This window comes from Pleuronectes platessa, chromosome 22 (assembly GCF_947347685.1).
Source record: "Pleuronectes platessa chromosome 22, fPlePla1.1, whole genome shotgun sequence".
Taxonomy (NCBI): domain Eukaryota; kingdom Metazoa; phylum Chordata; class Actinopteri; order Pleuronectiformes; family Pleuronectidae; genus Pleuronectes; species Pleuronectes platessa.
This window is the reverse complement of record NC_070647.1, coordinates 16522546-16594634: the sequence shown is the minus strand read 5'-3', so window position 1 is coordinate 16594634 and position 72089 is coordinate 16522546. Positions and strand designations below refer to the sequence as shown.

Below are 72089 nucleotides of genomic sequence, written 5' to 3'. Positions count from 1 at the left end.
ACATGGTTTGTTTAACAGCATAAACATCTATGTTACAGTACAATGTTCCTACTGGAGCAACAGGATTTAAACCAATGTTCCATATCTCTAAGGCTCCTGCAGTTTATCAATTGAAGAACCAACATATCCGCATTGATCAATCCACTGGGTATTGAATAATAATTTGAATATCCGCTCCAATTCAAACCTGGATACAGCACCCACAGCACCCACCCAACATTTTTCAGATCTGCTGGATTCCTTCCACCAAGTTTCATAAAAATCAGTTCAGTAGTTTTTGCTCAACAACCAGCCAATGAACAGGAGCCAAAAACATAATCATTTTCTGCATGAATTACTCCACGATCCTGCATCGTTATCGTAGTAAAGCCCCGTTAATATCATCCCACTTTGTCATTAACAGACAACACAACACGTACTCGCTACACAAACACACCTCCTCTCAGTGACAGACGGCATCTTCAAGTCAGCGGAGGTCAGCTTCAAAGCGAGTGAGAAATCGTTGTACTTCCTACAAGGCTGGAATAAAACAAAACACGGCTCCGACACCGACTGAGCATCAAGTTATTTTTATCCTCAGACGAGCCGTGATTCTGATCCGCAGGCTGGCACAGCACCAAGACCCCGGGACCCAGCGTATTTAGCCACGCATCGATTCAGCATTTAAAAGACTAGTCCGCTGGCTGTGTCAGATTACAGGAGCCACTGCCCCTTAGAACCTCTGAGTAACAGAAACAAATCCTGTTTTTAAACAACAAAGCAACAGGGACTGGGTGTAAGCGCTCGGTGAAGGTGGAGGATTTGAAACAGGGTCACGATCTGACCCTGTAGGAGTTTGTGCAGCCCGACCAGCAGATGATCCGATTTCTCTGTGAGAATCTGCGTCACACGCTCAATAAATATTGTGTCTGCTGCAGGACAGGAAGTCATTCAAATGGATCTGCAGCGGTTCCTCTGAGACACAACGTCAAGCTCACACACACGCCAGAGAAAATCAACACAACAGTCAACACAGAACACAATAGAGCCTTCGTAAGACATCTTAGGAGACGTTAAATGATTGAAATTGGACTCCAGGGAAATGGATGGTGCTCTTCCTTCTTTCTCTACTGTTAAATCATTCATTTGGAGCACATCCTGCAGAACTCAACGAACCAGACCATGACCTGTTGGCTGTGAGTTTTCCTCCAAATCTCTGTGTATGCATGGTTTACACCCGGAGAGGGAGGCTGATGGACAGAGCGAGCAGGGGAAGTGATCACAAAGAGGACACAGAAGGCGTCAGAGGGTAAACAAAGAGCCAGTTAGTATGTGGTGACCCCAAAGCTTGAGATGGAGTCATGAGTCACCGACTGTGTGTACTGTACACAGCATCAGACAGTGAGACAACACAGAGGGACAATATCATTCAGTGGCCCACCTCCGAGACACAGGGTCAATCAGAAAACTGGTGATTTGCAGTAAGGAGGCCGGAGGAAGAGGGTGTTTCATCCGGAGGAGGTGTATTTGTTCTTGGAAGCACTTCACAATCACGCAAACTGCAAATATCAACACAGAGCCGATGAGGGGATGGAGAGGGGCGGAGACAATGAAGCCTGACAGAACACGTTTCAGGGATTTTTAAGCTTCCCCAAATAAGAGTCTTTCTAATTAATTTCTCACCGCTCGACTGCTCCGGGCTGAGCTCCGGATAGAAAAGTACAGTATCTTGATTTTGGCTTCAAATTGTGTTCCAGGAAATCCAAAACCCATGTGCACCAACGTGGAACTGAGGCCAATTAAAGTGTTTTTTTAACAGGTCTGCAGAAATTACCATGTCAGGAGTGATGCCGTTTATTTGACGCTCTGCCGCTTCTCGACAAGTTCTTCAAAAACTAAATTGTGAGATGTTTAATTAGAGATGATAATCTAACACGTCGACTTTTTTTTTTAATAAGCAAAATGAAAAAAAAATTGATTCTCCAGAGAGACCGAACTTCAGGCTGCAGCAACATCTAGTGGCTGTGAGGCCTCATTGTAACTGCTCCTCAAGTCTACATTACAAACTGTCACCCTGTATTGAAAACAGCAGAACCCACGCACCCCCCCATGACAGAAGATGTTTATGTTTGTGTTTTTAATCGATTTAAAAACAAGAACACATGGCAGTAAGAGGTCCACTGCCAGAGCGGAGATATTCAGCTGGTCTTCTCTGGTGCTCGGGCCCCACAGGGACTCTTTACAGGGCTGTTCACTCAGAGTGGAAGGATGGCCTCCGCGGTTATTGATTGAAGCCTCTTATAATTTGTGAGCAGGTCCTATCGGTGCTGCAGGGCTGATCGCAGCGAGCACGGTAGTAAACAGTGAGATGCTGTGACATTGAAGTTGCCCTTCCTGCAGCCCGACGAGTCGACGTGAGTTTGTGCTGCTACCAGAAAACTGATTCTCTACCTGAGAAGGATCGGAGCAATTTTCTCTGAAATCATGGATTTGACTCAAATTGCTGGCAACTGCCCGACAGAGCCGACAGAGTAAAGGCCGGCGTACATGCAGAGACACACTTGCTTCAACAACTGGCAGAAAACACAATGCCTCATTGATTTTGAACTGCAGAAGGAAAAAGTCTTGCTGGCTTAATGACTCCAATTTGATTTAATTTAATTGATTGTTTAATTAATTGGGACAATGCAATTCAACATGGTTCCAAAACACAGCATGAAACAGATGGGCCGCATGGAGATTTTATAGCTACTTCCTTTTTTAAATGTTGTCCCTACTTCTCTCTACTTCGGCTGCTGGCTCATTGTGGAAGTAGGTAATTTTGTGTTTTTGCTTACCTCCTGTGGTGTCTAGGTCTGTGGTTAACATTATACAATTCCGGTGAATGTTTGATTTCAACTGGATCAAAACGTTTTTCCACACTGTCCCATTTACCTGAAATAATCAACAGATCTTGACATAAACAGATTTGGTTCCATTCAGGTTGAACAACATTCAGTCGGGGGTTCTTGTGCATCATCTGCCCCAAACCTGGCCTGAGAAAGACACAGACTTTTAATTGGAACAGCCTCCCCGAGTTTGCGATGAACAATGCACGCATAATCCACGTCTGTAAGTGGCTGCCTCTTCATTAACAACATTTAAGAAATGAACGTGAGGAAATCCATCTTTATCGCAATCACCAAACCCTACGGCGGGTGCAAACTCGTAATCTCAGGCAATTTGCATATGCAATTAGTGTAAGCTTCAAGGAAAGCATGTGATTGACAGGACTGAGAGGATTCGCCTCATTGGTCGGATTGAACCCGATTCAAAGGAGAAGCACGGCCGACTTTGAGGGAAGAGCTTGTACGTTATATCACCCAGGACGTGTTTAGATACTACAGGAGGTAAGATACTGTTTGACAAGTTGACCTCGATGCCTCTACAGCAGCAAATATGTCCAGAGGATTGCTTTGAACAATTTGCCAATATACAGAAAAAGCATGAAGCGACAGTCCCCAGCTCTCGTTTTCCTTCCGCTCTCATTCTGTCACCGCTTCCTCCTCAAGGTTACTCATCTGGCTGTGGAGTCAAAAATCAATGGCAAGAACCGGGGCTGAGGGTTACAGGCTTCCACCGAGTCCTGTGCCGTACAAATGGGACACGAAGGGGACAGCCATGTTTCATTAGAAATTCAAGGCCAATCTGTTTCCAGGGAGGGAACGCAGAATGTCAAGGTAATGAGTTAATTTGGGAGATAAGGAAACAGCAAATGTAATCTCGGAAAATTGAACCAGGAGCAAAATGGCCCCTCAAGCCTGAAGCCCACCCCATCGAGCAGAGGGGGGGGGGGGGGGGGGAAGACACTCATTATCGAGATGGTCTCAGCTCTGCTTTCCCTTCAGAACTGTGAATAAGGGTAATCATCCTCTAAAATATAGTAAAGTTTACCCTGAGGTGTCATCGTAAACCCTCTGGTGTAAATACTTCCACCGCTTCAAACACTAGAGATCAGGCCGCAGAGAGAGAAGCAGTCAAACAGCTGAAAGAGAGCACAATAATTCCTGCCACTTTCCCAAACCCCAGACCACCCAGTGGGCCAGCATTATATCAAATTTAAGCAGATGCCTAGTTATTATCCCCAAGTGGGCTGGGCTGGCCCCTCGACGCTGGGGTAATGAGTGTTTTTTCCTCCGACTGGGTGGACATGTTTTGGAAGAAAGGCCCCGGTCGGTCTGCCCCCCCCCCCCCCCCCCCCCCCAAGAAGCTTGGCTCCGAGAATGAACTCTGCACAGCATGAACCTCTGTGCCTCCACATTTGCATCACGCTTCATGGGAGTCCGGACACGTCAGGGATGAGGGGGCTGGTGGACAGTTGACGGTAAACAACAGCAGATGAATTTCTGAGGACACTTTGTTTTTTAGATCTTGTGTTTTTGGAGTAGTTGGCTTTTGTTGGTTTATATTCTGGTAATTGACCATGGCTGTGCTGGCTGGCTGGCACTGCCCCCCCCGAGTGAAAGTATGCATGTATCTGTCGGGTGTAATAGTATGCAGGTTAAATAGAAGGCACAGGGACGTAATGAGAGCAGCTTATTCAGAAAAAACCCAGACGGATCAAATAGAGCCGATGTGCCGCGCTCCCACGTGTCGGCTACAGTACGGTGCTAATGGGTGAGGAAGAGGATGGAGGGGGGGGGGGGCGGGGGGGCGGCTGGCATGACAACCTACAGCAGGCAGGAGACTTGGTTGCCATGGCGACAAACAAGGATGTTTGTGTTATAGGCAAATCTCGGCTGGCGGCGGTGGCGGCGGCGGGGGGGTGGGGGGGGGGCACACATGCTGCTCGACCGGCGGTGTTGTAGAATCGGCGGCGGCGCCAGAGACGAGGGGGAAAGGTGGAGTTTGAACGGGAGGAATGCCCCCCCCCCCCCCCCCTTCCCCCCTCGTCACCTGGCGCTCTCCCTCGCAATCTCTCTCCTCCACAGCGGGGCTCAGCCACACTGTAGGGGAGGGGGCTGTAGTGGGGGGTTCCTGTGTAACTGGTAATCAGGGACTCACTGGTTCCACAGCTAATGAAGCTTCTTGCGTCGCTGTGTTAGAGAGACGAGTGAAATCATCTTCCCAGTGGGGTCACTTGAGATTATTAAGGCTGTGACGCTGATTATGTGCCCCTGCATTTGTTCAGTTTAATCCATCCACTGTGAGTGTAATGAGCCTGCAGTGACCCTGACTGGTGGCAAAACAACACGGCAATGGGAGGGAGTTCAGCAAGTGGCTCTCTCTCTCTCTATTGACAGTGGACTGGAAAAGGGAAGAGGTCCCAAGTTGTCTCTGGGAGTTCATGGTTCCCAGCACATGTTGAAATGTCTGTGACACATTACAAATCCGCCAAGGTCATTTGTGTGGCGGCCGGGGCGACACTGATTTTAATTGCTTTCTGTATCCCATCGTGCTACTGTATCTCACACACACTGCTGGGTGTCATGTTGCTTTATGAGTCATTCATCCTCCGAGGGACCTGTGGCTGAGCCAGTGGGCAACTTACTGGGACGTGGTTTGTTCTGCTGGCTCCTCGTCGTGCTGACGGAGGCTCTGGAGAATCGTGAGCTTGAGGAATGTGTAGAAACACAATCAGCCTCTCTCTGCCACAGATGAGACTCAGCGTGATGCTTGAGTTGCGTGATTTGTGTCATGTTGTTCAAATTGATGGATTCGCCTTTGTGCGAGTCCACATTTCCTGTGTATGCATCATAATTCCCCCCCACTGCAAATACCAGGTGTTTTTCTTTTATGAACTAATGAATAGGAGATCGACTGAATAATGGACGCTGGTAATTTTTATTCTAGGCTCATCTCCATGCTGGCACTTACACTGTCAGTGCAGAGTGGCTAAATCAACAGGGGACCCATAGCGGAGCACTTCTAATCTAATCATTGCAGACTAAATAAGAATGGAACAATGTTAGCCAACAATGCAGTAACGAAAAGAGCGGCGCTTTGTTTTCGTTCCTCCTGACATTACCCTGGAGGGGGGGGGGGGGGATGCCCCTGTTTGCCCTCAGGACTGGGTGGATGTGCCAGACTGGTTCAGGTAAGCGCAGAAGAAGAAGGATTGCATTTTTTTTAACGTATTATTACATTCATGAAACATTGAGAATGTCCTCCAGGGCCTCTTCTTCTCTGCCACGTGCCCTTCAGTAATAATTAATCCACTCTTTCATTGGGCGAAGGGGATGTTTCACCCACTATGTACAGGCAAGGCTGGGGGCTCAGGAGGACACAGGGGCCAAGCGGATGTCCCTCAGTGGTACCACACAGCCAGATGGTATTAATCTCTAATAACTTCCCCACAAAGCACCTTCGGGCATCAGCAGGAGAAACACTACGGGTAGATGGTGCGTTTTACCAGCTCGAAGAATGATGCAGGATATTAAAAAATTGTAGAAGGGCAAAAGCAATTTCCTCCGAAAGGGGATTTTAAAATTACAGCTCTCAGACTGGAAGTTAGTTTTGCCATGAAATAATTCTCTGGTTTTGTACGTGAACACCTAAGATAACTTCTTTAATGAAAATCCCTCTGACAGACTGTCATGACAAAGGCATGAAATAAAATCTCCTTAAATACATAATATCTATGGCTGTGGTGGATTCACATTAAATGAAATGACATCCTGTGATTTTTCCCCAGACAGACAAACCTTAATGAAGTCATTGTGACGGTAATTTACTTCCCTCTGAATCCTTTTACTTTCTGTATGTGTGTGTTTTATGAGACGTACCGTGGCTGAATCTGAAAACCACAGCAGATGTATCCAACAAGGACACAGTCTTTTTTTTACTGGCTTCATTACACATTGTTCAGGCTGTGGCAGTGATCCTTCTTGACTCGCTGTGCTTTGACGCCAATTGTTTTGACTGCGGTGCAGCTGATAAATATGAATTTAAATGCAGCCACGTCGTACAGCTGGAAGAATGGGCTTTTGTCAAAAACCGCACAATGCTCTGGTTGTTCTGCTCAAAATGAAAACACCCTTTTAGTTCTGCTCTATTGTGAGCAAAGGTCCTGCTAATGCTCTGTCAAATTCAGCGGCTTTTACGCCATGTGATGTTAATGGAGTCAGAAAACATCATCTCAGAGATGCTCCTTCTCCCATCTTCACTGCCAAAGGATTGTTGTTATGTTTGTGCACTGAACGCCTTGTTTATCTCCTGCTTTACTTAGATAAAGTTTGGCGTTTCTGTGCATGGCTTCATTTTGTTTGCCTGTTAAGCGGTAGTTGCTGTCACTGCTGATGCTAATGACCTTTCTATAGCAAACAAGTGCTTATTTATATGAAAATTATTCAAATTATGATTACACAGCTTGTCGAGTGGTATAAAAGCCTTGTCTGCCCACCCTCAGGAGCATAATATCATAAATCCGACTACCTGCATTAAATGGTACTTGTAAATAACATGAATGTGTTTTTGTTTAGCTCTGTCAATAGATTGTGTGAGTTTGTGTGCGTGTGGATTGATCATGTAATCTGAGCCTTATCTCGGGGGGTCGGCAGAGATCAGGCAGTCCTGAGTTCTAAACTCTGTCGAACACAGAGATTCAAATCAGGAATTAGACCGAGCCTATTAGCCTATCAGTGTTAGGCCTTTAGAAAACACCGATACCAGTTAGCTGGGCAATAAGAAACTATGAGGACGACCTTCAGGGTAAATGATTTTTACTTTTACACACATTCGACAATTTCACGTTGTTTGTGTTTGCAGCTCTACACCATTATTTCTCTAATTTTGCCAACAGCGAATCCCTACATCATGAAGCCAAAAAAATCATCCTTTTAAAATGACAAATTCGTGAACTTGGCTCAGTGTTGAAGTTTTAAGCCCTGTCCAGCGTCGAGGAGAGATTTTGACGGCATATAATAAAAACGTTGAAGTCCAATGTAAACACAACGGCGGCACGACTCATTTGCAAAACAATATTGTAGGAAACGATCTCTGCCGGCTCCATAATGGGCAGAATTGAGTATCTCATTTTCCAAGAAGAAAATAAACAGTTAATAGAAAACTGACTTCATCCACCTTCATTTAATTTAGTTTGAATTTGCTTCTAATGAAAAACGTTGTGAGGAACAAAGCATATTAACTTTTTACGTCATTATCATTTCATGATTTGGAAACAATTTTAATGACAAATTGATCAAGGACTGACTCATTTTCTTCTCATTTTCAAATCAAGGTCAGTTGTACTCCACACTGCATTAGCTTGACACTGTAAATCAGAGTCATTACTCTAATTTTTACAGTGTTCAATTAACTGTACATGACCTACTGTGTGGCTGCAGCAAAGTGAGGGAGACGGAAGTGAACTGTAATTAATATTCAATCAATATCAATTAATATTCAACGGCAAAGAGCCTCGTTATCTCATTAAGCAAATAAAAAATGATACTCCTGTATAGCATGGGCAAACTGTAATTTATGGTATTTATCTATATAAGCAATGAGTGTGATGATACAAGCAGGCCCAATGGTGCTGAAGCATCTCCACCAGTATGAGCTGGTTTTTGTGGTGTCACTGATCTGTGCACATCCCTCCTCACAGGCGCCCACCACCACCACATGGCCACACAAGGTCAAATCACGAGCGAGTCTATTTATACCCTGCGTTTTGTAGCGAGGAATAAACAGAGGCCTCATTATCTTTACTGTCCTGCCTCCACCTCCCATCCGCCCATCGCCCTCTGTCTCCTAATAAACTGATGAGAAGTGAGACGCTTCAGACAAAAGCAAATTAAACCTGGCAGATGCCCTTAAATATTCTGAAGGCCTTTGGCTTTTTGGAAAGTTCACTTGAGATAACGCAGCCCAGACAGAAGGTTAGCACTGGACATCAAGATCAGGACTTCAAGGCTGTACTTATTATTAATAACCCATTAGCAGGTCATAAAAAACATGACGACAGATGAGTGTTTGCTTCTGTCCTCTCGTGCTCTGTGAAAAAAAACACTGAAGATGTTGGAGAAAAGCAAAGAAATCAATTCAAACACCTTTGAAATAATAAAAAAACTTTTGGATTTTACCAACTTAAGTCTCGATGACTTAAGTTGGATCTATAACTTCCTTTCTCTGCAATGTGCTGAACATATCTATATATTTGTGTTTTTTCTCCAGTTTAATTGTTGTTATTTTTCCTGTAATTTGAGTCAACTGCTCTATTTATTATGATAATGAGCCAGGATGTCATCTCCTGATATCTCCCAGGCCAACATATTACTTGTTCATTTTCTGGTTAGTCACCCTGATGAAGCCCAGTGTGCTGCAACACGTAGATGCATATTTAATCTCAACCATGCATTAGCCGCACTAATAAAGGGGCTGTTTAATTCATCCACAGAAAATGTGCCCTGGTTTATTTCCTGTTCTTTTATCAGTAGAAGATAAAATGTGAAGCTTTTAGCCAAAAAGGAAAATTCATAGTCGGTCTTGCCAGTCAGCTCCAGTGTAGGATTCAAAGACTTTCACATTCTAACCGAGTATCTGCTAAGGCAAGTGCAGCACCTAGAAATACAATTTGGTGTTGAAATTCAACTTAACGTCAAATGGGTTTAAAAGTCTTATTCCTAATGTAACGAAAAGGAAAAGGAACAAAGAAGACGTTTGGTCGCGGATCTCTTAACCTTTGTGTCGTGTTCGGGTCAAATCTGACCAATTTCCATTTCGATCAATCATAAATATTGTGTTTTACATTTTATTGTCTCAAGGGCTTATGATATCCTCCACACTAGGCATTTGAACATTTACAATTGCTGATCACTACTTTCATTGAATTTTGAGTTGTTTAGTCAACTTTGTAACACCTGTGGTGTTCCCGGTCAAAAATGACCGCCATAGGAAATGAATGGGTGACCCTAGATTGTGTTCATTCATCAGATAGTACACAACCACAAATCCACCACCACCACCACACGCACACACAAACACACCTACACGCACCCACACACACACACAAACACACCTACACGCACACACACACACCTACACACACACACACACACGCACGCACGCACATACACGCACGCACACACACACACACTCCACCCCACGTGAACCCCTTTCAGACTGACCATGTGTCCTCTCTTTCCCGTGCTTATGTGCCTGTCCCCCTACGTGAACCACACCTTCCAGACTAAACGTGTAACACTTCAAAGTTACCAATTAGGTGTTTATTATGGGAACCTGGCTCTTTCCCGGGCTAATGTGTCCATCCCCCCACGTGAACCACACTTTCGATACAAAACGTATGATATCTTCTCACAGATCCCCTATATATAGCTTGCTTGTGCATTGCTCTTATTTTACTCTGAACACAATGAGTCGGCGCCCGATCAGACGTTTTTCTGTCAGAGAGGCTCTTGACCTTTTTTTTCAAACTGATGAAGACGGGATTGGAGTTGAACCAGAAATAGAGGAGGATGTTTCAGAAATAGAAGCAAAAGATCCTGATTTTGATCCAGACCATCATGAGACCGAACAGTCAACATATGGCGAGGAAGAGGCCCCTGAGGAAGAGGCACCTGGGGAAGAGGCCCCTGTGGAAGACACACCTGAGGTGACATTCCAGTCCACACCAGCCTCTTGCAGTCTGGTGAGGAGTCTGCAAGCCCCAGCCACGGCCCTGGCCACTCTCCCCCCAAAACAGGGGCAGAAACGGAAGAGATGCAAGCTATGTGCCCCTAGAGACAATAAGACAAGTCTTACATGTTTCAAATGTGATGCCTACGTTTGCAAGACACACTGTGACCTGATTGCAAAATGCCACTCCTGTGTCTGAACACACACACACACACACACACACACACACACACACACACACACACACACACACACACACACACACACACACATAATGTGTTCATGTTGATGTTCTGATGTTCTGTGAATTTGGTCTCTGTTTTGATTTTTCTACAATAAATGTTAATTTTGGAATACAACTTTCAATTTCTGTGTCTATTCACTGCAGTTATTCATGTAACCAGTAGTCTGAGACATTGTTTACAGGTTAAAAGGGAGTTAAATACAATTTGGTGACGATCAATGGTTTTTGTGTTAATGTAAGGGCAGTTAAAACAGGCCGGTCAAATTTGACCGGGAGCACCAAAGTAAGGGGGGAGAAACGAACACGACACAAAGGTTAAAGCACGAGAACATGAGAAAGAGCCTCTAGCTGTTTCAAAAAGCAATTGTCAGCCAACAGTCTGCGCTGGATCCATCAGCCTCATCCTGTCTGATTCAGTTAGTGCTTATGAAATGGAGCATCTGCAGAAGCTCCCAGAGAGAATGTAAACATAAGCTCTGCCTTGGGAAAAGAGCTGAGGGGTCATTTAGATTTGGGAGGGTGGAGGGGTGTGGGGGGGGGGGAGAAGTGCTGCCTCACAGTCTCTGTCACCTGGTAACAGGTTGACACACGGGAGCTTCCTGGCTAATGTATTCTAAAGCACGAGGCTAAACAGAAACACCTGAGCAACCCCGACCTCCCCTCCCCTCCCCTCCCCTCCCCTCCTCTCTCATTGCTTTCTCTCCCGCTGCATTGGCTCCTGCTGCCTCCCGAGATATTAGGTAATCCTGGAGCCGGCGAGAGGTGATAGGCCGCCCGTCTTGTAATGACGCCATATTTGTCAGAGAAGCGGCGCTACAATCACCACGGATATGCTTGACATGTTTGCCGAGAGCCGGGAGACATTTGTTCCATGTGAACTGTGCAGCAGCCAATCGTTCTATCAATGAACCTGTGGAAGGTGATAAGCAACCTTTACAGCAAGGGGACGGGGGGGGGGGGGGTTCCCAGCCATCACAACAGCAGAGATACTGGGTAACATATGGAAGTCAAGTTCCTTCTCAATCATATCAGCTCACTCCCATAATCCTAAAGCTATGACTATTGAATTGATTATCACTGGTGAGTTTAAATAATAGATTGTGAACAAAAGGTTCAGTCAGGAACAAAAGCATGCAAGAGAAAAGTCAGAGGTAGAAAAAGAGAGATGTCTTGTTCCCTTTTCAAATGGCATTACAGCTCATTTCCAGATCAATAGCTTTCCTCTCTCCTCCCTGCCCGAGATAAACCCATCACAACTGAAGGATGGAGGAGTGGAGGAATACAAAAAAACAAACAGGGCACCACAGCCGGCCCATTTTATCTGATGGAGAGAGGTGAACAGAGGGATTAGCTTCCACGGGATGAAAGCGGCTCCTCGTCTTCCGTCTCCATTCCCCTCCCTTCGTTTCCCTCTCCGCCCACACATCCACAGCATGGTCTCCCCTCGCAACCAGGAGAGGCTTCCTCTATACGTTGCAGCCGATCTATTTATCAGTCCAGCTGCCAGCTGCGCTCCATCCTCTCAGCAATGAATAAAGCACAAAAAAACTGTCTGCTGCACATGGCAATGAAAAGCGCGGTAAAAATGGGCGCCAAAATTGGTGTCACAGAGAGGGGCTGGGAGTTGTGGCAAAGTGTAGTTCCCCTGTGGCACCCTGGAAGCACCCACCCTTCCTGGTTGTGTCACCTAGACACCGGCACATCAACACAGATCACAAACACCCACAAACCAACAGGAGACTCCCCATTTCTCTCTAACTTCTGGGTGACCCGAGGAGGAAAGACGTGCTCTTACCTGGCAACAGCAACACACCTTCAGCTTCAGATCTGCTCGCCTTGACGAGGAGGCACGCACGTCAGGAGTAGGAGAAGGGAGTCGTGGGAACAGAGAGTGTAAGTGTGTGTGTGTGAGTGTGAGGCTGGCAGAGAGAGAGAGAGAGAGAGAGAGAAAGTGAGAGGTGGAGCCTGGTTTTGGAGGAGAGAGGGTGGAGGAGACAAAGAGGGCTGGATGATGACTCTGCCTGCCGTCTGCACAGCCAGTCTTATGGGAGCAGTGTGGATGGCGCTAGATCAACTCCTATTCAAACACATGCAGCGGACGCACCTCGTGCAAGGATGGGAGAAAGAAACCCGGGGGCAGAGAATGGGGGGGGAGGAGGAGGAGGAGGAGGTGCGAGAGACACCCAAAGCCAGCATCGTCACGCAGCAGTTCCAAGGAATCCCTCCAGTAAGAGGGGTACTGCATCACGGAGTCCTTGACTGTGATTGGCTGGGTAGTAGGGAGATGCCAAGGATGGTGGACAACGCTGTGTAACCAAACATGACCCTTTCAACACATATTAGTATGCCCCGTCTGCGCTGCTGGGCCCCTCCGGGCACCAGTCACCTTCAAGGACACTACAAAAACAAATCCCCCTCCCCAAGGAGGATGTGAGAGTGTGTGTGTGTAAACATGTGTTTGTCAGTTCGTAGTGAGCCATGGCCTGCCGTTGCACATGGCTCACACAAGTACACACAAGCCCGCACACACAGAACGTCCAGAGAGAACTTTCCCATGAGGGAGAGATGATTTCCCCAGAGGAAGGTTGAGCACGTCAGTAGAAAAGTCACACAAACATCTGCAAGGACAGATCTTTCATTGGAGTGATTCAATAAGTTGTCAAGCCCACCGAGAACCAATGATGAGGTCATATTGAGTATAGACAACTTTTAAAAGGCGCAGGGATAATGACTTCTACCGTCTCCGCTCTTATTTTGAAATTGAACACTTCCAATGTTGTGCCACATCTGTGTTTGCTCATGTAATCATTCTGAAAATTATCACCTCAAATCTTCCAATCAATTTACTAATTATTATTCACATTTAAATAAAATTATGATTAAATCCTCAATCCTACTAAAAGGCGTCAAAGAGGAGGAAATGAAGCAGCTGAGACGTGCCAGTAAAGTGATCATGTGACTCGGGCCTCATGAATATGCAAAGTGGCTGATAATGCCATCTTTAGCTGCCTCAGGTAGCTGATGAGGTTTTTTCTATTGGCTGCTTGGCATGAACAGCAACTGGTAGAAACCCAGGCAGAAGCACGAGGAGGGATCTGTGTTTGTGACCCAGAGTACCCACAATGCAGTTCGGCAGGGGATGACATCACCTCATTTAAAGTGAATGAGAAGCGTTTTGGTTAAGTCCTGATTCTGAGACTGAAAATGTATTAATGTGGTGTCAGAATCATCAGGGAAATACCCATGGATGCAACCTCAAGTCAGAACAATAGATCGGAAAGTCAGCAAAGATTTGAGTCCACGAACTGGTGACATCAACTCTTAGACACCGATTAACATAATTTTAGAATCAGTGCGGCATATAGTAGTTTTTATTGTGCTACTACTTAATAATGCAAAGAGGTGTCATTGCGTTTTAATGCTCCAAATACAAACACAACACACAATCGTTACTGAGCTCGAGGCGGAGATGTAGTGGAACGTGGTTAGCGTGCCTCTCCTCCGCTGCCAGCTGTGACAGACTCCAGCAGATGAATGGAAAGATGGAGGGAAGTGCTAATTATTTTTTTTCTGAATTTAAAATTCAAAGTGACCCAGATGTCAAGAAACGCTTGGGTTTATTTGATTCAATTATGTTGTCTAATGGCATTTTCAACAGCTAAATAGATGGTGATATATTCACATATGAATATGGATACATTAGCATAAAAGCATGTTCTTGGAAGAAAATATTTTTTGCAGGGTAAACACAACACACTGTTGACGTCCAAATGAAGCAATACAAAATCTGATTTAAACGTTTATCTGACAAGGACTGAATATTATTCCATCAGGAGTGTCAACATAAACAATCAGTACAAAGCAAAGGTAGAGGAGAATTTAAGAGTTTAAGCCTCTGCAGACAATTTTAAATCCAAAATCCTGGTCAGATTACCTCTTCAAATATATGAAGCATTTAGATTACATCTTAAACTGCTATTGATTTAAGTTAATATCCAAAAATCTATCTACTGCTTTATTGTCATGTTTTCACCCAACCAGTCAAACCTCCTTGTAAATGAAGAGAAGAGTCTGTTTCCACTGGTGAGTCACAAACTGAAGCACCCTGTGGTGATCCCTCTTCATCTCACACTTGAAAAGGTCATCCTCCTCTCCAGCATAGCTGTGCTTTTTACTGTAAGAATATGATAATAGCAAGATAATAAAAATAAATAAAGACAAAAATCAGTGACATCCTGGTACTATGATTAGATAAACTGTGTGTGAAGACATCTGATAGCCACAGGGGCCATTTAGCAGCTATTCTGCAGCGTTTCATAATGAGGAGTGGGAGGGAGTCAATACTGATGAGATTTCTTTAAAGTGAAAAGAGAAAATGAATCTCTGAACAATGACAGAACCATCTCACCCACACACATGTCACTTACATGTGATGAGATTGAAAGCTTCACAGCAGCGACTCTTTGGACCTGGTGGGACTTTTCTCAGGTGCTTTTTCAAGGTCATCCGTCCATCATCTATACCGGTTATTCTTTTAAGGGTCACAGGTATTATGGGAAATTAAACTTTTTATTAATACCCGTGGTAATGTAATTATCAGGTAACTGTGCTGATGCTTCAGGCAAAGTGAGATGGACTGAGCTATTTAGGAAAGTCACTTGCTCAACTTTCACTGGAGGGAGCCGTGTTTACTTTTATCTAAAGACAGACATTGGATCAGTTAATCCGTCTAAATTCTGTTAGAGTTCAACGTTGTCCACAGCCCAGGCTCTGTCCCTGTGTTGGACAGTGATTACTGACCTTAATGGTTGTTTGTCTTCATATAAAAGAGCTCATTGGTTCTGGAGGGGCTCCACTGGCACGCCGACACTGTCAACAGCAGGAGCACCAGCTGCATCCTCCCTGGTCCTATTCAGAAATAGCCTGGCCCCAGTCGTGTCCCTGGCCCTGTCCCAGCCGGCAGCCCCCACCAGGCAGACAGCGGGCCTCACTCCTAACCTGGCTCAGAGTCCTCGCGTCCTGGAGGACAGAGGTGTCTCTGAGGCCCAGAAACGACTGGGGCAGCAAGCATCGCCGACCCCTCGCTGAACGAGCGGTGTCCTCTGTCACAGAGTCCCGCATCCCGTGAGCTCAGAACAAAATCAAAGTGACAGTATTAATCATGTGATGGGGAAATAATTAGAGAGGCAATAAAAGGACAAAGTGAGTCCCTTCCCCACTCTACACACATCAGATAGCACATTACTGCTGTGCTATACAAGTGATGAAAGCAGGTCGGACTGGTTTTGAATAAAAACATCAGCAGCCAAACACTTAATCAGATACAGCAAGTGTCGATCGATAATATCCATCTCTCTTAATGCCTCACTTCAACATTAATAGTATCTTAGTTGAGCTAATGGCACAAACCATTACATTAAAGTCCCGGTAATGAGTTTCTTTATGTTAACAGGCCGAGTCCTTAAAAACACCTCAGGAAACCCCTCCTGATTATTCAGTCCAGCAGATCAATGCATTTGCTCTTTTCAAGGTGTTGAAGCAGAAAAACGTCTGTTACAGTTTCTCCCAAGTGACGATGCGCCGCCATTAGAAAATGTCACAAGGTCATTGATTGTTTTCATTCGGCCAGTTGCTTATGAGCACGATTCTTCAGATGCATTAGTGACCCACACCTGGCTGCATGGATTAAACCCGGCTCTGTGTTGGTGTGATTCAAAGAGCTCGCCCTGCTCTGACTCTCTGCTGCACACACGGCGCCCCGGGAAGCCTGGTGTTTCTCTCCCTTGTTTACAGATCGACAGCGACTCTGGGAGAGGACGGGCGACAGCCTGTGACAAGCTGATGGATGATGTGACACTCATGCACCACTGTGTCATCTCTGCATCAGCGTCCCCCCCCCGCTCCTCCCTTCAACCACTCACACTCGCCACCTCAGGGGAGGATGCAGGAGTACATATGGTTATGCATGTAGATCAGGCTCAGAGTTGCACCTTTCTTCCATATCATTTATCTGTACATAGAGAAAAGCCCGATGGCTAAAGAGTGGGCGGCTGTCAGCCCGTCTGATGGTTAACGGCCAGATGACAACCGCTGCAGATGATTATGCTCAGGGAGGAAGTGCAGATGAGAGGCGTGACAAGTGGAGGTGAAAGGACACAACAGTGCCCGAATGAATCTGCATAGAAATGAGCAAACTCAACAATAAATGAAACATCTCTGGATGTCGTTGCATAGCAAAGAGGGAAGTGCCGATCGGGGCTGGAGAATACCAGCGTTCAGAAAATGGATGGTGTGAGAGAAGACGGACTATAGTCATGCATAACAAACAGTCATCGACTCATCAGTCGCTGCTGTGAAATAAGTCACATCCTCATTCAGGAGCAAGAAGACTCGCAGAGAATATGCTCACCTTCTAAATGAGGGTGAAAACAGAACGTAATAAATGTGACAGGCGATATTGAATTAGAATTTTGAGATTGAGTGACATGACAAAAAAATTGACATAATCAATGGACGTGTTGATAAGGTAGTCGGGGTAATAGGGCTGTTTAAATTTAAATTAAGAGCTTAAACTCTCAGACACGTCCACCAATTTCCCAGATCTGTAAAGCGAGGAAACAGCTCTAAGTAATGTTTTGTGCGCCATTGGACGGGATAATCTTCTAAGATTGTCATCTCTTAAATCCTCCGACTCCAACCAGACATTCACGGGGAAGACGGCAATTAGGGAAGCACCAGGCTCCGATTCAACATTGAACTGTAAGAATTTCTATGTTTTTAAATCAAACCTGTAGTGATTGTCGATCCAGCAGAAAGAGGGTAGATAAGTAACGCTCTGTAAAGTGGAAATCAGCTACTTACATTCAAACTTAAACGCAGAAAGAAACCTGTTTGTTTGTTAGAATGCTGGAAGCAGAGGATTTAGTCAGGCCTTTTATTTTGAAAAGCAGTTTTGAGGGATAATTATTTGAGGGGAACGGGAAATCGACAGCGGTGCTCCTTCACTTCCTCTCTTGTGAGTGATTACTGTCAGAGGTTATCAATTACTTGCTTCCCGGTAAATTAGGCTCTGGCTTTTGAAACCAACCAAATGTGGCTTGGCTGAAGCCCCAGAACAATTCTTCCTCGTTTCTTTCCTTTCACGGTCAAAGTGGTCCTGCAACACAAAAGGTATATGAGGTCGTTTTCTTGCTGTTTCTATCCACTCTGGGGATTTTCTTATTGACGGACAGGAGGTGGAAATCCCTTGGAAGATAATCCTAGATTGTCACTCAATTTCTTTCTCATAGATTACATTACATGGTACAGGAGGAACATCTGAACGGTTTTATCCATTCAGATATATGTGTTGCCATCTTGCCTTTATTGGCAGTGGGTGTTAAGAGATCAGATGACAACATTCACTTGAATAATCTATGAAACCTGAGATGGGATCCTCTAATGTTTTGCCACCACTGAGCAGGCTAAGGCTGTCTATTGTTAAAGTGAAATTGAGTTTAGAAGATTAACTTAAAGCTCAGAGATGGAAAGGTAATTCATTAAATACACTGAGCGCACTGTCTAAATGAAAAGCTGTGATAATAAAGTAATAGTCACGAGAGCAGGTGTCCTCAGAAGAGGTTATATTTTATGAAATGCAGTTATTCATGATTATTTTTAAAGGTAAACACGTTGAGATTTGATACGGCGAATTATATGAATCTTTTTTTAAACACTTCACGGCCACCCTGATCCTCTCAGAGGTCATCCAAGTAGAAGGTGAACCACTTCCTCTTATCAGTACATCCAGACCTCCAACCAGCCTTATCGCCCCACCTGCCCTGGAGGTGTTTGGGCCAGACACCCCCACACCGACAGACGATAACACCTATGATTGTATGATCATACATCGACCCGACTGTCAGCAAAGTCATTTTTAGGTGTTTGATAAATGGGGGTTGGCATGTTTGCCTGAGAGCACATCATCTTCTTACAGGGACATGTGTGCATGTGTGCCTCCCAGTTACAGTGTGGACAACTCCACATACAGTACAGTACCTTAAAGGTAATATATAATCTGGCTATTGGGTAGACTGCACAGTTCAATAATCTAAACCAGAGGGCAACAAACCTAGGCCACACAAGACATAAATCAATGGCCTTGGTGTAGACAATATATAACATGTGAAAGAGGGAAATAGGTTGGTCCCTTAAATCTTACACAGAAAGAGTCTTAGATAAAATGGAACATGAAGCCCGACCATGTGGACTTCTGGTGGTGCTGAAAGGAAAGCACTACAACAAAGGTTTGTTGATGTCACTGAAAGTGCCAAGATTGGATTTCTTATTATTGCCACATGTTCATCAGCTCGACCTTAAAAAGTCAAACCTCCCATTTCTCCTTCAACTCCAGCATCCAGATGACCAATTCTGAAATCTCCCCTCGCTCTTCCAAGTCACTGAACTCCCACACACTCCCTCTACAGGAACTTGGAAATGAATTTGCAGCATCGCTGGTTACAACCAAGGCAGCAAAGAGGCCAACAGCTCTCTACCTCCATGTCAAGGTCCTGCCCTGCGCATCTGCCTGCCATCTTTTAGGTCATTTCTTTTCTCATACTAACTGCTGATGGTCCACATAATCTTGCATTTAGTCTTCCAGACCTATTGATCTCTACAACAACAGGAGCAGCAGCAATATTCTACTCTTATTGTAACTCCACACACAAAAGCAGATAAAGGCAGCAGTGGGAACAACAAACTGAGAAAAGCCTGTTCCATCCACCTTTGTTTTCTCAGCCCTCCAGGGGTTCAGCAAGATTCATTTTCCACACATCTCTCCACAAGTCAATTAGCAGAGATGTGTGCAGGTAGGAGCGGAGACAGTGTCTCACAGATACCAGGCAGAGGCTGTACCCAGCAAATTATTCTGTCACAAGATTCTCCGATATCGTATTGTTTCAAGACCGGATGATTAAATCCTCTCTCTGTTGCAGTGCAGCCATTGCTCCGCTGCTGATTTACTATCATGTCGTTTTCCCTCCAGTGGACCTATTCTTAGTGCGGGTATCATCTTCATCATGTGTTGGGAGAGAGAGGGTTATTTTTAGTCAGGCCGTCACGTGATGTCAGTGCAAGTGGAGAGTCTCACAGCTGTTTGCTATTGGTACAACATGTTACAGATCCACAGCTTCAAGCCTGGAACACAAAAAACTATCAACCTGTGGATTTAAGTATTTATTAACATCACCTTAAAAATTCAGACAGATTATCTCTGTGCACGCTCACTGTGATGTAGTAGCCAAGGTTTACTAGCGCATTAAATCAAAAATCCACTTAGATTTCTCCAGCAGATGCCTACTTCACTCTGACAGCTTTCAGTGGGGAGAATAACCACGTTTTACAGATGCACTCACACAATCGCTCATTCAGTCACATTGTTATCACAGCAGTCTTTTCATGAGGGTAATTGCACCACGTCAAATGCCAAAAAAGCAGCATTTCAGACGTGCAGAGATTAGACCTGATTAACTACTGCAGTGCCTGTGCTAAATTTCATTGTTTGGAATGTTTTGATCTGTGTCGTTGAATATTGAACATGTCGTGAGTGCAAATTGCACCAAATTCAACTCTGTACTTCCATAGGCCCCCAGAAATGCACCTGCCACGTTTGAAGTAGATGGCATGAATGACTTTTTAGACAGGTGAATTACAAAGGTACACATGCAGACAGATTACAGTAGGATTATTCACCTTGAAACGGTTTAACCAGGGGCCGTAATGGCAGTTCACCTATTTAAGTATGTATCATATATTTCTTTCCACTGGTAATAAAGGACAAATACATCTTAAAAAGAGAAAGAAACTATTCAAATGTTTGAAAAAAATTATTCATATATATATATATATGTATCATCTCTGTTCACTGATTCTGTCCTGCTCTGTAATTTAAAATGGAGCATGATACACGCTTGATTGAGAGTCATTCACTAACAATGACAAAGAAAAAAGGTTAATGTAATTACTGATTCTCCGACAGCGGAGGACATTTTTCTGGTTAAGGACCATTAGACCTATGAATTATGAAGTAGAGCACTTTGTTGCATTAACGTGGAACACTTAAAGTTGTGTGAATAATTCGTTTTCACATTGTGCCATTTAAAATGTATACAAAAGAAGGAGTTGAAGGGCCCACTGAAAACTGATTACTTCTTATTTAATTGGATTTCTTTCTGCTAGTATCCCTGAAATCACTTTTATTTTTAACTTTTAATTTGTTCATAAAGTTAAACAGGCATTAGCATAACAAAGACGAACACGTTAGGTGCTGTAATTAGGAAGTTTCACTCTGCAATTAATGTTTTGATTGCCACATGTCTTCTATTCAAACCGGAGTTAAAACTATGAGGTTCTCGCAAAGAAAAAAGAGCTTTATTGTGAAGTAAATCCATCCACACCTGTAAGGATCAGAGCCAATCGAAAGGCCAGAACAATTAATCCCAGGATGGTTAAGATGAGACGACAGGAGCGACGGACACCCTGTAATTATCCATAATTTAGCTCATTACATAACCCAACAAGACTTCTATCATTACTGAAATGTACCTATTTAGGTATTTTTTCTGCGTTTTCTCCGATGATGGGAAAGGTTTTGTCGTGCCATTATATTCGATATGGTTGATGGTTGCGAACTGTAATTTTCATCTCAGATCATCCACGGTTATCAGTCACGGTCAAAGGAGTAACTCTGCCCAGCTCCTCCACCTGCAGGAGAAAAACAGTCTGGCTCGATGGAGACGATAAACAACACTTCGATGAAGAGAAAGGCTGTAATTTTAAAGTTTCCTTTCTCAAAGTTTATGGCAGACTCTGACAACAGCAGGAGTATAGAAAAATCGGAGGTTGGGCATCGAGACAGCAGCAAACTACCATGAATTGTTGCTACAAGTTTTATATCTCTGTAGCTAACACACTCGCCTGGATGGAGCTAGTTTGAAAACACTGTTTTATAATGAAAACATATCGGTGTGGCCGAAGCCTCCTCTTTCAGAGTAGAAAGGACATTAACCGTGTTTGTATTTTAGGTGTGTATATGTGTGTTAGGCTAATAGGAGAATGATGGCCTCAGCTCTGGAGGTCATTACCTACTGAAATAACAGTCTCATTTCAGCCCATTTTTCAAAAGACAGGCCCTTGACCCTTATTTTCAAAAAATAACAATGACAGAAAGCGAAAATCTGAATGAGCTCTAGAGAAAGCCCTGGACCTCTCAGTTTATGAAACATCATCAACAGTGAGCTGAGGTGGGCTATGGAAACAAGGTTATGTTATGTCGACAACCATTTAAATACAAGGTGTCATGTAATATCACCTCCTGAGCCAGATGAACCAGGAACTGTTCTTTGACCATCGCTAACAGTCTGGACTGTTCAGAGCGGGAGGCCCGGTTTGCAGCTCATGAGTCTGTCAGAACTGAACAGAGCCCATTGTTGATTCGTTTCCTTTGCTGCCACATTTCACACACTTGACTGTTAAATCAAACAGCTGTTGTTTTAGTCCTAAGATCAGTTTGGTTGTGGAAAGGATGAGAGAAGGTGGATTTATCTGTCTGCTTGTAGCCTCCGTTTCACACACAGGAAGAGAGGCTGGGAATGGCTTATCATTTCAAAGAGCCACTCAGGCGAATGGGATATGTGTGTGTGTGTGTTTGGATCCACTAGGACACATCACGTGACCAACATCTCCAGCTATCCTGCGCCTGCAGCTGGGTGCCGTCGCACAATGCCATAACAGCCGCGTCCTCTTCCCCAAACACTCCAAGCCGAGCTTATCCTACAGATTCCACTTCAGTCCTTGGATCCTATAGACCCGTCTCCCAGCATGCACTGCAATCCTCTGGCTGCTTAATATAATTAAAAGTAATAGAAGTTCCTCGCGTGAATCTTCAGCCCCCTCTTAACAGTTTGAAAGTGGAGCACTCTCGCTCTTTGTCCACTGCAGCACTCTGGCCGTGTTTGCGAAATTAACATCGAGCTGTAACCCCTCTACTTGGGATAAAGTAAAAAAATATCTGTAATATAGAGCAGCTCTGAAATAAAATGCTAGGTGTACAATACACACACACAAACACACAAACAGAAGGTGATAAAACTGTATGTGTCCTCATAGGCCAAGGGCTGTTTTCCAAAGCCTTTTTAATATAAGCTGTTCTACATTTCTAACAACTGCCAAATACAATTAAAATTATTTTTCAGGGCTCCCAGGGCAAGTCACTTAGATCTAGAATATCATTTTCACACATCCCTTGTTCTAAAGCACCTTATTAGCATTTAATATCACATTGAGCCACTCAATAAAAGGCGATTTAATTTGCGACAATGTGCTATGAGAACACACGGATCCACATCGATCCCAATTGTTTACTTTCTTATTCTGCACACAAAAGTCCTGATACCAACATTTCAAATGCATCCCTGAAAAGCAGTGATTTTTGAAAATGACCATGCTGGGTGAGACGGTCAGAAGTGGTCCGTGAGATCTGAGCTGGAGAAAATGATACTCGCATCGGGGCCGAGGGAGAAAATGGAAGAGACAGAGAAGTGAAAGCACACGGACGAGGCAAGGTCATCGTTGTGTGAGCTCGCTGTCTGACAAGTAAAAGCATGTGTAGCGTGGAGATAAGTCAGGAGTGCTGGTAAAAAGATTTGTATAAAGAGCCGAGCAACAAGCAGAAAGAAGAGTGAATGTAAACAAACTGTAAACATATCAAAATTAACATATTTAAGTGTTTAAATGTTATGGTTGAGAGCTTGGATTTCTAACAGCAGGTTTAGATACAACTATGGTAAGATTGGTGAAGTTAGTTTACGCGTAACTTCATTACTTTCACATTCACCATATACTACTAATAATAATAATAATGTATTACATTTAAAATTGCTTTAGGAATTAAGTAAAGAAAAATTAATTAAAAGCAAGATCATTGAACCCTGTAAACTCAATACACAGAACTCAGCATCACTCTTTCCCCACATGTTAATATCATAGAATGTATAAAAAGAGGTTAATATCAAACATCACCTTGTTGTAGTGAAGTATCTTGATGAAGAAGAGCAGAACATGGAAACTCCAGCTCCTTAGCTCGTAGCTGACAGGTGAGCCACTAGCTGCTAGCATCGTAAGCTCGTAGCTGACAGGTGAGCCTCTAGCTATTAGCATCTATAGCTCGTAGCTGACAGGTGAGCCTCTAGTAGTTAGCATCGTTAGCTCGTAGCTGACAGGTGAGCCTCTAGTAGTTAGCATCGTTAGCTCGTAGCTGACAGGTGAGCCTCTAGTAGTTAGCATCTATAGCTCGTAGCTGACAGGTGAGCCTCTAGCTATTAGCATCTATAGCTCGTAGCTGACAGGTGAGCCTCTAGTAGTTAGCATCGTTAGCTCGTAGCTGACAGGTGAGCCTCTAGCTGTTACCATCGTTAGCTCGTAGCTGACAGGTGAGGCTCTAGCTATTAGCATCGTTAGCACGTAGTTCACAGGTGAGCCTCTAGTTGTTAGCCTCGTTAGCTCGTTGGTGCCAGAGACTGAAAACACTGGTCCCTTTAGCAAAAAGTCTTCATGAAGCGTCGGGTTGAGACCAACTTACATATAAATCTTAAAATAAATACTATAATCAAATAAATACAAGTTATTGAAGGAAATATAGTTAAAATTGTTTACAAGTCAACGGTCATTAGAAGGCTGCGTTTTTTTCTAATTTCTAATTTTATTATTATTAATATTTATTATTATATAAATAGTAGTAGAAACAGTCTAGGAGTAGTAGTGGTAGTATTTGTTTTTATTATTATAAATAGTAGTGGTAGTAATATAAGTAATATTATAAGTATTATTATTATTTGGGCAGTTCCCTCCACCATGGGTAGAAACTATCGGCGAATGTTTGATAATAAACTACACCTGAAAGAAACGAAAGTTAAAATATCAATCATATAAAATCACAGATTTAACAACAGTTTGTGCTCATATGTGTTATAAGTAAAGAAAGAAAACCCACCTGTCAAACTAAATAAAACATCAGTGCCATGTTTATGACGATTTGGTGAATCTGAATCTGAACCTTGCAAGTGGCTGAACCAGCTCCGGCTTCAACCTGTTCCATCACCAGCATTATTCAAGTTCACATTTCTTTCCAATAACCAGTGATCAAAGCAGGCAGGTGCCATTGCAGGTGGTGGAGAAGCTGTTCGCTGCCTGCGAGGGTGAAATAATGTCCACAACAAAGGCCTTGTGATGCTCTCCGGCTGTCTTTCATCTGGCTGAAGCAGGAGATAAAGCGAGAGAACATGCGAGAGAGCATCATTACAAGGCGATCTACACTCTTTATCTAATCGCTAATGGCTTTGGAGAGGAGTTTCAGGACCATCAACACGGCTGTTTCACAATGTTTCACAATTCCCGCAATACTCCCCTCACAGGCGGCCATTATGCAAACTAGACCACAAAGTAGTGCTGCTCCCTCTCTCTCACTCTATATGCCACAGTCAAGATGACCTTTTTCCTGGTGATGGATGCCAGACTCACAGAGATCTCTTGTGCACTGGCAGGGACTTTAACATCCGATGTGACAGACAGATTTCCAGGTTATTCAGAACACATGAAAGGCCTGTCAGGGTGACTTCCATATCTGAGAAGAACCATCTTAATGTGCAGGCCGTCACACAATAAGACAGATAATGGAAGGATAATGACATGTGGTGGACACACTGAGCTTTTCTCTGTGTTAAAGGTCGATGTTCACATGGCTTCCGCCAAGGCCACGCCATACCAGGCAGGTACCGTACAGCGTTTGTTCCTTTATGGATCTATACCTTCATGCACCCGGTGGATGGTTCCTGCTAGCGTGGGATCATGGGTAGCACCACGTGGAGAACGACCTTTTCTGCCATGTGTCACCTGCCCACGATGCTCTGGGTGGCCCTCTCAGCATAGCGTGTCTGAATGTCAGTGTCGTAACGCTCCAGTGGAGCAACTGGAACTCAGAAAAACAGGAGGAAAGAAATAGGAAACAGGATCTGGACACACATCGCTGCTTATTTTGAGTTCAGAGTGGATGTGTTCAGTTTCTGTGATCCCGAGACTTTTCCAGCAGGCGGTAACCAGAACTCTCATTCACAGAGATTTTTAAGTTTTAAAAAAAACGGCACAGACGGTTAATGGGGTAGAGTGAGGACCACAAGAGGCCGGCGTCTCGTTGCAGAGAAGATGATGTAATGGAACTGAAAGCTACTAAATGGATTTTCTGGTCGGATTGTTTTCGTCAAATCTTTTTTATTTTTTGACAGTGACAGTTGAAAGAGACGGGAGAGAGAGAGGAGGGAGGAGAGATAGAGAGAGGAGGGGAGAGAGAGAGGATGTAATGTGAGGTCTCTGCCTTAAAATATCCGTGTGTTTCCTGTCTTTATCAAAATATCATATAGAAACTCTTGAACAATCTTGTGCTCTCAGTTGTGTTTTCATCCGGGTTTGTCTCAGTGGAAGGATGTGGTATTGGTCAAGAAAGAACCTAGATCTAGATCAGGGGGCGAAGAATTATTCATGGGTCTTGATTTTGGAAATCGCCAGAGGAAAATCATAATTCCAGTCTTGGGCACAGTGTCATGAATAAAGATGGAATGTGTGTGAGATTTCGCATTACATTTCTTGCTCTGAAGCACATACAACTTTCCCATTTGTCCGCAGGCCCACTCACAACTGGTCTCCTGAGTGACGTGATCAAATTAAAAAAACTACACAATGCTGGATTCAGAACTACTATAAAAACTCTGGAAAAAGCCAGGGCAGTAATGTAAAATACAGGCAATTTGCAGATAATGGGCTAAAACAGCCTAAACCACCCACATGGCCTTTTACACATGAACATCAATCTTGTTCAGCCTATGGGCACCTTAGTCTTGAGGGGAAGCTTCCCGGGAAGCCCAGGTCCAAACCCTCCAGGACAGTGCACCTTGTGCCGGAGCCGGGTGAAACCTATCAGGGATAATTGCCTTGTTAGCGCCTCCTATGAAGTCAGCTCCCTGGTGAGCTGCCATGGGAATGGTCATGCATATATGGATGAACCCCGCACTCCTCCCACTTAGCCGGCAGCCACCTGTGTGCTGCACCCAGTCCGTAGATAGGGCAGGTAGCTGTGGGTGGTGATGGCCGACGGCTGAATGGGAGGACAGCGAGGAGGGAGACGTCCTCTTTCACCGCTTGGCGGCCATTTTTCAGAGTAAGCGTAGACGACAGATGGATGATTCGTACGTATGTGTCGGTCTGAACCATCTGCACAGAGTATTCCCACTCTGTTTACATCCTGCAGTGTGGCACAGGGAGAGGTGAAGCTCCGGCCTCCTCCACACACACACCCTGGATTCACCAGCACGACTCTTCAACTCTCTGACAACCTGCTCGACGACGCTTGTGTGTGTTTGTGAGTCCCTCCCAGGGGACGGCTCAGAATGAGACTCAGCTCGAGGCTGAACACACACCTCTGCCTCTCCCCTGCTGACTCGGTAGAGCTGATGAGGAGGAGGAGGTGGGAGGAGAAGGAGAGAGGAGGTTCACATGTTTGTGTGTGTGTGCATGACAAGCAGGATTTGTTGTGCTCGCCACGCATCCCAAGGCAGGTCCCCTCTTAAATCATAACACGCAACGGCGGCAACACAACGGGCAACAACTTGTGCGAGCGAGGGCCGGCGCTGTCATGGTAACAGCGTGGAGTGACCTTCAGAGGTTGCTGATGCTCCCCAGAGCTGCCTCCTATTCCGCTTGGCATGGACTTTGTGAGTCATCAACAACATTCAAATTCACATGCTCCCTCTCTGGAGGATTGGGCTGATTAACATGGATGAGCAAATGGGGGGAGAAACGACGGAAAACAGAGAGAATGGAACTGAATTAACTGAACTGATGGAGTCTGCAGCCTGATTATTAACAAACTATCATAAATAAGAGCTGTAGTATATGAGTGTGATGGTAGTGCGTCCAGGATCAGAGGTTTTCATGTTCTGCCTTTAATCCATCAGTATTTACACACATGAGGATGTTATGTAACAGTAATTGAGTTATTCTTTTTAGAGGCTGCACATCAACAGTGAGAAAGAAGAAGCTCCACTGAGAAAAGTGTCAACAAACCACAGGTGGAATATGAAACCACATCCTCCATCCTCCTGGTATTTCCCGATTCCCACTAACCTCTGCCTCTCTCATACATTACACGGGTGTTCCACCAGGAGAGCAAGTCACCGAGGATCACCGAACACATAAGCCTGTTTAAAACACATCAGAGCCACGATGGGCTGAGCTGCCGGCTGGTGCCACACTGACGGCTTCCAGGCTGGGAACACTGCCACCAGCTGGAGGAGAAGGGGAAGTGGGGCACGGTGGAGGTGTCTTCTGGAGCTTGTTATTTTCATCGTGCGGCTCAAATAAATGACACCAGTGCATTCAGGATCAGGCGTCGATAGTGTTTCCAGCAGCCATTAAGAGCCTGTGGGTGGTAAATGTAGAGCGGCACTCTGTCATCACATTCATAGTAAGTCCCAGTCATCTCTCTGGCAGTCGATACACCGACATTTTGTGCACAATGGGATGGTTTTATATGCATTCTGTGTGTGTGAGCCGGGTATTAGTCATGTTGTGGGGACCTTAAGCTGTTTACACGGCCAAATTATGAGGACATGATTGGGACAACAAGCTAGTCCTCATGACATAGAGCAACGTAAAGATTAAGGTTAGGTGTAGGTTGAGGTTAGGTTAAGGTTCGAGTAAGGTTAGGTTAGGGTTAAGGAGTTAGGGTTAGGGTTAGGGTTAGGTTAAGGCTAAGGTTAAGGTTAGTTTAAGGTTAAAATTACTATAGCATTTGGTTTCTCCTTTCATCTGGTTCCCTTATTTCCCACGACAAGCAGGTACAGCCAGGTCCATGTTTGGCTTCAGGTGACATTCAAGGAGAAAACATTTTTAATTAGTTCATTTCTAAATACAGAGGAAAGTCAAGGCCCCCCCGCTCCTCCTGTCTGCTGGAACTACTGTGTTTACTCTACAGCCTGCGGAGCTTCCTCATGAATATTGACGTCCAATCATGTCTTTCAGGATAATTACATTCAAAATATTTTTGCCCGTGATCACTCCGAGAGGTCTTATTAATTCCACCCTGAAATTACCAGACAACATAATTTAATCCAAGTGGACAGAAATCCGCTCAACGAAATCGACAGAAGACGAAACAAAGTCGCAGACGTCAAACACACAGCAGTCGTCCAAAGGGCAGAATATGGGTTTGTAGTGCCGCCTCAAATAGATCTCTTTATTTAGGATAATGGGTTACGAGGGGTGGAGGGTAGACAGGAGTCATTTTGGGCGGTGACAGTTACGGTGATAAAAATGGGTTGAAAAATGCTCCGAATTAATTTATAAATGTAAGAGCTGCTGGTCAAAGCTGGAATCATTTGTCAAAAAGTGTATGAAAGCTTTTGGAAGTGGTTTGGAACTGGGAAATATCCTTTTAACCAGCATAACATTGTAATTTCCCATGTTCTGGTGTTATAATTATAATTTATTTGAAATATTGGTCACTTTAAAACAATATTTTGATCACGCTGTCACATTATCTCTGAATCTGTTGTGGTGACGGAAAAAGAAAAGATTAAAAAAAGTTTAATCTTCTCTAAACTTGGTCATTACTCGGTGCCCAGCGAGTGTAATCGTGCCATTTTGTAAATGTCATGCCTCTGGACTGTCATTAGTTGATCCCTCTCTGTTTGGGAGCTGTTGGTATCCCATTGACTTTTACAGGACATTTCAACAAAGGGCAGCTCCACATGTGGTGCAGGTGTTGAAGGAAGCGCACGCGAGGCTTCTGAAGCTGGATGTTTTTGCGGAGTGACTTTCAAAAAGACAGCAATGGAGAATCTGACAAACTCAACAGATTGTGCAGAAAGTAAAGTGCGACGTGATTTGAATACTGACTTTCAGGAGTCACCTTCAGGTTGAGACGGTCGGGTTTCAAAGGTTCACAGGTCATTTTCACATCGGTGGTTGAGAAAATGAGGCAGAGATGAGGAGGCAGAGGAAATTGCACAAACATGTCCAGGATCATTCGTTCCGTCCGTTCTCTCTCTCTCTGGCACCCTGACCCCGACCGTCCCCCGGTGCGGATGAGCGCCTCCTCGCACCGGGGACCCTGGAGATGGAGGAGATTGTCCAGAGGAGCAGGAGCATGAAACCAGCCGATAATGAAATATGGGCAGTTATCTTCAAGAACAAGATAAGACCTGCTTCTCATCTCTGTCCGGACTATCAGGATCTAGAGGTTATATGAAATCCCAGGAGGACGTAGAAACAAACCAGATCTGGTGTAATAGCAGTAATAGGTACAAATATGATTTTGATATATTCTCTTCCAAACATCCCTTTAATGTTTACATATTCCCTAACCCTAACCCATTTACATATTTAGTCCATGTAACTTATCACAATTCATTTAATGGTTTATTTATTAAATCAAACTTATACATAAGTAGTATAAGTATTTACATCAAACATGAGTTCTATGCATAAGTTTAAGTTAAATTGATCAAACTTACACATAAGTACAGACCATAGAGGTTAATATAGGTGCATTAAATTAAAGGCGTCTTCACTGCATTCACTGAGACACTGATTTGTTGAAGTCGAACCACGTTCACATGAATTGAATTCTGTATTTGTCTGAGTGATGATGAGGACGAGACGAAGGATTCTGATATTTCCTGAACTCGAGCGGAGGCGGCTCTGAATTGCCGTCGCCCTCCGTGTCTACATTTCAAATGACAAACCCTACAACCTCCCATAAAAATGCTAATGGGGATTATGGAGGGAGCCGGCAGCACTTTCGATCAACTGAGCGAGGCCATTATCTGGAAATTTAGTCGACATTAGTCCCGATGTGGTTCCTACACTGAAGCTCCTCGCCTCACGAGCCGGAGGGAATTAATGCATTTCAGTCGTACACCCGAGGTTCTGCAGGGTGAACGGAGGATTCATGCCCCAGTGGCAGTCAGGCTGCTGATTGGCATGTTGAATCATCCTGAGTGTGTGTCTGTGTGTGTCTGTGTGTGTGTGTGTGTGGAGGAAGTGAGCCCCCCGCCACCGTCACATTGCATTACCGACTCAGCGGCACGGTATCATCACATCAAATTAGTCTTAATGAACACAAGCGAGTCGATTGAGGAGAGGGATAATCAAACTTTTATTAAATGACTTAATCTTCTGTACATGCATAATGTAATGGAAAGGAGAGACGGGTCTGTGATGTTCTGTCTGCGGCGGGTTTGAAGGCAGACAAAAAAAATAACAAGTGAGCGTATACGTGGAAGCAGAGTCGTGTATTGATCGTCTATCGATGATTTGCCACAGCAAGCGGCTCCTCGCTGGATTTAACATGATCTAAGTACAGAGAGTAAAATGCCTGAACCAGCCGAAGCCTTGAGTAAACGAAAGAGATGCAGTTCAAATATCCTTCAGGTCATTTGGTTATCATACGAAGATGCACTGTAGCTCACTCCACACATCGCAGATGCCGTAAATCAGAGCAGCTATCTCACTATCACATATTGCAAAAGACCTTAACTTGTAAACAAGAGCAAATAAAAAGAAAGAAAGAAAGAGAATCCACATACAGTTTATACTAGACGAGGGTTTCACCCTAAAACATCTCATCACAGACATTATACTCAGATGCTAACATTACAAAAAGCATAAAGCGTTTCAATTTATAGAAATTCTTGCTTGTGCCGACTGGAAATAATTGAAATTTTGATTTTCTTCATTCGGGTTTGCAGATGGATTCAAATGTACCAAGAAATAATCGTTGAAAAAAAAAAAAAGGGAGATCAGGAACCGGAGGACCAGATTTTTATTGTATTTTCAAAAGATTTGATTAAAATTAAAATCTCACATGCATTGCAAGGCGCTGAGCCCACTTTGGCTGATGGTATTGAAGCAGGAATTATGTTGAATTTGGTCCAAATGTCCAACAAGGGAAGAGGATCAGGGACAGGCTTAAAAAAATGAGGAGGAAGAATGTTTCTCTTTGGAATTTTGACATAAAATCAAACTAAATCAGAGGAAGAGATTTTTACTGAGTGAATAAAGACAGAATCTTAAAAACTAAGTGGAATTAAATCAGAGGAAAAATATTGACCCCTGTTTTTACCCTCAACCATTTGTTTGTTGTTTCTCCTAAACAGCAACAAGTTCACCAATTCATATACAAAAGGTGTTTTGTTTTCAAATTAGTGATTTAATAGTCTTAAAAAACTTGAAAATAATTAAATAGAATAGTCTTCTCCTCATTTTTTCTCATGCCCGACCTTGAGAATCCTCCATGGTCCCAGAGACAGTACAACACTGGAGATCTTCTGTGTGCAAAGACGTGGAAATGTCTAAAATATGAGACTTTTCTTTTTAGCCTCTCAACGAGTTCTAAGAAACTCAGCACATACATTCATTCACTTTTACTTTTTAAGACCTTATCAAAAATCTAAAAATAATGAACAGATCTAAATGGCCTATATACAATACATTTACATTAAATATGTGTATATCCTGTCAGGAGAGCGTCAGCACCGACGCCCCACGCTTCACTCAGCTTTCACCACGATGCATTCAAGGCTGAGAGGATCTCAGGACTTTTCCGTTTCACCTCTAACACACAAATAGAGACAGAATCAAACAGTTAAAAAGGCCACGGTGAAGGACTTGACCCGGAGGCAGGAGGTCGGGGGAGAGAGAGAGAGAGGGGTGGGGCTTCTACCTGGTCAGCTGACCCACCACCTTCAGCAGAGTCTTGTTCTCCTGTTTGAGCTGCTCGTTCTCATCTTCAATGTCGTCCAGGTCCTGCAGGGAAGGAGAAGCACTCACATTAACATTTGAAAATGGTAAGTCTACAACTTTCTCTATCTTCAGATTTATGATCTCTAAAGTTTGTTTGGCTCTGATCTCTGGTCTTCAAATATCAAGAGGCCGATGCTTTATCTCCTCTTCCTCCCACAAACAAACTTCTGCAGTGACCGAGCTTCAATCCTCCTCCACCGAGCTGCGCACTGGATCAGCCGTTATCTCCTGCCTTCCCATCAGCCCTTGCAGGAGCCTCTCGGGGACATTTCTGATGGCTATCGACACGACCGCCGTCCTGACATGAAGCAGTTTTCTCACGACCGGCTTCCATCAGATGTTATCAGCAAGACGCCTCCCGGAATATTGGACTCTTTGTGTTTGCTGATGGTTTTCTGAGTGTGCGTCCTAACGACAGAAGTGTCCAGATAATAACAACATAATTCCACTTGTTGCTGAAAATGTACACGTGTGATCTTTTGTTTGGATCCGACTGGCTCTGCAGAGGAGAGGAGGGATATCTGAATATTTAACAGAGTCTTTCAGATCTGTCGCTTTTCCCTTCACAGATATATTCTACCTGTGACCCAGCAAATGCAGGTGACAGCCGTGAGAAGAGATCGGTGGCGGTCTGCTGGTGAGAAGGAGCGACGGGTTCAGAGAGTTCGGGGAGGATCCACCCGAGCGTCCCCTGACCTCTCAACCCCGACTGCAGTGGGAGGAGGAAACAGGATCTGCACCAGTGAGGCCGAACCAAACCAAAAGAAACATGCTTATGGGTTCATGTCAGAAAAAACACTGGATACAAGACAGTGAGGCTGTTCTTCTTCTTCCTCCATGAAGGGGTTTCAAACTGTTCACTGAGTTTACAGAGTGTGACTCAATAAAACGTTGACCCTGTGAAAGCTGACCTCATGTCAAATATGACAGGAAGCAGAATTTACAGCAGCACCAAATACGTCCCCGTTCCAAACCACATAGTGATTCTATAGAGATTCATATAGAGTTTATAGTGTTTTCAAACATGAACCTTTCACCTACAGGCAATTTCTACTCAACGTAACCAGAACCTGGAGAAAACCAGAGACGGGGAAAAGGACTTGAGGTTTAAACCCAGTACCTGCAGAATTTAGCATTTGGATCAGATCATAATAACGATTTATTGATAATCAACAAACTGAATCCGCTCATGTGCAGTGAACCACAAAAGAAAGAAAGAAACCCGACTGTGAAATGAAGACGCTCCTCTGAAGGAAGCTGACAGAAAATCTTTGTCCTGCAGCAGAGGTGGACCGACCGGCTGGAGACGGCTCGGCTGTAACTCAGGGATCATTTCATTTTGGTTTCGTGGCTCGACTCTGACTGAATGTGGAAAGACACGGTGAGTATGATGCTGAAATTCACTTTGAGAGTTTGGATGAACACACACCGAACTTCTTCGGGGGGGGAGAGAGAAAGTGTAGCGAGAGATTCAACCCGACTGAGAAGAGCCGAAGAGGATCTTTGTGTTTCTTTCAGCGGCCACTACACAATTTATTTCTTATGATTTCTTTGTTTTGTTTTTATTCTATAAAAATAAGTGTTCTTACAAACCCTCTGAGACCAGGATCATAACAGCGCTGCACTTAGTTTTTTAAGTGCTTGCCAGATGTGACTGAAAATACTCTTTAATTTCAGTTACAACAACTCAAAAATAATCTCTCAATTTTCCTCAGACACACAATCATGTTCTTATCCAGCAGGCAGCCAACTCGTGCTCAGTGGGTAAATCAATAAGACATAAACGGCACCATCTGCACTGACCAGCAACTTTTCAGGCTCAAATGTCACCGGACCACTGGTGAGTATTTTGAGCGGTGTTTAAAATGACAAATTGCTCCGACTGTGCCTGTGAGCAAAACATATTTCATTAAGTTGTGTGTAAACCACAAAAAATAGGTTTGTTGACGTCCCAATCCTAATGGACTGCAGGAGAAAATGATTGTAGTGAAACACACAGCTATTATACACGACTCCACTAAAATGCCAGCTGATGATCTGCAGCCCCCCCCCCCCTGTGGCGCCCACGTGAGAGCGGAACATGGGCCGGACTCACTCTGTTCAGAAGGTCGATCTCCTCCCTCAGCTTCTCGATGAGGTCGTCTTTGTCCTGGTGGGCCTTCAGCATCCGGGCGCTCTCCTGGCGCTCTCTGGACAGCTCCTGCAACCACACACAACCACACACACAAACACACAACATTAAGGGGTTTAATGAAAGTCCAGTTTGGGTCGCCTCAGGTTTTCCCCTCGCCCTCAATCCAGTGCCCCCCCCCCCCCAGCTTGATTCTTTGGTAAGGATCTATACTGATGGACTGGATTATCAGAGTCAAACCTGAACTGTGTCACTCACACACCTCTCCCTGTATGAAAGTGAAATAAACAATGAGCAGAAACACCATTTGAAATGTGTTCCTGGTGATTTGACCCAGAGCAGCACCTCCCTCTGAAGTCTCTGAGGTCACAGCACTACTCACCACTCACTGACTTTAAAAAGGTTTTTTTGGGGGGAAATCCACCTTGAGTGACATTTGAAGCTGAGCAGCGTTTCTGCAGTGGCAGCAGGCGGCGGTTTGAGAGTGCTGATAGGAGCGCTGAGCGAAGGAAAAGACATATCTGCTCTGTGAAAGGTCATCGCTTCGACAACACCGAGGAGAGTTTGAGTCTGAGCCGAGCCGCACTTCCACGTCGGGAGATCAGACCCCGAGCTGCCACTCAGAGGAAGGAGAGTGGAAAACTCATCTGAACAAAAAGCTGCTGACTAGAGGCCAGAGAACTTTTTAAATGGAGAAGTGATTGATTCTTTTGGCAGTGACAGCAGTGATTCTACATTTCTACAGCTCGGGTCAAGTTAGCTTTATATATGTTGAAGGAAGCAGAGATTAGGATTCAAACTTTCTGATATTAACTTCTGATTTCACGTCCTCTTTCCAGGTTGTAGGTCGGAGATGAGGTGACGTCACAATTAATTTGTCTTCTTCTACCTGAGCAAGGAATAAACCTGTTTACTGAAACTATGGAGAGGAATTAATCCTAAAAACACATTTAAAAGAAAAAGTAGTAAAAGATCAGATGAGTGAGAAACCGAAATTTAAATGAGAATTGCCCTCTTCAATTAGCTCCTCATGTCGTATAGTGGGTATGAACCTAATTCAAGGAAATGGGAGGAATCACCAGTAGAAACCACAGGGAACAAGTCAGAGTCTTGTTCCAAATAATGTTGCAGCTTCACCATCAACAGCCTCCGTGACCTTTTCACAGCAGGAGGTGATAAAAGCTGCCGACGTGTTTATCCTCACGTCCTGAAGCAGATGTTTCATTTACTCACCTTTAAAGCAGCAGAAATTAACATGTGGTTGCGTTTAAAGGCCGAAATTTACTCTGAGAAACTGGTGTGATGATAGTTGTGCCATTAAAGGAATAGTTTGACATTTTCAGAGGAAGTGCATTGATCTCGACACACTCTGGAGAAGACAGTGGTGATATGAAGTGAACGCACCCTCTCCAGCTCCTCCATCCTCTTCTCCAGACCTCCGTCTCGGCCCTGGCGGTTGTGTCGCTGCCGGCTGTTCCCGCCCACCTCCTCCTCAGACCCTGGTCCTGCAGAGCTGCGACACACAAACACAAAATGAAACCTCGTACAACTCTACGACAAAACTTGCTCTGTACATTTCAAATTCGTGGCAAAGAAAGGAAAAAGTTTGCAGCGACAATTATTTCCAATTTCCAGTTTTCAAAGTGCTCGGGCGCAGCGCTCGCTCCGTTTGAAGTTATGAATCATAGCCGCGTTATTAAACTTCAATGGGATGACACATCCATCATCAAAAGAACAGGTGGGAATATCTTCTGTGTGCTTGCCCTTTCAATTAGCCATGCATTATTAACACCCCCCCCACCTGTCCTTTTATTCCACTAATGGAGGAAAGGGCCGGGAGTGGTTTGCAACTTTGCTGCAAAAAAAGCTGATAAAGAAAAACAATTTACTGAGCGTGTTTCTTCAAATGGCTCCGGTGACATGTGACGGAGAAAAGGTTCCAAAGGTTATTTGTCTGCGGAGCGAGCGGAACATTAACTTTATCTCCGGTTCACGTTCTCAGGCAGCAGGGAAGGAATATTCATGTGCAATTTATTTTCCTACTGATCCTATTTCAATAATTATTGACGTAGAAGCTTGGAATGAGTGGCTGGCTCTGCCCCCCCCCCCACAGACTGTCCCTGCACGGGATTCAAACTGTCTTCGTTTCTCTGCAGCTGAAAACAGACATGAAATCTGCTGGCAACACAAAGGACAGATAAAAACTCCTTTGTACCATCTGCACTCTCTTCAGGAACCTGCCAGATATGATGTATATGATTTCACACAGTGCAAATAGCATAAAGACGAATTAAAGACTATGATGTCATCACAGGATGTAAATCATGACTCTACTCTCTGATTTCAATCTATTTAACTCAATTCTTCTGTTCTCCATTGATGGGTCGAGGGTCACAAGGTCGTTTCTCATACACATTTCCTGTTCCTTGACATTTTACAGAACCAGCCTCTTATTTTCCGCTCGTCCTCATCGAGAGAAAACACACAACAGCCGACATCGCTCCTGATCAGGAAGTCATCCTTGGAAACGCTCTCCTACACCGAGATAGAGTGCGTTTCATTTGTCTCTCTCAGCGTGGCTCCTCGAGGCTCCTCCCCCTCTATCGGCATGAGCACACACACAGACAGACACACGTGCAAAATGCTTGTGCAGGCACACACACATGCAAACATCCCTTCATCTACGTTGCCTTCAAAACATGCAACAACAAAACAACATGCACGCTTCTTGCTTTGAGAGGTATCTCCATCGCTGAACCCTCGGACGCATGCAGACAACACACACACACACACACACACACACACACACACACACACACACACACACTCTCACAGGAGCCCAGCAGGTGATGGGAGTCGAGCCCAAACATCGGTGGCCTGCAGTAGGAAATTTCACACCCTGGCCCATTAGCGCCCCACAGGATGAGGTCCGGGAGAGAGAGAGAGAGTCTGAGCCAATCACACGCTCTCTTAGGAGCCTCAGCGGGGGGGGGCCCAGAAGAAGAGCCAATAACAGCAGCAGCCACAGGTAGAACAACGTCTCGCACAGACTCAAGTGTGAATGTGGAATAAGTCCAAACACGCATTGGAACTGGAGCAGCCCCCCCCCCCCCGCCTGGCTCCGACACATGGGAAGGAAAACAGTCCAGAGTTTACATAATTTATTGGCGGGGGTGTTTCTGGTGCAGCTGATTAATTCCAGTCACTTCTTTTTTAATCTCACTGGCTGCTGAGTTCAATCGTCCTGAACAGGTGGAGCTGGAGCGGCTGTGCTTTGGTTCAGAATTGAATCCGATCAATGAGGTGCTGAAATTAAGGTGTAAAATAATTTCTAACCAAAACCAAAATATGACCAAATATATAGAAATTATATGCTCTGTTCTTTAAGACCAGAAGCTTAACACTGCTTTATAATCTGTGTAATATTTTGAGTTTAGTTGAAACGGGGCCTGTTCAATAGGAGGAGGGGGGGATTTAAAACTCCTTTGTTTTTTTCATATATCCGACAGAACATCATGAATCAAATCCTGGTTTTGTGGTTTGAAAAGACGAGAGTTGACAGAAGAGAAGAAGAGAAAAATCAGTTGGACACTTAAAGTTGCTCTTTCAGCCATCTTGTCTTGTGCGGCCCCCCCCACCTGGCGGGTTCTGACCCGCTGGAGAGCAGCGGAGCGTCCGAGTGCAGCCGGGCCAGCTGATCAGAGCCGCCACCATAATTACGTGGCCAGATTGAATGTCAGCTGGTGAACTCGGCTGCTGGCGTCGGCCCCACACTTCTCCATTTGGTTTGCAAATAAAGCAAAACAAAAAAAACATGTAGGACAAACAAAGAGGATCTCAGAGGGAACGGTGGTCAGGCAAGATGTGTTGATCCAGAGGTAACACAATTTACTTTATAAGCAGTTTCTCTTTCCACCGAAACATTGTCACTGGTTGTGTTGGTTTCCAGCCAAACTTTGGTGTCAAAGATGTTTTTGTTCAGTCGATCAGAAGACGTCCTCCTGCCTCAAACCCACAGAACCAATCTCGATCCAACTGAACACACTCTCACGTCTTAGACTTTAAACCTCTCAAAGCAAACGATTTGCCTTCTCCGCTCTCTGCTGTGAGGCGATAGACTCAAAGACGTGTTCAGGGTGCAGATGGCGACCTGTCAAACCACTGTTCAAAAAACAGTCATCAGCCGTCGTCCCTCTTCAGCAACGGCGCCAGGGGGGAAATAATCTACAGTGACGCATCGGGCCCTCGGACCGGTTCAGGAGAAATCTCCTCTGGTAGCTAATGACTCAAACTGCTGTTTCTCATCCCCGCCTCTGTTCCTCCTCTTGACATATTACCGGCGATGCTGTGGCAGATACACTCCAGGATAATACAGTGAGTCTCACCTCTTGTGCCGGCTGCTCTCGCATCTCGGGCTGTCCTGTAAAAACAAACAGAGGAGAGAGAGAGGAAAAGGGAATGAGCAGGAATGCCTTCAGACAGAAAAACAATAACTTTAGAGTGAGATTTAGAAAATGTGCAGAGTGAAGCTGCCAAGTCTTCAATCCAATCTCTCTGAAACACGGCAGAGCGGTTTGAGTTGTCGTCTGTTGTGCTCTCGTGCCTCGGGTTGTGTTGGTTAGTCCCCCAAAAGAGGAATAACACAAAAAATTCCATCTACAGGATAAGAGACATTTATCAGGAGCAGCATTTGGAGAAAGCCTCTGGGTCGCGTCTGAACTCCTGTGAGTCGCAGCCGCTCAGCTGATGTATCGACGAGATGCTTTGCTGCATTTAATAGTTCTGCTATAGGAGCCCCATCGCCCCCAGATGAGAAATCTTGTTGTGCGACACCGAGGTGCATGTTTATCTTCTCTTCCCATTATGTCTGTGATCTAAAAGGTTGTTTAGACGTATGGAGCAGCGACGCCATCCCCATCGGTAGAATAGACCTCTTCCCCCTGAGAAAACAATGAGGTGTGTGTGTCGGAGCCGCTGTGAGATGAATACGAAGCCGCTCTGTCCTCGGGTCTAGAGCAGCGAAGGGTCCCGGGTTTGATTGAGGAGCCTCGGCTCGGCCGCCATCCATCAGTCAGAGCTCAGGCTTAAAGCAGACGCAGGGAAACAACCGGTGGCCGACGCTTGGCATGCACCAGCGTCTCTGTCTCGGTGACACATCATTCATTACCTGTGGATGAAACCCTGACCCTGTCTGCTGCAGCACTCGGGTTTAGAAACTGGCATTTTACAAGATATTGTTTCATGGAGAAGACGTCAACCCTGCACCGGTCGGAGAAGTTCAATCTTTCTCCACAAGCTGTCTCACGAGCAATCTAGTCTCGGGCCGATAGGTGGCGCTATATCTTTATAATTCAATGTAAACACTGGCTTAAAGAGACAGGAGCTTAATCCAAGTGTTTCAGACAGAGGCTGAGGAGAGGAGCTGCAGCGATGGACAGTCTGAGGACAGAATACGTCTCCTTTAAGGACCAAGACAAGTCCATGAGGTCAGTGTCTCACTTTTCAGTCTGAAGATAAGATTAACTTTCATGTAATATTCGAAAAACGTCCCTAACAGTTTTTCATAATTGCTTGTTTATGTCTGATTTAAGAAGCTGGCATCACAAAGACAAACAAATAGGCTCAGCTCAGTCCCACAGTAAAGAGTTAGATAAGAGAGAACCAGACCAGTGAGGTAAAGAGAAAACAGGACAATAAGAAGAAAGAAAAACTATTTCTAGTTAAGGTTTGGTTCATATAGTTTTCAGAGCCGGGTTCCTACTAAAACAGATACGAGTCAAAACAGATCAGAGTGTAGGAATAAAGAATGCTGTCTAAATGTAAATGTGTGTATTGCTTTCACAGTCCAGTATAAATTGAGACCCAGAACACCAGTCTGCTGCTGGTTTCCAATATGCACCTGAACACGTGGGGAACAGAATTATCTATATTCATCATAGTTTCATATTCTACGGCTTTTGGCAGGAAGTGGAGGGTTCAGTAAAGTGGGTTGATGAGTTCTCTGAGGTGAAAAGGGTCAAAACAACAATAAAGGAGAAGGTCAGAGTGGTGAGCAGGTGTGTGAGTCTGTGCCAGTCATCATTCAGAAGATATGGAGAGTAGAAACAAAAGAGAACAGATGCTGACGCTCCAGCACAGGAGCTTTGTCCACTGAATCAGTACAGACAAACTAAAACTTGCTGTTTCCTGCGAGCACAGGAAGTGACACGTTCTACCTGCTCTGTTGTAGGATTAAAAACTAAAATTGCTGATTTGAAATCCATGAAATTTGTGGAGGAAGGATGAGACATGAGCAGTGTGTGAAAATATCCGTTATCAGTTTGTTATTCTAGTTTAGCTTCTTCTCTACGCTGCAGACTTCCTGGTTTGAAGCCTAAAGAAATGTCTTTGTGTTTTAATTGGTTAATTGGCACGAGTCTCGGTGGAGGTCGTCTGCAGAACGAGTTTTGCAGGTGAAGGAGGAGAGGGACAAAGAGAGAGAGAGGGTGGAGCTCTCTGCTGTGGACACCTTGAAAGCAGATGAAGTTGAGGAATGTTCCGTACGCTGCCGGCTGCTGGATCGCTGCAGCAGGTTTCCATGTCGGACTCGAACACACGATGGGAGGCGAGGGCTCGATAAACCAGGACCACATGTGCTCTGACCGGGCCACACATGTCAGAGATGCGTGTCCTGCCACATGCACAAATATGCACAGAGCGCATTTATCAAACTATTTACATGGAAAGACGGAATTTGAATACACGAAGGCTTCATATTTAAAACTTGTTCCCCTGCACACTGTATCTTCATAACGGCTGAGAGGCCGGACAGGACGCTCTACATCACATCGTCCCTGACACGGCAATTACTCCTCCCCCCCCCCCCCCCGGGTGGTAAATGGGGCCTGAGACGACGAGCACATTTTGGGGATGTAGTAAATCCTCCGACCACACTGGAGCCGTGACGCTCTCCTCTTCCTCCTCACGAGCCGAGCTGGCACTGGGACGTCTAATGGTTTCTCCTGCATCTGCTCCACGTTAGGTCCTCGTGTTGTGACTATAGAATCCTGCAGACACGAGTGGACGTGTCCTCAGATCTAAGGCCAAGCTGCAGAGAGACGATTCCCTCGAGGGGCCTCGTTTGTTTGTTTGTTTACGCGCAGACGTCTTTGTGTAAATAATCAAATCCTTCGCTTCTCAGTGTTTTATTTCTGCGGGGCACATCTCAGCAGGTGCTGTCTGCAGTCTTCCTGTTAGCGGAGCGTTTGTGTACAAGATTCATACACAAGCCTTCGTTCTGTGTAAGCAGCCCCCCCCCCCCCGGACAGAATAAGCCCCCTGATGCAGAGCAGCCGATTTCGTCTGGAGCGTTGATTTGATTCATATTTATTCTGTTTCGCTCAATTTTCATATCAGCCGGATTATGTCTTTACAGAAACCCACACACAGTCGTTGTTACACAGTTGGATGCTTTTCATTTCCTCCCTGTTCTCGGAGTCTTATTGAAAATCACCGTGTGCGACTCGAGAGTGGGTTTTTTAAATTACAGACGTGACTGAATGTGAACTCCTCTTCACAAAATAATGAGGACTGAAGTTCTGAGTGTGTCGATTCCTGGTTTGGTTTCATTCTAATTAATTTATCGCCTCCGTTCTTCAGAAACACTCCTGGATACGTCGGGGGGGGGAGAAGCCGAACTGTGCCCGGCTTCACTTTTCATTAAGTAAACACTGAGCAACTTGCCAAAAAACTGAAAGAGTAACTTTGCAGTAATCACCGGTGTCTGGTTCACGTTGTTGAGAAGAAAGAACCGATCCAGACGCTGAGGAACGAACCTCTTCACTTTGTTTTGTCGTGTTCTAAAGGGCTGCGACTAATAATCAAAATCAAAAAAGATCCTTTATCAAGTATTAATCAGAAAGATCTGAATCTGATGAGGTTAAGAGGTTAATCTTTTATCTCTGTGTTTAAGTTCAGCCTCATTAGAAACAGAGGCTCTGCTCTTTCCGATCATCAACTTGTTTCTTTTTCTGCTTTTACCGGATTTCACCGCGATGATGAAATGTGAAGACACTTCTGCGTCTGTGCAGCTTCTCTCTCACAAGCTCCTGAAACCTGCTGGTGTCTCCCTGAGCAACACTGCCTCCGTTTGGCAGCACAGACGCATCAGTGGGATGACAGACACTCCAGCCTGAGTGATCACTTCAGTGTGTGTGTATGTGTGTGTGTGTGTGTATCTCGTGTCACGTCTCACCAGTAAGTGGCCGGTGGCGGGGTCGGCGGCCATGGCCTCGTTCTGGAACGTGTTGGCCTGGACCAGCTCCTCCTCCTTCTTGTCCTTCTCCCCTGGGGGCTCGTCGTCGTCCAGCTCGTCCAGACTCTGAGAGAAGAAGAGATGGAAGAAAAATCATGAGACTTCCTGCTTTGTGAAGCTTCCATTTTAATTTTCATACTTTGTTAATTTCATACGACTAGACTTTAACATTTAATCATATTTATAAACCAGGAAATCTGATTCATGGGTTTTAACATAAATTAAACATTGAAGCATTTAGTCTGGCTTCTATAAAGTGTTTTATGATTTTATCATTTATAGTTTATTACTACATTTAGATCTATTTTGTCGTATTTTCTTGATTTGTCATTTTGATCAGATATTTACTATCTTCACTTTCTTTTATTGATTGTTGATGGTCTGTGTAGAATGAGAGCTTCATATCTTCACAATTATTTATAAATATTAAGCCTCATTTCTTAGTAATAAGGGTTTGATAACGACATCTTTCAAAATATATCGTTGAATTTATCGTATCAGAAATCATATCCCTAATACTCCAGCGGACTCCCCCGATGACTCGGCCCCTTCCCAGTTGATAGACGCAAGTGACAAGCGAGGTCATTCCCACCATCACAGCTCCGGTGACCTCTGCCTCTTCTGCTCTTAATCCTCTTAAGACGTGATCACATTCACTTCCAGGAATCCCAGAGGAGCCGCAGCTCAAACACTATCCAGAGTCGGCTCAGGACACAGAGCGACGCCTGCTCCGAGGCCTTTCACCCCCCGAGGACAGGCAGAGGGGATTTTTACTGACCAGAGGAATGTCCCTTTGAAAACACAATAAAAGACAAGAGCAAACATCCCTTTCATTTCTTTCATTATTTCTGGATAGATCTTTGACGTCGCCTGGGAAAACCTCCAACTTCTGGTTTCTTAGCTTTATCATGAAATATGTGCTCCGGCCCCGGCTTCCTATTTGCATTAGTGTTGTAGAGCAAACAGAGCTGCAGAGTTAACGGGTTCAGATGAAGACGCAGGGCCCAGACCGAGCTGGACATTAGGACGGATGGTTGGATCGTGACGAGAGACAGAGGCCGGGGGCCGAGCTCCCAGAGGGCCACAGTGCAAACCAGTGCTTCCTGTTCCACGCGACAGGGCGAAACCAACGCTACCCACTCAACAGCCCTTTATTGGTAAGAATAGCTTAAGGAGGAATGCAGTCGTTTCTAAAGCCTTTCCTGCCAAACGCTTTATCAGTGGTCCTCAGGGAAAACACCAGCTCTCACAGAGCTGACTGTTTACTTCTCTCCTCTTCCTCACAGCCTTCATCTCGGACATGCATGTGCAGGAAAAACTCCCCCCTATCATCTCCTCCAGGGAGGTTTGTATGTACTTCAGCAGGATTGTGCAAAAACTATAAAAGAATATAGAGAATAGAAGATAGAGCTGAAGTCATATTGTGTGACGCTTAACACCTAAATATCATCTTCCCCTGCAGAAAGCAACAGTAAAATAAAAAAATAAAAAAATGGTTTAATAATTGAATAAAAGTCTGTACACGTCTGCTTATGTCAGAGCGGTTTCTGGTTTTGCACTGAATTGCATTCTGCTCTACTTTCCCCTGCAGCAGTGTGCGAGTGGCCGGAATTTGGACGAAACAATCGGTTGGAAATGAAATGTTCCCCCGAGTTAAAAAGGACATGAAACAGAAGTCAGTGGATTGTGCAGTGACTAACCTCCCTGCTATGCACCCACTCGCCTGGAATGTGGAATTGGGAATCTGAAGGTTTATTTTGGATTGATTTCGCTGTAGTAATATTTCCGAAACTGCTGCGTGTTTTCTTCTGCTCCAGATTGAAGGAGAGGACAATGCATGTGCAGCCATATAAGGGTCGGTTCTGCTCCCGACATCAAGCATCTCTATGTTCTTTGGCCACTTTCGTACCTCGGAATCAAACAGATAATAAGACGGATGAACGAGAAACAGCCGGACTGATGGTTTTAATTAGTTTTGTTATGAGTCGTGTGTTTCACGTGTTATTCAAAATCAATCTCCTGAAGTCGTTCGATGAGAGTCGAGCTCTTTGTGGCTGAACTGCTGGATAATGAATAATTGTTCTCCATTCCATGATTTAACCAAGTTTTATTTATTTTCTATTATTTTTATGGGTGGTTGGCTTGGATTCCTGTCAAGCATTTAGTGTTTTTAATCTTTTTATTTGTTTCCATATTATTTTTATGTGGGTTTTCTTGTGGTTTTTTATATTTGAGAAGCGTTTTCTAACTGTATCCTGAGAAGTGAGATATAAATATAGATATTATCATAAATACAGTTGATATGTACGATATTTCGTGGAGTATACAGTCCTCTAAACTCGTATCTACTATAAACAGCATCATGTTGATTCAAGAGATTAAAGCAGCTGAAAACAAGCAGCCAGTATTTTCCCCAGAATGCTCTCTGCTTCCTGTTTACAGCCACAGAGTGTCAGGGCCTCATGAGAGTGTTTACTCAATGTGAAACATGTAAAACACGAATCCTCCTCTGCTCCAGTGTCAGGATCCATGTCCGTCTGTAATCTCTGGGAACTCTGGGAACTCTGGCTGCTCTGTGAGAAGCAGCTGATTCTTGAGCTTGAAACTTCCTCTCCCTGCTCTCTACGTTTTTAAAGTTCCTGTCAGAGCGCGGCTGAGAGATTCTGTGGTGGCAGTAAACCTCTATAATAATGACCCAGAGGTTAAGACGTGAGCGTTTTGCCAAAACCTCGATGTCGTCCCAGCGTTCAGCAGAAACAGCTCCGAAGAACCTCGTAGATCTTTTTAATGTAAAGGAAAAATTTGGTTAAGCAGCATCGAAGCTTAGATTACCGCTCAGCATCCAGCCATTAATCAAAAGGATTATCATCTGTGACAGTTTGACTAATTCCTTAAAGATTTAAGATGAGTTTCCATTGTAGGAACTTTCCCCGGAAGCTACGAGAGTTTCCACCGCAGGGACCAGGATGAAAATTAATTTCCGAGGAAAAATGTCAATTCCATAAAGGCTATGAAAATGGCAGCAGACTATATATTCAATTCTACCCCGTAACAACCTCAGCCTCCTCTTCATCACCCAACATGAACATACTGTAGAAGCTGCCTGGTCATGGTGCCAGGGCCCCGTCCACTTAGAGGTCTGATTTATTCCTAAACAAGCAGAGGGCAGCTCGGCCTGAGGTCGAGTCCCATTCAGCAGCTTAATGACTCACGTGTGATAATCACCTGCCACTCGCTGCAGCTCAGAGACTCCATTAAAGATGATCTATGAGAGAAGAGCTCAGTACAGACAGACACAGCTCAGGTGTGACACGACACTGAGGTCAAGGTCAAGGGTCAGGGGTCAGAGTCAGAGACCTGTGGAAGTGCAGCAACTCTCAGCAGGATTGAGATGTCATTTCACATTTAAAAAATGTGTGAGAGGACTTTTCACTGATCTGTGGCAAGAATAATACATTTAATCCTGGATACAAAAATGTTTTGTTTCGCTTGTTTTCTGTCACTTTTGCCAAATAAACATAAATACTGAGCCAAAAGATTTCTAACAAAATATATCTCAACACTTCTTTGAACTCTATAAATGTGAGTGTGAATAGTCTTTGAGATAAGAAAAATTTTCTCTGCTACTCTCTTGATAAAGTGGTAAATCGAGGTCTTGCCTTTTTGCTGATAAAAGGACGAACGTATGTTGGTTTTTATTTTCGGGTTTAAAACGGGATCATGAAAACAACCATCTCCTGTGACCTGTCTGGTGGTAAATCTGTTTTAAGAGGGTCAAGGAAAACAGAAAAGTCATTAATTATATCAACAAACACTCAAGCTGTTGACTTTTCAGATTTAACACCTTCACAGTTCAGATTCCTCAGGATGTAAAGGCCTGATGTGGTCGCTTCACTGGTGTTTGGGGACCGAGTCGAAAACATTCTCAAGAACCAAAGCTTATATTGGCCACAAAAGCTCTGAGTTCCTTAAAATTCCCTGTTTATCAAGTGAAAGTCATGAACTTTACAGTCTGTTAAACTCTCATTTTCACCGAGCCAGACCACAGAGTGAGAGGAGGGGGCTTGGGGGGGGGGGGGGTCCAGTCATTCAGCAAACAAACAGCAGGGGTCCGGCTGTGATTGTTGACCCAGAGACGGCAGCATCAGCAACATTCCTCCAGACGTCTCGGACGGAGCAGACGGGCTCAGCGGGGCCCGGCACAGATTCTCCATCTGTCTGCGTGAGCCGCTCTACGTCTGGGAAACAGATCTCTGCCGACTCTGGAGTTTGCCAAACGTGTTCTCTGGTCTCTAACCTGCTCACCGGGGGTCGGGGAGGAGCAGCGGTTGTGTAAAGAGAGAGTGTGTGTGTCTGGCTCTGTGTGTTTGCATCGTATGTTAGAAACTCTCTATTTCTTGGCAGGAGAAGTTCCAGAGCAACTGACTCCAGCTTTAAACATGCATTTCTAACTTTGTGTGCTCAGCTGAACAATAATCCCCAAAAGCTGCATCTGAAACACAGCAGCGTTTTTATCTGACAACCTCCAGAGCAAAACAATCATTATCAGGTTCGGGCAGAATCCTGCGCTGGAGGGTTTCACCACAGAGCCGAGGAAGTGAAGAGTGAACAACTGTACAAACATCACTAATGGATGATATGAGCTGATGATGCTCGATGCCGGGAAATTATGCAGATTTGCAGTCATTACACCGTTTCGCCTCAAATCTCTGATAAATAATTTGTTGTATTTATGTAAAAGAGATAAATACCAAAAAACAAACACAAAAACACAACCTCAGCAGAATGTGAGCGACAATGGAAAAGCTTGTTTCCTTCCTGCACTGTGAGTGAGGTTGTTTGTGGAAAAACCAGAGTCGAGCCAGTCGCCGCTTCAAATCTGTGTTGTGACGTTTATTGTTTTGGCTTTTCCGTCCATGTTTTCCCTTAATGTCCTTGTGTGAGACGTCTTTCTCCCTTTTGAGACATTTTAAAACTTGTTATGAAAAATCTTCCTGCTCCTGAATCTCAGTTAAACTCCCACGACACGACTGAGGTGAAAACTTTACACAATAAAGATCTAAAAAGGTCTTTTCCATTCAGTTTCCTCCAGGTGTTAAGCAGGGTCCTTGCAGGAAATAGACCGATCCCTCTTGTCTCTCTCTCTCTGCACCATGAGCTCTTTATCTTTGTGTATTTGCTCAAGTCTCGCCCTCGTAAACACGGCCGACCTGCGTCTGGGTGTGGGAGGATCCAGGTTGTGGTTCCAGCTCCATTAGGGAAAGTCCGATGTTTGTTTTCTCTGGAGACGAACAGGAGATGGTAGAAAGTGACAATGATCTGTGAGGAGCTGCTCTATCGACCTCTGAAAACAAACTTCTGTTTTCACTGTGTTGATGTTGTGTTCCAGTTTTAAACAAACACCACAGGTTCACTGTGATGGATTATTACACAGATCTAAATGAAAATCAATCAATGGCTGCCTGGAATAAAATAAATAATAGTTTTCAGGGTTTGAATGAGTCAAATTAATCATTTTAAATGTTTACAAACATGTCAAATGTTTACTAAAGATAAATCAGCAGGTATAAGAAGTGAGGTTTGATGAATTTGGTTGTTTTTATGACGTGTTCCTTACTGGTGCTAATCCTCATTGAGAAATAACCGCTTCCCCCCTCCGGTAGAACAGCCGCTTCCAGCGAGACGTTCGATGGTTGTAACATCTGTGCGTCCCGACCACAGAGCAGCGCGGCTGTAACTCAAGCTCCAGGGAGAGACGGCGTGCCGGTGGTGGTGGTGGTGTTGGTGATGGCTGCCGGAGCGTTTATCCCAGCAGCCATCACTGGAGGGGGGGGGGGGGAGTGGGTCCTGTGTTTTGTCTAACCCCCTAATCTTGTTTTCGACCCCAGTGCTGCCATGTGCACTTCTGGTTCCTTCCTGTCCTGATGGGGTTTTTTTTGCACCCCGCGGCAGAAAGCACCCCCCCCCCGACGGTGGCCTTCCAACACTTTTATCGTTCACATGTTTCTCGTGGCAGAAGGAAAACCGCCGAGTGGAGTCACCCTGTTGTTCTTCTACCCTGTCCCCCCCCCCCCCCCCCCCACGACGCCTGAACACTGGGAAGGATTTGGAAAAAAACACACAAGCAGCTAAAAATCCACAGAGAGGCAGGAAAAGACAAAAGGGCAAAGAGAGAGCATCCAACATCCTGCTGCTTCTCCTCCTCGCTTCCACATTATTAATATCTGAAGAAACAGAGAGTGAAACCTCAAGGTCAAGATGCTCTCTGACAGATTTAGGTAAAAGCTTCCACAGGAGGTCGGCTCAACACTTCTTGAGCAAATATTAAATAAAAATTGGCCCCAAAAAAACTCTCAAATGAACCAAAACACTGTCGAATGGAAATATGACATTAATATTGGTGTCGTGTATTTATATTAGAAAGGTCACAAGCTCCTCATCACTCGCTAGATTTCGATTTTCTATAAAATGACTGGTGAATGGAAAAAATGGAAAATTAAGTTGAAGAAAGTAATAAAAATTCTTCTCGGATCTGCACCAAAATTTCATTGGTTCTTCCTTCACACAAATCACATCCTTCCAGTGAGTTTGGTGTAAATCTGTCCAGTTGTTTTTGTGTCATCTTGTTCAAAAACAAACAAACAAACAAAAAAACGGACAGAGGTGAAAACATAACCGTGAAACACACAAACTGCTGCAAAGTCACCAGCTGAAAAAATTCTATTTTGACCTCTGAGTGCTCCTCACTAGACGACATCTTGTTCTGTAAACTGAACCGTTCAGCATCTTCCTGCAGCCGGACACGATACCAGAGGTTTATATGAAAATGGATTTAAACTGGGAGATAACTGAGCCTCAGTCATCGTTTCAGATTCAGCCTTTCAGGACATATCTGCCTGTTTGTGCAGAGGAACCATGACGCTGGGTCACGGACGGATAGCAGTGACATCTTGAGCCAAACAGAGTTAATAGCAGCTTATCTCTACCATGTGACCTCTGACCCCCGAGCTGTGGCCACTTCTGTGTGTACGTCCTCCTCGGAATGTCTGGTATCTCCTCACGTGTTCGGCCGATCACCGCCCGGAGCCCACAGTGTGATGAGAAGCCAAATGGGCTGTTTAATATCTGGCATCCCAGGCCCGTGCTCTTTTCTGTTCCAGCCTCACAAAGCCTCCTGAACGAGCTCGTCTACCTTTCAAGCTGGCGAGGCCTGGACTCGGCGGAGCGGCCCTCCTCACAATGGACCCCTCATAAGAGAGGAGGTATTCAGAGCCAGCGTGAGGCTCAGATACTTGAGGAGCAGAAACCCTTCTCAGTTGACTCCGTTTATCTAACCCTGAACGAGGCCGGTCCCAGAGCCAAGTGCTGCTCTCAGTCCTCGCTGCCTCTCTGCAGCGGCCGTCGTGTGTTTTGGCCGCGGACGCTCGGTTCTGTTGGCCGGCGGCTCACACTCTCATTCAGCACCCTGACAACTCAGGGACTATTCAGGTTTCACAGACCTTTCAAAAGAACCACAGACACGTTGAGAAGCAGCAGAGAAGGAGCAGAGCGTCCAGGAGGCTGCAGACCCGGGAGCAGCGACCTCAGTGCAAACGGCTTTCACAGATTGTCGGGTTTGCTCCGTGACGCCACTGCTGAGCAAAGAGTTAGAAATACTAGACAACAAACACAACACAACACAACGCTCCTGAGGAATTACACCACATCCTCCAGTGTCCAATGCTTCTCTCTCTCCCTGTTCCAGCTTCATAGAAAACAGATTAAATAAGTGAGTCACGCTCTCAAAGAACAAACAGATCAAAACCAAATTAACCTTTTAGGACAAATTCCAGCCACAATCACTTCCTGCTTTTCTATAATTGTTTTCCAAACAGGGATGTTGAGTCCTGCTGCAGATTTTTATAAAAGCTCATTCTAGTTTATCAGAATACAACTAAGCAAAGTCTGTGTAAACAGCTCAATGCATCAGTCACTTCTGTAAAGTTTGAGCAGAATTAAGTGTCTAAAAAACGCTTACTTCTTTTTCTAATCATGCATATGTGTGTGTCTGGTGTGTGTGTGTGTGTGTGTGTGTGTGTGTGTGTGTGTGTGTGTGTGTGTGTGCGTGTGTGTGTGTCTGGTGTGTGTGTGTGTTGTGCAGCTGGAGAGCAGTAGCAGCCTGAGTGCACCTGAGGGCAGTGCTTTATCGAGCCTGTCCCCCCCCCCCGATCTGCACCTGCATAACACACCTGGCACTGAGAGGTTGTGTGTTTGTGTCACGTGACGAACAAACAAACAAACAAACCTGCTGACGTCACAGAGCAAAATCAAACAACCTAAAGTCACAGTGTGAGTTTAGATTTGATTTCATGCTTTTTGAGTTTAGTTCTTGCAAATATAAGATTGTTCTTTTTGCTGTTTTAGCTCGTTTAAAAACATGACTGTCAAGATAAGATTCACTAAATGAGTGATGAATGAAAATCTACCTGAACTAAGTCAACAACATTCATAACAGTGTTCAATGAATAATGATATACAGCCTCTGAGTTCATACTTTTATTCTCATGAGCATTAAACTTATCAAACTGGACTCATGTGGTTTGTATCATATTTCTCACATCTGAATGTTGTCTCAGTCCAAACAGAGGCTCTGGACAAATTCCCTGTTTAATCATAAACCAAATCAAAACACTGTGTTTGGGTTTGAGAAGCTGCTCAGAGCCGTGACCCACGCGTCAGTGAGGAACCACTCAGATTTCCTCCTGAGACTTTTCTCCTTTCTGTAATTGTTCAGGCTCTGTTCTGCTGGACGGGAATTTCTGAGTCTAATCAAGGAGATAATGTCAAAACAAAACAAAGTGCGTCTGGTTAGAGTTGCAGCCCCCCCCCCCCTCCCGGTTCAGAGCAGGTCACAATTCAATTATTGTATATAAAGCGATTTTCACTTTTTTAATGGAAAAATGAAAAGCTCACAAATTCCTGAGTCGTCTTAGAAATGGACGAATACAAAATTTGAGTCCCTGCACACACAACACAACACACAACTGCACGAGTCTCTGCTCACACAACACACAACTGCATGAGTCTCTGCAAACACAACACACAACTGCATGAGACTCTGCAAACACAACACACAACTGCACGAGTCTCTGCTCACACAACACACAACTGCATGAGACTCTGCACACACAACACACAACTGCATGAGACTCTGCAAACACAACACACAACTGCACAAGTTTCTGCTCACACAACACACAACTGCATGAGACTCTGCACACACAACACACAACTGCACGAGTCTCTGCAAACACAACACACAACTGCACGAGTCTCTGCACACAGAACACACAACTGCATGAGTGTCTGAACACACAACACACAACTGCATGAGACTCTGCACACACACACACACAACTGCACGAGTCTCTGCACAAACACACAACACACAACTGCATGAGACTCTGCACACACAACACTACTTCAATTAACTTGAGTAAGTATTAGGGAGGAGGACACAATTAAAAGCAAGTACTTACTTTCACTCAAGTAAAAAAGTGAATGTGGTACTTTTACTTCAGTAAAATGTCTGAGTACTTCATCGCTGACCAGTACACAATGTGTTTCTTGCAGGTTTTAGCTTCATTATTGAAGTATCACACATGTTGATATTAAATCCAAAAGAGGCCGATGCCTGAATCAGCTCGATATTAAATGCTGTGAAAAATGTGGAATGAAAAGTGAAGTAAAGAATAAAGTGGTTTTAAACACCAGGTCTCCAGTCCCCCCCCCCCGGTGCCTCACGTTGCACGACTACCTGCGAGCACGGAACCATATGTGGAATGTTCACAGCTGAGCCCCGGAGGAGCAGCTCGTCTAAACAAACAGCCGACCGAGTCCCGGTCGACCCACCGCACGCCACCGCGCCGCACAGCTGGAGCAGGGGCCTCCGGGACCGCCGTACTTCTGATTGACACGGAGAGAAAAACAATGAGAGAAAAACACGTCTGTTTAAAGCCTGCGTCTGCCACACTGCCCCCCCCCCCCTTCATCTCTGCTCATGACGCCTGCTGAGGGAGATGGAAGAGAGGGATACACCGAAAATATGATTTATAATCTAAATAAACAGCGACAACCCCGAGAGGGCGAGAGGCCCGAGTGGTGAGGTGAGACGTCAGAGCCGGGGAAGCCTCTGTCAGAGTGTGTGTTTGAGAGCTACACACATGTTGTGGGTCCGTAACGTCACTCTGACAACACACTACGCAGCCACATGGTTCCAGTTAGAATCTGAAGTTTGCTCTGTTGTGTCTTCGCTTTTCAAACCAGAGACATTTAGAACCCCAGTTCAGACCTGGTGGCGTTTCTTTTTTTTTCCTCCTTCCATCACCCGATAAAGAAAAAGCTCCTTCCCATCAGAACGCTGAGTAACCCCGAGTTCCCCGAGTTCATGTCTGACAGTGAAGCAGCAGAATCGGCTGTGACAGCTCAGTAACTGGCGCTCGGAGGCTGTGCCTGCACGTCTGCGTGAAGAGGGATCATCACCAGGAGAAAACGCACAAATGAGAAACATGCAGAAGCTTTCAGGAGCCAAGCAGAGAGAGATGGTTCTGCAAGAAGGTCGAGCAGTTAGCGGCGAGCACGGTTCTAATATCAGAGGAATTTCAATCAAGCAGGAGTTGATCCCCTGAGCCACGGAGGCCCGACACTCATCCACTTCCTGTGGGTTTACTTTGGCTGATTCCACCAGATTCTCTCCAGAGTCTCCTCGCTCGGCAGAGAGGAGCAGGAGACACTTAGGAAAATAAGCTCCCTTCACTCCTGTGCAGCGGGCGAACATGGAAAACCACGTCTGCTGGAAGCATCGAACCCGTGTGGCCACCGACCGCTCGGGCCAACACCGACTGGATTCCCCATCGAAGACAATGTGTGCAGTTGGAAAATGAAAAAAGGACAAGAGACACAAACAGAGACGATAATAAGACGAGACAGGCTGCGGGTCCCCGAGCAGAACCAGTGTCCAAGACGTGAGGAGATTAGGTAAACAACAATGTGACTCTTAGGAGGTCACCGTGACCTTTGACCCCTAAAATGTAAATCAGATTATCTCTGAGTCCGAGTCACAACTGATCCAAATCTGAAGGAATTTCCTCAAAGCAGATTTGAGATATCGTGCTCAAGAGGCTTGACCTTGACCTTTGACCTTCCTATTCTAATCAGTTAATCTATATTATTCTCTCAATTCAAGTTCTAAACATTTGGTTGTATTTTTGTTATCTTTTTATTTATAGCCTTGATAATAGAGTCTGTGGTTAAACTGTCAAATTCATTTTTCCCTCCCTACTATCTGGATCAGCTTCACACAAAGATCCAGAGGATTCGAGCTCTAGAAGACGTTTTATCTGCGTCTTCACATTGAAACAGACTTGGACCCCGGCCTCTCTCCAGCAGCAGGTACACTCTTATCTCACTTCAACACACACACGTATGAAACGCCAGGACAACAGAGACGCAGCCCGGGAGGTGAGCTCCACGCTGCTCGTGCACTGGTCCTGCTCAGCGGGCCGGACCCTCAGGCCGGGGGGGACAGACACACACACGAGGCTTTGCCAACACTGGCATTTAACCAACTCCACGTATGAGCAGAAAAACAAACATGTCCTCCGCTCGTCTTCTCCCGGTGCCTGTGTTTTGATGTGAGGCCGGGGTGATGAAAACAGCCCTGAGGCCGAGCACAGGAGGTCCATGGAAATCTGTCTCAACAAGAAAACCACATATGAATAAAGTATGTGGTGGTTTATTGCTATTTGTGGTTTACAAAGGAATTGTTATATCAAGCTATGTCTTCTATTTTCTATCTAAATCCTTTTGTACCATCTAGTCCTATTCGACAGAACCTGGACGATGATGCTCTTTGTCTTTTCAGATCCATATTTTTCTTTACCTTCATGTACATCGTCCTCCTGTTTGTCAAGTCATCTCTTTCTACTCCACACACAGAACATCTGTTATATGTCTGTGTGTCCTCGAGGACGGACGCCTCCATTTCTGAGGTCTGGCGGCTTTAAGGGAACGAGGCTCTTCTGTGTGGTGCAGATTATAAAGTCCTTCTCAACTAGTTTGTGGTTTTTTGGGGGTCGTGAGGATAATTCCTCCACATGAAGGAATTCAGGGGGAAAACCACGTCACTCAGGAGAGCGTGTCCCTCCGCCTGGGCCGAGTAACCCCTCACGTGATCGTCTCATAGATAAAGAATCAAATAAATAGAGGACATGAGAACTAACATGTATAAGCAACCGTTATGCTCCTGGACACAGGAACGAGGAAATGGACGTGTCCCTTTTCTCACCTGAAGGGAGAAGGTCAAAAGTAAGGTCTTCATGGGACCAGCAGTCACTCGTCCTATCGCGTAAAGACTCAAATATGAAGACGGATCATTTTTTAGCACGTTTGACAGGAATATGTGAGTTAAGTCTGGAAGAGGGACGACTCAGCAAAGACCTCCTTCCTAAAACCAACATGTGTCCCAGCGTCACTGGAGGCTCCTCAGCACCGAGTGGGGGGGAGGTTCGATAACAGCAGGAGAAGCTGGATGGGGAAGCCAGTGTGTGTGTGTGTGTGTGTGTGTCTGTGTGTGTGTGTAGCCTGTGCTTATGTTATGTAATTTCCACTGGAGGTAACAAAGCTTTGCCTCTTACTGCTGCTGCATGCCAGCACCCCCCCTCCCCTCTCTCCCTCTCTCTCCCTCTCTCTCTCTCGCCCTCCCTCCATGCCGATTTCATCCTTCCCGGCGTTAATGGGGTCAAACTGGGCTCTTATCTTTTTGGGGCAGGGGCCTGTTTCTTCCACACGGGGGGGTGAATCTGCACTCGCCCGCTCTCTCCACATCCCTCAAGGGCAGGAGCGACGCCGGAGAAAAGAAAACTCTACGGGCGCCCATCTGCTCTCCTCCGGGCAAACTTTTCCGGAGCAATCATTGCTGCAATTCCGACCTTAAAACAGCCGTTAAACGGATTTCCCTGCGGACAAAGTGGAATTTGGAGCGAAGGAGCCGAACCGGGCCTCGAGCGTCGGTTCAAGCCGACGACGTGTCTCAGCGGGGCCGGAACCAAAACAAGCAAATCAAACAGTGAATGTGGGAATAATAATAATATTTAATGTGCTGCAGGAATTCCAAATGAATGTCTTTCTAACGAAGACGCCCCAACATGTTTTCTTTCTTTACATAAAACTTAACTTCACATCTCATCTGCACGGTTTTCTATTGTCGCCTAATGCACCACAACGTCCTCGGAGAAGATTATAGAGTCAAAGTAAAAGTCTATAATTAGAAAAGCCACGTAGAGTCGGTTAGGACTGTTACATAACCCCGCTGCATGTGTTCCTGTTGTTTTACATATTAACTTTTTACTGCAGGACGTTCTGCACGTGAGCCAAACCCGGCAGGAAGTTCACCGGAGAGCGTTCACCAGGTTTTCTGACACGATGCCGTGTTTGCAGTTTGTTCGGTGACGTTCACGGAGATGGATGAAAGTTCAATAGTTAACACTGGGGTTTATTTTTCCTTTGCCTTGTACTTCCTTGTGTTTGACATTGTTAGATTCACTGTTACATAACCGCTCGTCACATATTGGCTCTGTGTATTTACAGAGGCCGTAAAAAAAAACAAATTGGCTAAAGGTGTGAGCTCTGCAGGACGAAAGACAAATATTAACAGTTGAGCTTTATAGATATCCTGTTAAATACCTGTTAATCCCCCTTTGTCCACTAATAACAGTCGACCTGAGGTGGCAGGTTCTCCAGGAAGCGTTGGTTTCAATATAACGAAGAAAATAACGATAAAACTGATTATTTCTGATCTAGTAATGAAAGTTTTTAACTATTTCCAACATTTTTTGCCTCTGAACTGTTTCTACTGAAGGAAGAAAGTGTGTTTTTGAGGTTTTAACTATAAAATGACTTTCAGGAGTGTTGTCGTATAAATTAAAGACACATTATGAGTCTCTAACTTTTTAAAGAGGGCCTGAACAAGACGATTTCAGTCACACGCTGTTTAGTGAGTTTTTCCTGCTTCCGTAGATTCAATCTGAGAAGATGCTGAACTAACTGACTTTTTTATTGTTGATGTATTTATTGTTATTATCTGATTAATTCTGGCTGCACAGTTAATTGCCCCTCGGGGATAATAAAGAGAGTTTGGACCTTGAACTTTCTACATGGAAGTAGTAAACCCTGACATATTATGTAATTTTTTATAATCTCCAATGTTCTCTCTTCGTTCTATGAGATTAATTGGCTTTTGGTTTGATCGTGAAATGTTTTGTTTTGGAAAATACCAAATCAATACATCAATATATTTTTGTTATTACTTGAAAAGGTTTAAACGCTCTCATGTTCAGAGAGGCTCACGATGAAGGACAGAATATGAACAGAAATCAAATCATAGCTCCCACTCCATCCAGTGATTCATCTTAATTTGATACCGAGCTTATCGTGTGTTTGTTGGTGACGCTCAAGCACCAAAAACCACTAAACTCACATTAACCTGGAATTAAAGTCGGTGCTTCAATGAGACGCAGGCGGCTCAGTAGTTAAATTCATCTCTGTGTCATCAGAAGTCATTTGATACGTCTGTGGTGTTTGAGTCACTGAAGGTTGTTTGTTCTGAACACAGAAGATGCCTGATGTTGGTTTAGATGCGTTTTATTTCCCTTTAAAACAAACAGAGACACACACACACACACACACACACACACACACACACACACACACACACACACACACACACACACACACACACACACACACACACACACACACACACACACACACACACACACACACACAGAACACGCTGTTCTACCCTTTTTAAACCACATTAGACTTTAATCGTATTGTTGGATAAAGTTTATCGACTTTGTCCTGAAACCTCACAGGTCAACTTCCACATGAGGATGTTGTTTATGACTCACAGCTGTATCACAGTAGAACTGGCTCTTGTAGTTAAGTCACATCAACAGTAACGTTATGATGAACAGCTGCAGCTTTAGTTTCAGCTCAGATGTTTGTGAAGCTTTGATTCTTCTGACTTTTCCAGGAAAAATACACAGAATCTTCTAAACCCTTAAAAATGACTTTAACCTGGATTCTAACCAAAGCATTAAAAGAAGATCTGGCTGCTTTGGTAAAGTTCTTTATGACGGCCGAGGTGAAAGTGAGCAGGTAGTGAGTCACCTGACACTGAGCGAGCTGTAATATGACACACATCAAACTGGTGAAAGGAGAACAGGAAACTGGAACCAGTGCAGCTCACGTCACTTTGAATAATATGTGGAAGAAAAACTTCTGAGCTTTAATAAGTTGAGAGAAGAAGAAACAAACGATCCAATCAGACAAGAATCTGCTGCTGATGAAGGAGGAAATCATTTTCTATTCTCTTGTTTTTATGTTGGAAACAATATTCAATCAGAATTCTGATGTAAAATTAGAAAAACACTTCAACATGTTGGAAATGAAGTGCAGCCAGACGCACTGATAAGACTGAATATGAAAAATTCATCAGTGGTTCAGTGACTCACTCCTTCTTCTACTCCTTCTTTTAAATATATAAATACACAAAACAAAGCAAATATAATTAACTTGCTGCACAAAAAGCAATAATTCAATTAGACGACGGCGCCTCGAGGGAGAAATTCACAAACTGCCTCAAAACTGTTTTCACGGTCGAATCCGAATGGAAAATAATCAGAGGGACAAACCAGAGAAACTGGAAAAACTTGAGACTGATGGAAACCGAACTGAGCTTCAGGCCTGAAACCGTCAAGCTCAAGATTTATTCTTGTAAAAGTTCGACTGGTGCCAGAGTTGCATCAGACGCAGGGAGGAAGACGCTCGGGGAAGTTTTAACATTTCAGAAGAAGAAAGTAAAAACAACCTGATCCCACATTCCATTCCATCCCAGCAGGTGGCGCTGTTGTGCCTGGTCGCACTTAGTCGACGCAATAAGTCGGCATGGTCACAAACTTCGGGGTTCGTGCATCCACATGGGGGTCCGTGCGCCCCCTGTGGACATGGGTGGGTACTGACGTTTACATCACGAGGACAAATGGGACGAGGATCAAAGGAGAGTTGGTGCATATTTGTTTTTATCTTTCTACAACGTTGCAAGATGGAAAGTTTGTTGACGTGGAATAATAATTCATGGGTCTTGATAAAAAGTTAGCATTGGATTTAATTCCAACCACTTCCTTTAACATTGAAGGATTGGACGTGTTGGACATTTTCACCAATTTCCCAGGAAACAATTCATGGACTTTGATGAAATCCTATTCAGAGAAAGAATAGAGTAAGAATGTCTTTGGAGGCAAACTGAACCAGAAACCTGTAGCTACCTCCTTACATTTGAATGAGTGTTAATTCTACACTGTCCCTTTTCAAATAAAAGAAGAAATAAAAAAGCTTTGAGGGACGACAGGTGATGAGGCTGAGAGAGAGTGGAGAGTTAATACAACCCTTCCCTTCACAACAAGATAAGAAGACAGGAATTGGAAGCTAAGGGGTGGAGAGGCAGGGTGGGTGGGGGTGAGGGGGGTGGGGGGATCCAGCCTCTTCCTGGAAGTCCAGGACAATGACCACTTCCCGCTCCGTCCTCTTTCTCTCTCCCTCGACGTCACAGTGAGCTACACAGGCAGAGGGGATCGGTTGAAACCCGGGTGGGGGGGGGGATTGTGTTTGTTTCGGTTTTACAAACGCAGACAAAAGGCGGCTGGCGAGGGCGTCGCATGATTAGTGAATTCCTCTCCGCGGCACCCGGGGGCCGGTACAACGGCACAAAGTAAAATATAAAAACTGTCCCCTCTTCCATTTCCTTCCAGCTCTCTATATCTGATTCAACGCCATCGCTGCTTCCTCGTATTTACATACAAATAAGAGAGGATGTGGATGGTTATCACTGCCCCCCCCCCCCCCCCCCCCCCGTCCCTGCCTGGTTATTTGCCAGTGTCCCTTAAAAAAAAGCTGCTGGGGAATGTCGGATTAGAAAAGGCTACCGGAGGCTATTCAGGCCCTGAGGCTCCTTTAACCTGGACAAGTGAACACAAGGACAAATGAGACGTCCCAGACAGGTGTGTGATGACAGCAGCTCAGGACATTGTCCGGAGAATTAACCACAACCCAAACATCTTCTACGTGTCAAACCAGACACGTAGAAGATGCAGATGAAGACGTCACCCTGGGAAGACAATGAGATCTGAGAGGGTTTCAGAGAAAAAGAACCGACGCCGGTGTTTATGTGCCGCTGCAAAACTGCTCATCTGTCGTTGTTCGACTGCAGCAGGTGGATTCACGACAAGCCCCCCCCCCCCCCCCCCACTCCTCCTTTTCTGGCTTGTAGTGAACCCCCCCCCCCCCCCCAGAAACTGGTAATAAACTCTCTTTCAGCAGCAGGCTGGAGGTCTGAGGTGAGGAAGCAGAGAGCGAGGGAGTCGGAGTGAACTCTCAAAGCTCTGTTTGTTATTCATGAGAACGCCGGCTCCTCCTCGTGAGACTCGGCGGGGGGGGGGGGGGGGGGGGGTAAATTATACCGCGGGTCGGAACAAATGAACTGTATATTCTCGGCGGCGCTGGACAGAAATGGCCGCCGTCAATACGCAGCGCTCCGCGACCCGGTGCCCTGCCGAGGCTTATCTCGCTCAGCAGAGGAAAAAAAGAACAGGAGCTGGATTCGAACGAGAGGAGGGAGAGAGCGAGAGATCGAGTGGGGGGGAATTAGTTCAGTATTTCGATAATGGATATCATTGGAAGAAGACCAACTGCTCATCAGGCCTGGGGGGGTGGAGGGGGGGGGAGAGGGATGAAGACAAAGAGTGCACAGCAGAAGAATGTGGATGCCGGCGTCTCCCGAGGCCAAAACTCTTCGAAGCCTGAACTTAATCACAAAAACAGATTCTGAAAGAACTTTTTATTCTAATCTACAGTCGGTGCAGCCGAGAGGATCCAGACGCCTTCAGGTCACATGGTGCTACGTTTCCAAACAGAGTCTAAAGTCAACACCACATGAAGAGGTGGAACAAATCTTTTATGAAATATAAATATTTGCCAGAATATAGGATTTACTTAAGTATTCAGAGGATAAACTGTATATATATATATTCACTTGAAGCCAAAAGACGTTGTTCGAGTTCGTCTCAGCTGTCAATCACGATGTTTCACTCTGTTGTTAAAGCATCAAATAGGAGACGTATGACCTGCACTCAGGCTCCACCCCCTACTCCTCAAATAATGGTTATTATGGCTCCAGACTTCCAAACGGCAGCTCAGCCAGTGGGTGACGTGACACTCAGAAGTTTGAGTTTGAAAAGTGAAAGGTGACAGAGGCGTCGGGTTACAGCTCCTGAAACTCAAGAACTAACCAGACAGCTGATTGTAGCCTCTTAATTTTTAAAGACTAAAGCTCTTTATCTGCTCGCTGAAGGAGAAGAGAGAGAGAGAGAGAGAGAGAGAGAGAGAGAGAGAGTGAGAGAGAGAGAGAGTCAGGGCTTTTCATGCAAATGAGGAATCCGGCTGCTGGAGAACAGGAGCAGATTAATGGAAAGCACAGAGCCGCTCCTGGACGAGCTCGGGGACATGGAGACACGTCCATCCACGTTCATCCACGTTCCTGCTGGACATGAGAACCCAGACGTTTAGTAAACACAGCTGCCGACTCACACTCCTGCTTGAAATCCCCCAAAAAACACCCGTCTGATGGACGAGTGTCAACAAGCCTGCTGCTCTGTAACGTTATGTAACCGGGCAAATCGATCCCACGTTAGAAACCCTACTTCTCTGAGGCAGGCTGCAGCGTTAACTCCTTCACACCCATCAACAACCACAGGCCTCTTACTAACCCCGAGTGAAGAGGAGGAGCGTGGGCGAGTGATGAAGGTGCAGATCCTTGCTTCTCCTCCTGAGAGAGACGGGAGAGAACAGGACGTCTGGGCCACGGGAGGTTCGGCCTGTGAGTCAGCAAGCGAGACCAAGACCACAGCAACACAATCATGTTGTTGAGCGTCCCAGAGGAGCTCGACTTCCAGACGCACTCATGTCAACACTTCCTGTTTGAATAAAGTTTCCTTTTAAGTCCTGAATGCTGACGCGACTCTTTTTTTATCTCGATCACGATTAATGAACAATCATTTCAACCCCCCCCCCCCCGCTTTTAACATGGTGGATTATTTATCAACCACATGAGTAAGAACTTCAAAACCAACACGGTTAGTTAATGACACCAATTAACAACCAATTAACAACTAAACCAGCTGACAGAGAAAGTCTCAGTAATATTCCGTTGTGTAACAGTGGTTCCAGTGTTTGTTTGTGTATCAGCGTTGTGTTGCTGAGTGCAACTTACCCTGCAACACAACACTCACACGTACAGTATCGGAAACAGTTAAAGCATGTTTTGCATTCCAGAGGCAGGACCATTGTGTGCAGAGGCCTTTGTGTTGGACAAACCAAACCCTGGTTCAGGGCTGAACTCCAGCTGCCAACAGCTCAGACTGGGAACAGATTCCAGTCCAGTGCCACTTCTCTACACTCCACTGAAGACCAACTGGTACATGAGCTGGGAAATGAAACCCGGGTTGACAGGATGTAAATGTAAATGTTCACTGTTATTTAAATGGGGGCTTTTCCTTATTCCACCAGTTGTATGGTAAAGAGTTAATTTGGACGTTCGGTAGCCCCTCAGCAGAATTCCCAGGAGGCCGTGCAGCCCTCGCGCTCTGCGTCAAAAGGCCAAATACCATGAAGCAGGATGAAAAACACAAACAGAAAGTGAGGGATTCATCACATATGGAGGAAGGGAGAGCGAACGATCAGCTGAAATCCAATCCGTCACGCTGAGCCCAGAAGTTTCACTGGCTATGAATCTTTTAAGAGGCCGTCAGCGCCGAGGAGAGACGTGAGGAGACGCTGTAGGACGATCACCGCTCGGCGTCTCTCTCTCTGAACATGAAACACAGCCGCACTTTCAATCGGACACAGATTTGAGCCCAAACAGCCGCAGATTAAAAGCTACGGCGTCAATTCTATAATGAGATGTTTTTAAATCCAAAACACGACATGCTGTTCACTGGGTGGAGTCAAAAGGTCAAACACAGTCGACCCAACGTGGACGTGAACCTCCTGGAACGTCCTCAATTATCTGTCGACTACCTTCAATTACTGAGACGTACAGAGCAATGAAAACTCCTTTGTCCTGAGGCTGTGTGCACTGGGCTGGACGAGCCTCCACCAGCCGGGCGTGGACCGACACTCTGTCACCACTGAGCACCCTGACCCTGCTGCTGGTTTGTTTACACGTTGCTAAAGAACCTGTATTGATTCTACCTGCTCGTATCTCAGAGTGAGAGAAGTCAGCAGCTGGGTCAAACTCTCGGAAACAGTTCAGACAACGTGTGAATCAGCATTTTGCCTCTGAACTTGCAGGTGTCACTGAAGACCTTTTCTAAAAGCCTCGACTAGAGATAAACAAAGATGCAAACTGCTGCGTTGGAACCACAGAAAGGAAAAGAACAAAAAATCTCAAAAGTAATTTCTCCGAGTCCAGCAGGATGAGAGAAGCCGGACTCGCTGGGCGGTGCAGAGGCAGATCAGTCGCCTGCAGCGTTGCGTGTCGAATTGATTAAGACAACACAACACAACGCACACACACACACACACACGAGGTGGTGCGTGAACAAACAGAGGGACTCAGCCAACGAGCTGGGGAACAGGTAGAACCTCCTCTGGCTCCTTTTGTTGGAAAGAAAAAAGCTTAAAGATCAAGGCTCCGCGAGTTTAGAGCCACATATTTATTCGATTTCAAGGGATCAAGTGAATTCCTGTGTGCGTTTGATGCTCGACAGCATGTGGCCCGTGTGCCGTCCCTCAAACCAAATCCTCCATCAGTCCATCAAACCTCCGGGGGCAAGCTGAAAATCAAACCATATTTTCATCTCGGCCTAAATTACCTCATAAAAAACCTCAAATATCTTGTTCTGATAAATCCTGCTTGTTTTGATTCAAGAGCAGACGTTTATTCTTTAAATGAAGATAGTCGTCTCTGCGGTGAACAAACGAGAAGTGAAGCAGCCAAACCAAACATCGGCCGGGACTCGGACTCATCATCCGGTGGAGCCCACATTCCTCCGTCTGAGTGCTCGGCTTCTTTCCCTCGGAACTGACCCGGGAGGAAATTACGTTTTGTGCGTCGCTCGTCACGTCCAGGATCGGGTCACATCGTCTAACCCCCCCCCCGCCCCCGACCCCCCCCGCCTTATCAGGAGCCACCGCCTATCCCTTCTGACATAACACACAGTAGCAGAGCCGTGGAAACCTTGTGGGACAGAATCCGTCTGTCGATGTGCATCCACTCAGACAAACCTCACTGAGGCTTATTGTCCCTCGTGCAACAAACCGGCACAGTGAGCAGAGCTGTGACTGAAGCGGCATCGAACGTGAACCTCAGGGCGCCACCGCTCCGCTTTCTATCAAACCAACTTCGTCCCTCACGATGTTTTAATCGTGAGGAAAAGCACTTTCGCTGCTTTTCAGACATGGCCCTTGATTCCGGAGTGTTTCTCCAGAGCGGATGAAAGCGAGAAAACTGGAATGACACATATCTCAGGATGAAGAAAAGAGGAGTCGATCTCAATCTGGCTTGGAGTCAGCTGCTCTTCTTGTTTATGTGGGAACCGCACGGGTCAGCAAACAGAACCAGAGCAGAACCTTGTTTTGTTGTAGATATAAATTCAACTTCTCATGTACGAGGGGAAGATTCTGAAGAGAAGATCTGTTCACGGTCTGAAAGCAGCTTTCACTTATTCTCTTGAATTCTCCAAACAAAGCCGACCACAGACACACACACACACACAGACAGACACACACACACACACGTGGAATGTGAACAGAATCGAGACTAGACAAGGGGAGTGGGAACAAGGGGAGAGTGGGGTCTCCAAGTAATTCTACTTTAATGAACACAAATAGTCGGGCTCCCAAATGTGCCTAATCATGCAGAGTGGCCTGATTAGGGCTGACTCACAAATTCCACGCAGTCGTCAGCAAACACACAGGAATGTCCGACAAACGGGTTACATGGTACAGTCGCACAAAATCACTGCACGCACTCGACCCTGCTCCTCTAATCAGTGACTCTCTTACCTAACCCCCCACCCCTGCTGAGTGTGTTTGTGTGCGTCTGCGAGTTGTCGAGACGCCTGGCCGCTGCGTGGACAAAGTTCACACAACACAACGGGGGGGGGTGACGTGTTTCCCAGAGAGCAGAGCGTGAATCCGATCTCCTCACGCCTCCGTTGATCAGGATTCAAACCCCAAACTCATATTTTGTGCAAACTGCATGTCAGCACTACTGGATCGTGTTAATGGTCCCAGTGTGAACGCTGGTAATGAGGAGGGAACTAACGAGAAGGGGGGGGGGAATCATGACGGAGAGAATGTGTTAATGAAAGAATCCAGAGTCAGACGAGGACGAGTCGTTTGGCACAAAACAGTCCACGTGGGTTCCGTTAAATATTTACCCGGTGTAATGTGGCGCGCCGGGTTGAACCGGTTTTAATCGGCGCGGCTTCTCGACGGCTGCCGACTCCTCGGGATCGATTGCTCCTGCTCTACAGGCCTGTGACCTTATTTCTGAGTTTCTAGCCAAAACCAACACAATAACCGGGGACTGATGCTGGATGAGCAAACACTCGGGGAGTTAAAGATTAGCCAGATGGACAGCGACCCTTCAGGTAGCAGGGGAGGTTCAGAAGCTTCTCCCTTTGCAAACAGTGGATCCTACTGGTTGTGTGTCCTCAAGGGGACAAAGGCAGGACCAGTGTTTTGGGACGAACCTGCAGGGAAACGTCTTATTCTCGATTTAGGCTCGGTGCTCGGAGACACTGCAGGTTTTGCATGACTGTGCATTCCTGTGGGTGAAGTGCAGGAGGTGGTTCACCAGTAATAATCTACCGTCTGCTCCCGGGGAGACATAACTAAAGAGCAGTGACCCAGATCAGGGACAGACTTTGAGCCTCGTGTGCAAATAACAGCTGACGTCCGACAGTAAATATCAAGCAGGCGATGCCAGAGAAACAGAAACTCTGCTTTAAACACCATCGTCACACCCAGACAAACACCAACTCTGTCTGTGGCAGATCAAATCTTCTAAACTCTTCCTCTGGTGGAGTTTAGAGAAATAAACCAAAAGCTACGTTTCCACTGTAGGAACTTTCAAAAAGAATCTTTGCAAGAATTCAGTGCAATTCCACCAAACTCTAAATTTATCTCAGGGAAAAGCTTTTTACTGACTTGAACACAATCTGGAGCTTTTGATGGTTTCAAAATGTTGTCAGTAACTGGAAAGTACAGACTGTGAATCTGACCATTGACACATTAATCCACCACACAAAAGGTAGTGATGTCTGTGAGGTTTGTCTCCTCACAGCCTCTTTCCTTCTCATCACATGATCTGACGCCATCTATCAACATCACAGACGCTCGACCAGCCAGGGGTCACTTTAATACTTTAATAGGGAACTGTAGTTTACGTAACAATCCTGCAAACTACACAAAACCACGAGTCACGGCCCATTAGGGGGGTGCGGTGTATTTTACGAGGTGCCGAGTGTGGAAACGAGCCGGGCTGGTAACCACCTCATCGCAGAGGCAGGCGAGCAACACTTCCTCTCTCCTTCCTCCTCCTCCTCCTCCTCCTCCTCTGGAATTTCACAGAGCAGCTCTTCTGAGACGATTCTTTCATCCCTTTGAAACTTTTCCATTGACGAGAGCCTCGTAAACAATCCAGGACTCGTTCCAATACGTCAACCGGGACTAAAAGGTTCACGGGAACGCTGCCTCTGCTTCTGGCTTTGAGTGAAGCTTCACGTGGAGAAACACGTGTATTAATTAAAAAGAGTTTAGTTTCCCTGTTTTCCAAACAACAAGAGAAGCGAGGGGAACACGATGCTCTGCCTGAAAAAAGCTCCTCGCTCACCTCAGTCTGTGATAAAACCTGTGAGGTATTTACTGTGATGATGTGGCCTTGTTTGGAGAAGGTTTCAGCAAAAAGAGGAACACGCTCCACCCAATGCAAATTAACATTCTTTAGCGCAGCTGTAAATTGAGAGCGTGCGATAAACAGAGCGCTGCAGGATGGTAGAGGTTCATAGAAATCTGTGGTTTGATATAAAACAGAAGGTTCTCAGCTCGTTTTCTGAGGAAAACAAATAAACAATTCTTTTCCGATATCTAATTTTACACATATTTTGGATCATTTAGAAACTCTAGGATTTTGAGTTTGGGCAAAGATGGTCTAGATATTTAAAAGACATTAAAGTGTGTCTCTATTAAAACATATTCCAAAGCACCTGGAGTCACAGGCTCCGGTCTGAACAAGGCCCCTGTTGTCTGCCGTGTCCTCCTGTCATCAGAGTGTTAACTGCCCGAGCGCCCGGCCCAGTATCGCCTGATGGACCTGTTGACCTCCGCGGTGACGCTGCAGACAGATTGCTGCAGCCGGGGCCGGTTGGGCTCCACCCCGCCCCCGGCAGCACCAGCCTCTGTGGGGCAGGTCCAGTCATCCACATGAAAACAAAAGGTTCACACTCCCCTGGCAGGGGCGTCCGACCGCGGCCTCATAACTCACCGAGGTCGTTAAAAACAAACAAAACAAAAAGTGCTGCACAATGAGCGACATGAATCACAATCGCGCGGCGTGACTAACGCAAAACACGCTCACATCACAACCCGATAGCTTTTCAGAGAGGGGGCGATCGAAGCTTCACAGAGATGCTCGAACCCCACACGCTCTCTCTCTCTCTCTCTCCGCTTCCACATTCCTGTGTTGCATAAGCACGTCGGGAGCAGGTCAGAGGTCAGCGTCCACAACAATGGCTTCCAGTCGGAGGCGGCAGGCGGGCGGGGGGTTGTGGGGGGGGCAGAGGAAGGAGACACCTTTTCTGCAGAGCGGGAGCTTTGTATTGATCGGTGCCGTGCAAAAAGTGCCTTTTCTCCCCGTAGAGCACGGAGCTGTTATCGGTCCATTGTAGCCTCGACGGGCAGAAGATTGGGTTCCGCAGATGCCCGGAAATCCAGATCAGCAGCCATTATTCTGCAGGGAGCGAGCGGGGGGGGAGATAATCCCAGGCATCTCCATTCACACCTGACCACCGGTCACAAAGAGCGGCTGTGAGAGGGAGGCTTCATTTGCATCCTCCGCTCTTTTATATACGTGCAACAGGCTGAGAGGCGGAAAAGGGGGAATGTTGATCTGTAGTTTTTGACGTTCTTATGTTTCTTGTGGATCTCAAGCTGTGAGTTCTGAGATGAAGCTTCTGTTGTTTAAGTTGCATTAAATCATCTGAGCTGTTATTTACTGTCGGCCTGATTTAAATGTTTACGTGTCAAAAGAATAAAACATCTTCAGGAAGGTCACATGTGTCAGAGGAGGGAGGAGGAAGAAATGTGGCTCAGCTGCAAAAATCATAATCCGATAAAAGAATGAGATGTTTTGGTAGGAAATTATATCTGTGAGGAAAAGGGTTGAATCCTCTAAATCCTCTAGAAAACACATAAATGACTATATACATAATTTAAAAAGGCAAAAATTCCTAAACATTTCCTGCTTTCAATTGTTTTTCCACTTCACATCGTTGTAGATCAGATCTATTCTGTCATCAGGACGTGACGGGGCCAACCAGGTCATGTGGCCCCTCGTCCAGAGCCTCAGTGCCAGACAATGATTTACACTTATTGTCGTTAAAGGGCAAAGGTCAAAGTCCTTTGGAAAAACACCTTTTATTGTGAAAATATCACAATCAAAACGTGCTTCACTCACACAAATCCTCTTCGTCAGACCCCTCCTCTTCCTCCTCCTTCATTAACACCATGTTCACCCACTTTACTACATAATGATCGGCTGCCGATGGCTCCGACTGTCTGGCACAGCCCCCGGAGCCCCGGTCATCACCGCCTGGCCCCTGACCAGCTCTCAACCGGCTCAGCACCTAATGACAGGATGTGGAGCACCGACCGACAAACTGGTCAAAGTCTCAGCTGCTGCTGGGGTTAGTGGTGAGATGGGAGTGGTGGTTAGGTTAAAGCTAGGCCGTCCACAATGGATGGAGGTCAATGAAAAGTATTATAAACACATATTGTGGGGACCTACATCTGTTTATCGGTTAAAGTAACTCAGGAAATCAATGTGAGTCGATGTAATTTTCTCTGAAGTTGTGTGTGTGTGTGTGTGTTGGCTGGCTCTTGGCTGGCACAGCTGCGTATCGGAGTTCCTGAATGTGTGTCAACCACAGGAATTAGGCAAGAGTCTGACATGATTTAAATTCAATAACAATGAATGCCTTCCAACACACACACACACACACAAACACACTACCCCCCTCGGTCTTTAGCTTCTCTCCCCAACATCCGAGAGCTGCTTTCATTTGGATTAGAGCGGAGACACATGTATGAGAGGAATTCTGAGACTTTGACAAAACAAGTGCTATTTTTCTTTTTTGTTTGAATTATTTATGGACCCACACACACACACACAACACACACACACACACACACACACACACACACACACACACACACACACACACTTAATGTGTTAAAGTGAGAAGAATTTCCCAACATTCTTCCCAAGATGCTAAACAAGCTCGACAGCCGAAGAATAACTTGGATATAAAGTTACAAAAAGGAGCAACAACAGCCAAATCACAGCAGCAAACACACAAACACAACAATAACCCAACCGGAGACGCTTCACTTTACACAACAGCCACCGACCGACACTCTGGACTCACACAGTTTAGGTGTTTAACAGTAAATGAGGAGAACAGGATGGAAGTTAGAAATCAGGAGGATTCACACTCTTGTTTTTGGGCTTTGACCTCATTTAGATATTTGAGTGAGTGACGAGTCGAGTTAGTTCAAAGTTCTCAACTTTCAGTTTCTTAAACGTGAGGATTTGCTTAAACTTTTTGATTTAAGGACAAACTGAAGACGTCTTAATGGGCTCTGGATCCTAACGATGGACTTTTGACCCATTTAGTGACAAAATATAGACCGAACGACTTCAATAGCAATGAAAACAGGATCTGAAACATGAAGATAACTTGTTTTCTTTACTACAGAACGCTTCATTCAGACCCCAGCAGGGGCCTGACTCAGTTTATTAGTGACATTTAAGGGTTTTTAAGATTTGTATGCTCATAAATCAGGAGCAGTGTTGGGCTCAGACCTCCAGAAGCAGCTCAGGCCTCCAGACTGACTCTGGGTCTGTGACAGAACCCCAGGACGTGAGGACATGTGTCTCACCTGTGCACATGGACTCACCTCGGTGGACGGCATGCTGACAACACCTGTGGATCTCCTCTTCTCCCTCAGCTTCCTCTTCTCGATCTGCCCCTTGCCCTTCCTGGCGCTGGGGCCGCTGCTCTTCTTCTCCTTGCCCTTCCCGGGTGAGGGACTCTCCTTGTCGCTGTCGTTGCACGCCATCGCGGGGCTGGAGTCCGGGGAGGCGCACGGAGCTGGCTCCGGCTGAGGCGGGGCCTTCTTCAGGTGGCTGGCCGCGGCGGATGCGGGGGGAGCGGGGAGGTGCACTGCGTCCTCCTCGGGTCTCCTCAGAGCCGAGCCGGAGGAGGACCGAGCCACCGAGTAGGAGGAGGGGAGGCAGTTCCCGGAGGAGGCGCTTCGCTCCGGGTTGCCGTGGTTGGTGAGCTCGGTGCCCGGCACGGCTCCGGCGGCGAGGCGGCCGTTGTTCCCGGGGCCGGAGCCCAGAGGAGCCCCGGTGGCTGCCGCAATGTCCCCCAGCATCTTGGCTCTCATTTTCTCCCGCTTCGCCTTCCACTCCTCCAGGAAGTCGGTGGCGTTGGGCTTGAACCCGCCGGTGGCCATGATCCTGTTCGCAGAGACTCGCTCGCCAACTTGGTTCCGAATGAAAAGTTCGTGCGGGTCGATGTGAGGTTCCAGCTCCGCTCCCCGGTTCTAGCGGCTCCGCATTCCTCCAGTGGTTAACCCGGGCGCTGCTGACAGGTTCACGGAAACAACGTCAGCACAAATACACAACTTTTCAAACTTTCCCCACAATAAAAAATAAGCTCCTCGCACTTTCCTCCCAACTTTTACGCACCAATTAAAAAAAGAACGACCACTTTCTCTTCGTGCGTAAAAGCTCCGCAGCTCCGCTCCTCCTCCTCCTCCTCCGACGCACGGACAGAGAAGTGTGTCAGACGTTTGTCACAAGTTCGAATCCGCGTGAACTCACCTGTGTGAACTCTCCTCCTCGGTCAGACCAGGTGTGTGTATGTGTGTGTGTGTGTGTGTGTGTGTGCGTGCTCGTCTCCGGAGCTCCGCGCTCCCACTGCCTGACTGGCTGCACTCTGCCCCACAGCCGAGCGTTGCCGAGCGGATCCGAGTGGAGCCGAACACCCGAACACCCAGGCTGTGGAATGCTCCTGCTCTCAGGGCACTTGTGGGAGTTTTTTGAAAAAGTATTTCCTGGTTCTATAATCAGCAACTACTTTAGTACTTTAGTTTTTATAATACAATTTACTCGTTTTCTGTCATTTATATCCTCACACTTTGTTGTATTTGTACAGTTAAATACCACAAAGTACACAAATGTAATCCGTCTCCTAATCAAAAATATAAGTAGATTTAAAGTCATTTTCTTCTGGGCTCTGTCACCCTATTAAATATATGTGTTTTTTTTTTTTGTTATAGTTTGTATAGGTCCAGTATATTGTGAGAGAAAAGTTGGGTAGTAGTTTCATCTCAGTATCTGATTACATGGTAGATACATACACACATGTATTTTCATTTGTCTGAGCTTAAGGTTTATTTTTCAATATAGGTGTTCTCTGTTTTGTCCAGAATCAGTAAGATCTCTGATAACCACAACCATGAGAGGTGTGTGTGTGTGTGTGTGTGTG

The 72089-nt window shown here is 45.4% G+C and overlaps 1 protein-coding gene and 1 long non-coding RNA gene across 7 annotated transcripts; one reads left to right on the top strand and one right to left on the bottom strand.

The window, feature by feature from the left end:
* Window positions 1-31734: 31734 nt before the first annotated feature.
* pawr (PRKC, apoptosis, WT1, regulator) lies at window positions 31735-71579 on the bottom strand. 6 transcript variants are annotated; one of them, XM_053414567.1, is made up of 8 exons: window positions 71423-71579; window positions 70492-71183; window positions 43093-43218; window positions 39245-39279; window positions 36264-36372; window positions 34824-34928; window positions 32649-32731; window positions 31735-32539 (listed from the first exon to the last, which is right to left on the bottom strand). In XM_053414567.1, the coding sequence occupies exons 2-8, from the start codon at window positions 71050-71052 to the stop codon at window positions 32518-32520; spliced, it is 1041 nt and encodes a 346-aa protein (XP_053270542.1). In that variant the 5' UTR covers window positions 71053-71183; window positions 71423-71579; the 3' UTR covers window positions 31735-32517. The 6 variants fall into 6 exon arrangements, with proteins under 6 accessions (XP_053270542.1, XP_053270541.1, XP_053270538.1 ...); XM_053414566.1 differs by having other exon boundaries at window positions 70492-71180; window positions 71423-71573; XM_053414563.1 differs by having other exon boundaries at window positions 70492-71180; window positions 71288-71430.
* Window positions 44129-45078, top strand: LOC128428414 (uncharacterized). Its single transcript, XR_008333791.1, has 3 exons — window positions 44129-44309; window positions 44439-44497; window positions 44744-45078. It is a non-coding gene; the product is annotated as an uncharacterized LOC128428414 (long non-coding RNA).
* Window positions 71580-72089: the final 510 nt, after the last annotated feature.

Bases quoted from the DNA above. Each gene is read 5' to 3' on its own strand.
- pawr (XM_053414567.1), bottom strand. From the start codon at position 71,052: ATGGCCACCGGCGGGTTCAAGCCCAACGCCACCGACTTCCTGGAGGAG. The intron at 43,219-70,491 runs GTGAGTCCATGT...TTCTTCTCTCAG, and splicing joins TCAGCATGCCGTCCACCGAG to AGTCTGGACGAGCTGGACGA. The intron at 34,929-36,263 runs GTGCGTTCACTT...GTGTGGTTGCAG, and splicing joins GGATGGAGGAGCTGGAGAGG to GAGCTGTCCAGAGAGCGCCA.